The sequence below is a fragment of the Salmo trutta genome, chromosome 19, assembly GCF_901001165.1.
Source record: "Salmo trutta chromosome 19, fSalTru1.1, whole genome shotgun sequence".
Classification (NCBI taxonomy): Eukaryota; Metazoa; Chordata; class Actinopteri; order Salmoniformes; family Salmonidae; genus Salmo; species Salmo trutta.
This window is the reverse complement of record NC_042975.1, coordinates 2846917-2911131: the sequence shown is the minus strand read 5'-3', so window position 1 is coordinate 2911131 and position 64215 is coordinate 2846917. Positions and strand designations below refer to the sequence as shown.

General features: G+C 45.1%; 3 protein-coding genes and 1 long non-coding RNA gene across 5 annotated transcripts; 1 reads left to right on the top strand and 3 right to left on the bottom strand.

The window, feature by feature from the left end:
* The first annotated feature begins 1953 nt into the window (after positions 1-1953).
* Positions 1954-5760, top strand: LOC115153827 (regulatory factor X-associated protein). The gene is made up of 4 exons (XM_029699429.1): positions 1954-2010; positions 2097-2726; positions 3045-3155; positions 4694-5760. The coding sequence occupies exons 2-4, from the start codon at positions 2286-2288 to the stop codon at positions 4796-4798; spliced, it is 657 nt and encodes a 218-aa protein (XP_029555289.1). The 5' UTR covers positions 1954-2010; positions 2097-2285; the 3' UTR covers positions 4799-5760.
* An 18353-nt stretch (positions 5761-24113) lies between these two features.
* On the bottom strand, positions 24114-28578 carry LOC115153826 (uncharacterized). Its single transcript, XR_003867763.1, has 2 exons — positions 28084-28578; positions 24114-24479 (listed from the first exon to the last, which is right to left on the bottom strand). It is a non-coding gene; the product is annotated as an uncharacterized LOC115153826 (long non-coding RNA).
* Positions 28579-31214: 2636 nt separating this feature from the next.
* On the bottom strand, positions 31215-36089 carry LOC115155047 (transcription factor SPT20 homolog). The gene is made up of 4 exons (XM_029701842.1): positions 36083-36089; positions 35579-35724; positions 34774-34861; positions 31215-33558 (listed from the first exon to the last, which is right to left on the bottom strand). The coding sequence occupies exons 1-4, from the start codon at positions 36087-36089 to the stop codon at positions 33452-33454; spliced, it is 348 nt and encodes a 115-aa protein (XP_029557702.1). The 3' UTR covers positions 31215-33451.
* A 1412-nt stretch (positions 36090-37501) lies between these two features.
* On the bottom strand, positions 37502-56300 carry LOC115153824 (transcription factor SPT20 homolog). 2 transcript variants are annotated; one of them, XM_029699427.1, is made up of 18 exons: positions 56249-56300; positions 55628-55758; positions 53419-53454; positions 53200-53325; positions 50108-50234; positions 49714-49817; positions 49229-49345; positions 46984-47037; positions 46408-46547; positions 45836-45992; positions 45652-45708; positions 45241-45312; positions 44722-44891; positions 44608-44640; positions 42595-42709; positions 42376-42484; positions 42024-42230; positions 37502-37857 (listed from the first exon to the last, which is right to left on the bottom strand). In XM_029699427.1, the coding sequence occupies exons 2-18, from the start codon at positions 55628-55630 to the stop codon at positions 37577-37579; spliced, it is 1908 nt and encodes a 635-aa protein (XP_029555287.1). In that variant the 5' UTR covers positions 55631-55758; positions 56249-56300; the 3' UTR covers positions 37502-37576. The 2 variants fall into 2 exon arrangements, with proteins under 2 accessions (XP_029555287.1, XP_029555288.1); XM_029699428.1 differs by having other exon boundaries at positions 53200-53298.
* Between the last annotated feature and the right edge of the window lie 7915 nt (positions 56301-64215).

Genomic DNA, 64215 nt, shown 5'->3' with positions numbered 1-64215 from the left:
TGCAGAGATGGCAGGTTAAAAGCCTGATATGGACAGTGATGGTGCAGAGATGGCAGGTTAAAAGCCTGATATGGACAGTGATGGTGCAGAGATGGCAGGTTAAAAGCCTGATATGGACAGTGATGGTGCAGAGATGGCAGGTTAAAAGCCTGATATGGACAGTGATGGTGCAGAGATGGCAGGTTAAAAACCTGATATGGACAGTGATGGTGCAGAGATGGCAGGTTAAAAGCCTGATATGGACAGTGATGGTGCAGAGATAGCAGGTTAAAAGCCTGATATGGACAGTGATGGTGCAGAAATGGCAGGTTAAAAGCCTGATATGGACAGTGATGGTGCAGAGATGGAAGGTTAAAAGCCTGATATGGACAGTGATGGTGCAGAGATGGCAGGTTAAAAGCCTGATATGGACAGTGATGGTGCAGAGATGGCAGGTTAAAAGCCTGATAAGGACAGTGATGGTGCAGAGATGGCAGGTTAAAAGCCTGATATGGACAGTGATGGTGCAGAGATGGCAGGTTAAAAGCCTGATATGGACAGTGATGGTGTAGAGATGGCAGGTTAAAAGCCTGATATGGACAGTGATGGTGCAGAAATGGCAAGTTAAAAGCCTGATATGGACAGTGATGGTGAAGAAATGGCAAGTTAAAAGCCTGATATGGACAGTGATGGTGCAGAGATGGCAGGTTAAAAGCCTGATATGGACAGTGATGGTGCAGAAATGGCAAGTTAAAAGCCTGATATGGACAGTGATGGTGCAGAAATGGCAAGTTAAAAGCCTGATATGGACAGTGATGGTGCAGAGATGGCAGGTTAAAAGCCTGATATGGACAGTGATGGTGCAGAGATGGCAGGTTAAAAGCCTGATATGGACAGTGATGGTGCGGAGATGGCAGGTTAAAAGCCTGATATGGACAGTGATGGTGCAGAGATAGCAGGTTAAAAGCCTGATATGGACAGTGATGGTGCAGAAATGGCAAGTTAAAAGCCTGATATGGACAGTGATGGTGCAGAGATGGCAAGTTAAAAGCCTGATATGGACAGTGATGGTGCAGAAATGGCAAGTTAAAAGCCTGATATGGACAGTGATGGTGCAGAAATGGCAAGTTAAAAGCCTGATATGGACAGTGATGGTGCAGAAATGGCAAGTTAAAAGCCTGATATGGACAGTGATGGTGCAGAGATGGCAAGTTAAAAGCCTGATATGGACAGTGATGGTGCAGAGATGGCAGGTTAAAAGCCTGATATGGACAGTGATGGTGTAGCGATGACAGGTTAAAAGCCTGATATGGACAGTGATGGTGCAGAGATGGCAGGTTAAAAGCCTGATATGGACAGTGATGGTGCAGAGATGGCAGGTTAAAAGCCTGATATGGACAGTGATGGTGTAGAGATGGCAGGAGCAGGTTAAAAGCCTGATATGGACAGTGATGGTGCAGAAATGGCAGGAGCAGTGGAATAGAGATGCTAAGGGCAGGCATTTATTTCAAGTACAGGGGAAAGTCGGGGAGCGGATGGACGGCAGGACAGGACAGAAGAGAGGAGGCTATTATTTACAAGATTAAGGGTGGGACACAGCCAGTTGAATAAGACCTTAAATATGATAGGAAAGCATCCAACAGGAAAGTGTGATTGTTGCCAGGAAACAGAGACCTTGGAGCATGTATTGCTACAGTGTGGGCCGTATCAGAGAGAAAGAGAGAGGCTGAGATCCAGTATGATGGAGAGGGGGGGGGGATACCGGAAAGTCGTTTCAAGATTATATTGAGTAGAACGCCATTTTTTTATATAGTCTCAAATATGTTGTTATCTTTTTTTAAAAGCAACAGGGCTGGCAAGTAGGATTTAGTTTCTGCCTGTTTCCGGACCACACTCCAGGACAGTAGGTGGCGGTAATGCACCATCATGTTGGATGTCAACCACCGATAAACCCACTGAAGAAGAAGAGACTACTCCTTGTCTTCCTTTATTTCTGTTGGGAGGATGTTTGTCTGCTAGCAAGCATTTCGGGTATTTAGAAATACAATTCTATGATTTACTATTTTAGAGCAGGTAACAATCAAGTATAACCTTATTATTCCTGTTTTTTTCCTCAGTTAACTTATCGTGGTCCATCACTTATTGCTAAGTCACTCAGATCTACTTAGGTTAGGGAAGTGGATGGAAACGTCAAGCTAACCAACCTGGTAGCTAACTAGCGTCTAATTCTTGCTAACCAGCTAACGTTAGCATACGATTTGTTAGCAAGAAAGAATATATATATATATATTTTTTAAATCCTAATCATGAGTGAAGAGGAGAGTTCCACATCAGCGGGTAACAACAACAAGGACTCCAGTATTTTACTCACCAAAGACGGACAGACGTACTACGTTGACGACTGCGGTGTTGTCGACAGTAGAAATGTAGTCACGCCGCAAGACCCGGACAATAACAACATGTTTTCCTACGAAATGGATGATGCCGATGAGGAAGAAAGTGATATTTTAGACACGTCTGACCCGCGGGATAGCGCTGCTAGTCCCGAAGAACTCAACGATGAAGAAAGGTACGGAGATAACGATAATATTTCAAAGACTTGTACGTACGACGGTTGCACGGAAACTACGAGCCAGGTAGCCAAGCAACGGAAGCCGTGGATGTGTAAGAAACACCGGAACAAGATGTACAAAGACAAATACAAGAGGAAGAAGAGCGACCAGGCAATGTCCACTGGGAAACAAGACGTAAGAATGTATCTGACTGACACACACACACATATATATATATATATATATATAATAATAATAATGCAATATATGTATAATAATGCAATATATGTGCATTATTTTTGTTCTAGACCAGTACTAATACATATCCAACTAATCATCATATATTTATTTATTGTCTGTTTATATTAGTACAAGGCTGGAACAAAACCTTGCTGTGAATCTCCAAGACTTAGGACTAGAGAGATCTGGTCTAGTCTAAACAATGTGATGGCTATATGTTGAATTGTACTCTCTCTCTCTCTGTGTGTGTGTGTGTGTGTGTGTGTTGATCAGGAGAGCTTGGAGGAGAGGCCTGTATCTGTGAACAAGCAGCGTCTTGGTACCGTGGGGGACAGGCCGGCCAGACCCTCCCTCATCGAACAGGTGCTTAACCAGAAGAGACTGGTGAGTCATGGACACAGATGCACACACAGACAGACGGTACATACTGACTGACTGTTAATACTGACTGACTGACAGACAGACAGTTAATACTGACAGACAGACAGTTAATACTGACAGACAGACAGTTAATACTGACTGACAGACAGACAGTTAATACTGACTGACAGACAGACAGTTAATACTGACTGACAGACAGACAGTTAATACTGACTGACAGACAGACAGTTAATACTGACTGACAGACAGACAGTTAATACTGACTGACAGACAGACAGTTAATACTGACTGACAGACAGACAGACAGACAGTTAATACTGACTGACTGTTAATACTGACTGACTGACAGACTGTTAATACTGACTGACTGACAGACTTAATACTGACTGACTGACTGACAGACTGTTAATACTGACTGACTGACACACAGACAGACGGTAAATACTGACTGACTGTTAATACTGACTGACTGACAGACTGTTAATACTGACTGACTGACTGACTGACTGACTGACTGACTGACTGACAGTTAATACTGACTGACTGACAGACAGTTAATACTGACAGACAGACAGACAGACAGTTAATACTGACAGACAGACAGACAGTTAATACTGACAGACAGACAGACAGACAGACAGTTAATACTGACAGACAGACAGACAGTTAATACTGACTGACAGACAGACAGACAGTCAGTATTAACAGTCTGTCAGTCAGTCAGTCAGTATTAACAGTCTGTCAGTCAGTATTAACTGACTGACACACAGACAGACGGTAAATACTGACTGACTGTTAATACTGACTGACTGACAGACTGTTAATACTGACTGACTGACTGACTGACTGACAGTTAATACTGACTGACTGACAGACAGTTAATACTGACAGACAGACAGACAGTTAATACTGACAGACAGACAGTTAATACTGACAGACAGACAGACAGTTAATACTGACAGACAGACAGTTAATACTGACAGACAGACAGACAGACAGACAGACAGACAGACAGACAGTTAATACTGACTGACAGACAGACAGACAGACAGTTAATACTGACTGACAGACAGACACAGTTAATACTGACTGACAGACAGACAGTTAATACTGACTGACAGACAGACAGACAGTTAATACTGACTGACAGACAGACAGACAGTTAATACTGACTGACAGACAGACAGACAGTTAATACTGACTGACAGACAGACAGACAGTTAATACTGACTGACAGACAGACAGACAGTTAATACTGACTGACAGACAGACAGACAGACAGTTAATACTGACTGACAGACAGACAGACAGACAGTTAATACTGACTGACTGACAGACAGTTAATACTGACTGACTGACAGACAGTTAATACTGACTGACTGACAGACAGTTAATACTGCTGTAGTTATGCCAGTTCACCCACATCTCTAGCTGTTGCAAAATGGGTCTAAATTATGAATTCAGACAATGCATTACACATCACACTAAAACCTATTTTCTGTGTGTGTATGTGTCCGTGTGTGTGTGCGTTCTGTCCCCAGTCTCTGCTGAGGAGTCCTGAGGTGATAATGTTTTTACAGCAGCAGCAGCGTCTCCTGGCCAACCAGAGCCTCAGCCAATCACAGCCTCACTTCCAGGGCTGCTAACGGCAACGGCGGGGAGGAGCCAGCTTCTCTGGAACTTATTTCCTGATTCCATCTATGATTCTGACAGGAGAAGGACCATAGAGATCCATATTAAATTCCTCATTCTGTGAGAAGGACTGACTCGTTACCATAACAATTAGGAAATAGAATTAGAATTAGGAAATAGAATTAGAATTAGGAAATAGAATGGTCAATGAACCTTCTTATGATGAGATTAAGATCAGCCATGTTGGTCAGGGAGTTGGTCGACTATGGTTTGCCAGTGTTGTGATAAAGATATTGTATAAAACAATGACTTTTTAAGAATTTATCTGCACTGTATGTTTGTTAGCCAGCACGTTTTAGAGGAATGATTCAATAAATGTTTTTAATTAACTACCAAAATGCCAACATTATATTCAAACAATGCAGTCAATCTACAACCAGACACTGGCTGAAATCAGTTGATGATAGGATTTAGACAAGTTGTAAATGCAACAAGTACTGAAATTCATTCACAGCTTTCCAATATATTTTTTGTGACATTTACGGTCTGTTTAAATATATTTTAGAGGTTGTCTATACAAAACATTTGTATAAAAAAAATCTGTATAAACTCATAACTATATGACAATAGTTTATGTTGATAATAATTCAATTACACAACTTCAGATATATCACGTATTTTATTTTCCTACATAAGTAAAATCAGGAAATGCATCACCTATGCCTCTACTGCTATTCATTCCAATTAGACTGCTTTTCTCCCTGACCAAAATGGCTGCCATTTCATTCTATTCTGGAACTTTGAGAGATTGTGACATAGCTCTTCTAGTAATTAAATAGGATCTCTAGGGTCTTTACTACCTAGGAACTGTACTCTTATCATCAATGACCGAGCTTCCATGATCAATCAATAAATAATTTATACCATACATGAACCTGTTAGTGCCAACAACATAAACACGTTTCACTCTATCAGCTAAAAAGGGAAGTCATTGTTTTGTTTTTTATTGTCATCTATGTACTTGTGAGGACCGGTCTTGGCTTTTTGCTCAAGTTTATTTTATTATAAAACCAGACCCAACAGATACTAAACGTGAATGATATAATTTTAGAAACTTCTGCTGATAACTTGGCAGCATATACTAGTGTGGTTGCTAAATGGCTAATTTATCAAGTCTGAATTCACTGTCAGTTTGTATGTTTTTACGTGTGACAATCATTCTTCTTGGCGTGTGTGTAACGATACCGATTAATCAGCCAATTTTTTACATTTATTTGTAATAATGACAATTATAGGGTTCTACCGGGCTCTTACAGGGCTCTACGGGGCTCTCATAGGGCTCCAATAGGGCTCCACAGGGCTCTACAGGGCTCCCATAGGGCTCTGGTCAACAGTAGTGCCCTGTATAGTTAATAGGGTGCCATTTGGGACACATCCCTTGTCTCCGAGTGCAGTTAAAGGTGCCATTTGGGACACATCCCTTGTCTCCGAGTGCAGTTAAAGGTGCCATTTGGGACACATCCCTTGTCTCCGAGTGCAGTTAAAGGTGCCATTTGGGACACATCCCTTGTCTCTGAGTGCAGTTAAAGGTGCCATTTGGGACACATCCCTTGTCTCTGAGTGCAGTTAAAGGTTTCTTTCAGAAGCTACGTACGTATGGTTGAACGCTGCATTGCAGTTTACAGTAAAATAAACGCTGTCTGAAGGACCATTAAAACCATGGTGACGACACCAGTAGCTACAACCATACAGTGTGTGTGTGTGTGTGTGTGTGTGTGTGTGTGGTGTGGTGTGGTGTGTGTGTGTGTGTGTAGCGTTGTTCCTATCTGCAGCACTGACAGAAAGCTCCAGTAGAGTAGCCAACGTGTGATTACCTGCCATGAACTGAAACATAATGTTGTTTAATTCAGAAATGATGGTTGTTTCCAGTAAGGAAGGAAAGGAGGTTTTTCCAATATCATCAATGGAGATGAGCACAGAGACACATAGGGCTGTGTGTGTTAGAATACAGAGGAGATGGGGGTGTGTGTGTGTGTGTGTGTGTGTGTGTGTGTGTGTGTGTGTGTGTGTGTGTGTGTGTGTGTGTGTGTGTGTGTGTGTGTGTGTGTGTGTGTGTGTGTGTGTGTGTGTGTGTGTGTGTGTGTGTGTGTGTGTGTGTGTGTGTGTGTGTGGAATTAACCAGGGTTAATATGGGTTGGCTATAGGAACCAGGGTTAAAATGGGTTTCTATGGGAACCAGGGTAAATATGGGTTGCTATGGGAACCAGGGTAAATATGGGTTGCTATGGGAACCAGGGTTAATATGGGTTGCTATGGGAACCAAGGTTAAAATGGGTTGCTATGGGAACCAGGGTAAATATGGGTTGGCTATGGGAATCAGAGTTAATACGGGTTGCTATGGGAACCAGAGTTAATACGGGTTGCTATGGGAACCAGAGTTAATACGGGTTGCTATGGGAATCAGAGTTAATGTGTCACAAAAAGAGCCGTGTTGAATAGACCAAACTGCAGCGGGAATATGGATGCTCATGTTTTAATTCAAAAAAGGAGTAAAGCATCCACTGGGAAAACCAATACACACGACAGGACCAGTCTTACAGGCATACAAAAACACAGTGCAAGAACAACTACCCACAACCCCAAAGAAAAACACACACCACTATATAGAACTCCCAATCAAAGGCAACTCAACACACCTGCCTTCAATTGGGAGTCTAATCACCAACACAAACCCCTTAACATACAAAAAACCTGCCACATCCTGACCCAAAACTGATACCATACCTCCCTCTGCTGGTCAGGATGTGACAATATGGGTTGGCTATGGGAATCAGAGTTAATATGGGTTGCTATGGGAACCAGAGTTAATATGGGTTGGCTATGGGAACCAGAGTTAATATGGGTTGCTATGGGAACCAGAGTTAATATGGGTTGCTATGGGAACCAGAGTTAATACAGCTGAATGAAATAAACAAATCCCACATTGATTACATCGAGCCAAATGTCTGTAAGAATGTGGAAACATCCCTGAGAGAAGGGGCTGTGTATCCCAGATGGGACCCTGTTCCCTTTACAGTAAACAACCTTTGACCAAGGGCCATAGGGCTCTGGTCTAAAGTAGTGCACTATATAGGGAATAGGGTGGCATAGGGCTCTGGTCTAAAGTAGTGTACTATATAGGGAATAGGGTGCCATAGGGCTCTGGTCTAAAGTAGTGCACTATATAGGGAATAGGGTGGCATAGGGCTCTGGTCTAAAGTAGTGCACTATATAGGGAATAGGGTTCCATAGGGCTCTGGTCTAAAGTAGTGCACTATATAGGGAATAGGGAGCCATAGGGCCCTGGTCTAAAGTAGTGTACTATATAGGGAATAGGGTGGCATAGGGCTCTGGTCTAAAGTAGTGCACTATATAGAGAATAGGGTTCCAACATTCTGAAAGAAGTCTGACAGGACCTCAGCAACTTCCTCATTTTCCACACCGTCCGTCCGTCTGTATCCTCCCTCCAGGTGATTCTGAACGATAAAGCTTTTACTTTTCCATTTCTTAGTTTTTCCCCAATCTTTCAAATATGTTCTGCCTTTTCTTGATGTCCCAGGATGTTTTACTACATCAAGTTTCATCTGTATTTTGTGTTGTAATATCTCTAACTTTTCATCCATGTTGTCTGCTTGGTAGACAGCCTGACCAGCCCGTGATTGCCAGACACCAGGCTCGCTCTCTCTCTCTCTCTCTCTCTCTCTCTCTCTCTCTCTCTCTCTCTCTCTCTCTCTCTCTCTCTCTCTCTCTCTCTCTCTCTCTCTCTCTCTCTCTCTCTCTCTCTCTCTCTCTCTCTCTCTCTCTCTCTCCCTCCCTCTCTCTCTCTCTCATTTCTTTCCCCTTGCTAGGTTCACTGGTGGTCACCTGATCCCAGCATGGCCAATACAGTAGGGGAGCTGTAGTAGGTGTTGAGGTCTGTTCTGATCAGATCCAACATGGAGTCTCTATGTAGGTGTTGAGGTCTGTTCTGATCAGATCCAACATGGAGTTTCCACGGGTCTTGTTTCTGACAACCTGTTTTAGATCGGGGTAGGAGTCAATGATGGCCTTGGTAGGTAGATGAATGAAATCCCCACATAAGACAATACCTGCTTCAGGTGGTTTCAACTTCACAGAATCAATGGTGTTACTGAGACATTCTATAGCTTCCTGCTGCAGTTTCTTCTCATTTTGCCCGATGGAGGATGACAAAGTGTTCCAACAACCATTGTTGAGATTGATATGGGAAGCCGCGTCTGAGCGCAACAGGATCCAAAGACACTCAAACTCATCTCTTTCAAGGTCAGTCCATCTCCTGACCTGGTGACTGTCCTCTACATACAGTACATGGCCATCCCATCTCCTGACCTGGTGACTGTCCTCTACCTACAGTACATGGCCATCCCATCTCCTGACCTGGTGACTGTCCTCTACATACAGTACATGGCCATCCCATCTCCTGACCTGGTGACTGTCCTCTACCTACAGTACATGGCCATCCCATCTCCTGACCTGGTGACTGTCCTCTACATACAGTACATGGCCATCCCATCTCCTGACCTGGTGACTGTCCTCTACCTACAGTACATGGCCATCCCATCTCCTGACCTGGTGACTGTCCTCTACCTACAGTACATGGCCATCCCATCTCCTGACCTGGTGACTGTCCTCTACCTACAGTACATGGCCATCCCATCTCCTGACCTGGTGACTGTCCTCTACCTACAGTACATGGCCATCCCATCTCCTGACCTGGTGACTGTCCTCTACCTACAGTACATGGCCATCCCATCTCCTGACCTGGTGACTGTCCTCTACCTACAGTACATGGCCATCCCATCTCCTGACCTGGTGACTGTCCTCTACCTACAGTACATGGCCATCCCATCTCCTGACCTGGTGACTGTCCTCTACCTACAGTACACGGCCATCCCATCTCCTGACCTGGTGACTGTCCTCTACCTACAGTACACGGCCATCCCATCTCCTGACCTGGTGACTGTCCTCTACCTACAGTACACGGCCATCCCATCTCCTGACCTGGTGACTGTCCTCTACCTACAGTACACGGCCATCCCATCTCCTGACCTGGTGACTGTCCTCTACCTACAGTACATGGCCATCCCATCTCCTGACCTGGTGACTGTCCTCTACCTACAGTACATGGCCATCCCATCTCCTGACCTGGTGACTGTCCTCTACATACAGTACATGGCCATCCCATCTCCTGACCTGGTGACTGTCCTCTACCTACAGTACATGGCCATCCCATCTCCTGACCTGGTGACTGTCCTCTACCTACAGTACATGGCCATCCCATCTCCTGACCTGGTGACTGTCCTCTACCTACAGTACATGGCCATCCCATCTCCTGACCTGGTGACTGTCCTCTACCTACAGTACATGGCCATCCCATCTCCTGACCTGGTGACTGTCCTCTACCTACAGTACATGGCCATCCCATCTCCTGACCTGGTGACTGTCCTCTACCTACAGTACATGGCCATCCCATCTCCTGACCTGGTGACTGTCCTCTACCTACAGTACATGGCCATCCCATCTCCTGACCTGGTGACTGTCCTCTACCTACAGTACATGGCCATCCCATCTCCTGACCTGGTGACTGTCCTCTACCTACAGTACATGGCCATCCCATCTCCTGACCTGGTGACTGTCCTCTACCTACAGTACATGGCCATCCCATCTCCTGACCTGGTGACTGTCCTCTACCTACAGTACATGGCCATCCCATCTCCTGACCTGGTGACTGTCCTCTACCTACAGTACACGGCCATCCCATCTCCTGACCTGGTGACTGTCCTCTACCTACAGTACACGGCCATCCCATCTCCTGACCTGGTGACTGTCCTCTACCTACAGTACATGGCCATCCCATCTCCTGACCTGGTGACTGTCCTCTACCTACAGTACACGGCCATCCCATCTCCTGACCTGGTGACTGTCCTCTACCTACAGTACATGGCCATCCCATCTCCTGACCTGGTGACTGTCCTCTACCTACAGTACATGGCCATCCCATCTCCTGACCTGGTGACTGTCCTCTACCTACAGTACACGGCCATCCCATCTCCTGACCTGGTGACTGTCCTCTACCTACAGTACACGGCCATCCCATCTCCTGACCTGGTGACTGTCCTCTACCTACAGTACACGGCCATCCCATCTCCTGACCTGGTGACTGTCCTCTACCTACAGTACACGGCCATCCCATCTCCTGACCTGGTGACTGTCCTCTACCTACAGTACACGGCCATCCCATCTCCTGACCTGGTGACTGTCCTCTACCTACAGTACATGGCCATCCCATCTCCTGACCTGGTGACTGTCCTCTACCTACAGTACATGGCCATCCCATCTCCTGACCTGGTGACTGTCCTCTACCTACAGTACATGGCCATCCCATCTCCTGACCTGGTGACTGTCCTCTACCTACAGTACATGGCCATCCCATCTCCTGACCTGGTGACTGTCCTCTACCTACAGTACATGGCCATCCCATCTCCTGACCTGGTGACTGTCCTCTACCTACAGTACATGGCCATCCCATCTCCTGACCTGGTGACTGTCCTCTACCTACAGTACATGGCCATCCCATCTCCTGACCTGGTGACTGTCCTCTACCTACAGTACATGGCCATCCCATCTCCTGACCTGGTGACTGTCCTCTACCTACAGTACATGGCCATCCCATCTCCTGACCTGGTGACTGTCCTCTACATACAGTACATGGCCATCCCATCTCCTGACCTGGTGACTGTCCTCTACATACAGTACATGGCCATCCCATCTCCTGACCTGGTGACTGTCCTCTACCTACAGTACATGGCCATCCCATCTCCTGACCTGGTGACTGTCCTCTACATACAGTACATGGCCATCCCATCTCCTGACCTGGTGACTGTCCTCTACATACAGTACATGGCCATCCCATCTCCTGACCTGGTGACTGTCCTCTACCTACAGTACATGGCCATCCCATCTCCTGACCTGGTGACTGTCCTCTACCTACAGTACATGGCCATCCCATCTCCTGACCTGGTGACTGTCCTCTACCTACAGTACATGGCCATCCCATCTCCTGACCTGGTGACTGTCCTCTACCTACAGTACATGGCCATCCCATCTCCTGACCTGGTGACTGTCCTCTACCTACAGTACATGGCCATCCCATCTCCTGACCTGGTGACTGTCCTCTACATACAGTACATGGCCATCCCATCTCCTGACCTGGTGACTGTCCTCTACCTACAGTACATGGCCATCCCATCTCCTGACCTGGTGACTGTCCTCTACCTACAGTACATGGCCATCCCATCTCCTGACCTGGTGACTGTCCTCTACATACAGTACATGGCCATCCCATCTCCTGACCTGGTGACTGTCCTCTACCTACAGTACATGGCCATCCCATCTCCTGACCTGGTGACTGTCCTCTACCTACAGTACATGGCCATCCCATCTCCTTTCATACTCCTTTCATACTTATTTCTGTCCATTCCAAACACCTGATCCCCCCTCTGTGTTTAGGGACTAATCTGGAATGATGTCATGTGCCGTTTCCACCAATAGAAGCCCTGGATGATCTGAGTAGAAGCTCAAACACTTTAACAGAGATCTGTTATTGCAGGTTAGGATATTTGACAGACAGTGGGAAGATTTATTATCTTCTGATTTCTTTATTGCAGTTATTAAGGCTGTCCCTTGGCACTTCTAAATGACTGACAGTTTTGGCATGTCTGATACCAACAACAGTGCAAATCTTATTTTGTTTTACCTGGGCCAGCTTCGGTTCCTCTTGGACGGCTTTTAGTTTGCAAAATGTCGGTATTTCCAGAAGCTTCTCTTTGACGTGTGGAGCCAGATGTGGGATAGGTTTTCTGATATTCCAAAGAAAAATCCAGTGAATATTCACAAAATGTTTGTGGCTTCCATTTCAGTTGTTTAAAAACTCCTCCATAAAAACTATTCAGCCACAGATCTGACGACACAGACAATATGTACAGGGCCTCCAGGAAGTTTTCTTTCCTCTCGACTTCATCCACATGTTGTGTTACAGCTTGAATTCAAAATAGATTTAAATAAATGTTTTTTTCTCTCACCCATCTACCCACAATACCCCATAATGACAAAGTGAAAACATGTTTTTAGAAATGTTTGCCACATTTATTGAGAATGAACGACAGAAATATCTACTTTACACAAGTATTCACACCCTTGAGTCAACATCTTGTAGAACCTTTGGCAGCGATTACAGCTGTGAGTCTTTCTGGGTAAGTCTCTTAAGAGCTTTCCACACCTATATTGTGCAATTTTTCCATTATTCTTTAATAAATTCTTCAAGCTCTGTCAAATTGGTTGTTGATCATTGCTAGACAAGCATTTTCAGGTCTCAACATACACTGCTCAAAAAAATAAAGGGAACACTTAACACAATGCAACTCCAAGTCAATCACACTTCTGTGAAATCAAACTGTCCACTTAGGAAGCAACACTGATTGACAATAAATTTCACATGCTGTTGTGCAAATGGAATAGACAACAGGTGTAAATTATAGGCAATAAGCAAGACACCCCCAATAAAGGAGTGGTTCAGCAGGTGGTGACCACAGACCACTTCTCAGTTCCTATGCTTCCTGGCTGATGTTTTGGTCACTTTTGAATGCTGGCGGTGCTTTCACTCTAGTGGTAACATGAGTCTACAACCCACACAAGTGGCTCAGGTAGTGCAGCTCATTCAGGATGGCACATCAATGCGAGCTGTGGCAAGAAGGTTTGCTGTGTCTGTCAGCGTAGTGTCCAGAGCATGGAGGCGCTACCGGGAGACAGGCCAGTACATCAGGAGATGTGGAGGAGGCCATAGGAGGGCAACAACCCAGCAGCAGGACCGCTACCTCCTCCTTTAAGCAAGGAGGAGCAGGAGGAGCACTGCCAGAGCCCTGCAAAATGACCTCCAGCAGGCCACAAATGTGCATGTGTCTGCTCAAACGGTCAGAAACAGACTCCATGAGGGTGGTATGAGGGCCCGACGTCCACAGGTGGGGGTTGTGCTTACAGCCCAACACCGTGCAGGACGTTTGGCATTTGCCAGAGAACACCAAGATTGGCAAATTCGTCACTGGCGCCCTGTACTCTTCACAGATGAAAGCAGGTTCACACTGAGCACGTGACAGACGTGACAGAGTCTGGAGACGCCGTGGAGAATGTTCTGCTGCCTGCAACATCCTCCAGCATGACCGGTTTGGCGGTGGGTCAGTCATGGTGTGAGGTGGCATTTCTTTGGGGGGCCGCACAGCCCTCCATGTGCTCGCCAGAGGTAGCCTGACTGCCATTAGGTACCGAGATGAGATCCTCAGACCCCTTGTGAGACCATATGCTGGTGATGTTGGCCCTGGGTTCCTCCTAATGCAAGACAATGCTAGACCTCATGTGGCTGGAGTGTGTCAGCAGTTTCTGCAAGAGGAAGGCATTGATGCTATGGACTGGCCCGCCCGTTCCCCAGACCTGAATCCAATTGAGCACATCTGGGACATCATGTCTCGCTCCATCCACCAACGCCACGTTGCACCACAGACTGTCCAGGAGTTGGCGGATGCTTTAGTCCAGGTCTGGGAGGAGATCCCTCAGGAGACCATCCGCCACCTCATCAGGAGCATGCCCAGGCGTTGTAGGGAGGTCATACAGGCACGTGGAGGCCACACACACTACTGAGCCTCATTTTTACTTGTTTTAAGGACATTACATCAAAGTTGGATCAGCCTTTAGTGTGGTTTTCCACTTTAATTTTGAGTGTGACTCCAAATCCAGACATCCATGGGTTGATAAATTGGATTTCCATTGATTATTTTTGTGTGATTTTGTTGTCAGCACATTCAACTGTGTAAAGAAAAAAGTATTTAATAAGATTATTTCTTTCATTCAGATCTAGGATGTGTTGTTTAAGTGTTCCCTTTATTTTTTTGAGCAGTGTAGATTTTCAAGTAGATTTAAGTCAAAACTGTAACTCGGCCACCCAGGAAGATTCACTGTCTTCTTGAACCCTGGTTCGATTCCAGGCTGTATCACAACTGGCCGTGATTGGGAGTCCCATAGGGCAGCGCACAATTGGCCCAGCGTCATCCTGGTTAATCTCCCAGTCTCTGGTGGAAGCAGACTGAACCAGGTTTTCCGCTAAGATTTTGCCTGTGTTTAACTACATTCCGTTTATTTTTTATCCTGAAAAACTCCCCAGTCCTTAACGATTGCAAGCATACCCATAACATGATGCAGCCACCACTATGATTGGATATATGGAGAGTGGTACTCAGTATTGTGTTGTATTGGATTTGCCCCAAACATAACACTTTGTATTCAGAACAAAAAGTTAATTGCTTTGCCACATTTTTTGCAGTATTACTTTAGTTCCTTATTGCAAACAGGAAGCATGTTTTGGAATATTTTTTATTCTCTACGGGCTTCTTTCTTTTCACTCCGTCATTTAGGTTAGTATTGTAGTAACTACAATGTTGTTGATCCATCCTCAGTTTTGTCCAATCACAGTCATTAAACTCTGTAACTGTTTTAAAGTCACCATTGGTCTCATGGTGAAATCCCTGAGTGGTTTCCTTCCTCTCTGGCAACTGAGTTAGGAAGGACGCCTGTATCTTTGTAGTGACTGTGTGTATTGATACACCATCCAAAGTGTAATTAATAACTTCACCATGCTCAAAGGGATATTCCATGTCTGCTTTTTTAAATTTGTATTATTATAATTTTTTTACCCATCTACCAATAGGAGGAGCCCTTTGTAGGGCATTGGAAAACCTCCCTGGGTTTTTGTGAACCTGTTTTTTAAAATTCACTGCTCAACTGAGGGACCTTACAGATAATTGTATGTGTTGGATACAGAGATGAGGTAGTCATTACAAAATCACATTAAACACTATTATTGCACATAATGAGTCCATGCAACTTATGTGACTTGTTAATAAAAACATTTTTTACCCCTGAACTTATTTAGGATTGCCATAAAAGGTTTTGAATACTTATTTTCATTTTCTACAAATTAACATATATTTTTTTTAAACATTCCAATTTAATTCATTTTAAATTCAGGCTGTAACATGTGGAAAAAGTCAAGCATTGTTAATGCTTTCTGAAGGCATTGGACTGTATGGGGGAACAGAGGAAAGGACTGTATGGGGGACAGAGGAAGGGACTGTATGTACAGTATGGGGGAGAGAGGAAGGGACTGTATGGGGGACAGAGGGACTGTATGTACAGTATGGGGGAGAGAGGAAGGGACTGTATGTACAGTATGGGGGAGAGAGGAAGGGACTGTATGGGGGACAGAGGAAGGGACTGTATGGGGGGAGAGAGGAAGGGACTGTATGGGGAGACAGAGGAAGGGACTGTATGGGGGACAGAGGAAGGGACTGTATGGGGGACAGAGGAAAGGACTGTATGTACAGTATGGGGAGACAGAGGAAGGGACTGTATGGGGACAGAGGAAGGGACTGTAGGTACAGTATGGGGGAGAGAGGAAAGGACAGTATGGGGACAGAGGAAAGGACAGTCATTTTAAAAATCATGTCAACCACTATTATTTAGCACAGAGTGAGTCCATATAATAAGAGATTTGTTAAACCAGAGTGAGTCCATATAATTAGTGATTTGTTAAACCAGAGTGAATCCATATAATTAGTGATTTGTTAAACCAGAGTGAGTCCATATAATTAGTGATTTGTTAAGCGTTGACTTCTGAACTGATTTCGGCCTAAAGGAGTTAACTTTACGACGAGACGATAATAACGAACACATGAAAACAACGTGTCATCGGAGCCGTTTTCATTTATTTTTGTTCAAGTCATACAATCCCTCTTTACCCCCCTTTAACCCCCTTTACCCCCCTTTACCCCTCTAACAAACACAATGAACATGGCATCTTTCATTTCACCTGACCAACATTATAAAACCCCAAACATGTATTCATTCACTACATACATTGTCAACATTCCTTTTCACCCTCCGCCCAAAATAAGTTTGACACGGAAATATGGATTATTTTTATTTATTTTTTAAAACATGGTACACGGATTGATCATACGGTACCGTACCGTGTGTTGAAAACCGTGTGGTTAACGGTATGTGCGCGTTACCATGGACACCATGGCGACGGAAAAGAAACGAGGATTCTGAACCTGGGCAATAGGCGGGGCAGACTGGAACCTGTCAATCAATCATCTAACAGATTTATTTCGGGCCAATGACAACGTTTGAAAGATAACGTAGCCCTCCCCATTGATTCCACAGGTCCATGGATGCATCTCTAAAATAGCTTCCTCTCCTTATCTCCTCTCCATATCTCCTCTCCTCGATCTGCACAAGACATTAAAAAGAACCGGACAGATAAAAGCCGACTCCCAGAAGGCATCCTGTCTAATGCTTTCACCTCACCTGCTATTTCAGATCAGTACAGATGAAGGAGAGGACAAAAGGAGAGGACACAAGGAGAGGACACAAGGAGAGGACACAAGGAGAGGACACAAGGAGAGGAAACCACTTTAGACTATTGCGAGTTTACGGTAATCCCGCCCAAAGAGGAAGTGCATCAGTCCCATCTGTCCAATCGCAGGCTGTCTCAGTGTGTGTGTGGACTGCTGTAATTGGCTAGTCGGTCTTGCGCGGGCTCTCCAGTCTCCAGGCACCAGTGATGTAATGCAGGCGGATAAACACCAGGTCTCTAGCCATCTGTAGCCAGCTCCACACTGGCACCAGTTTAGACCCTATAACACACGATAAAACATTGGAAATAGGGCTTTCAAACGTTTAAAAAAAAGAAAGGATTTTCTGCAATTAAATCACAATTAACCGCAAACTGTCAAATTTGCTCAAAGTGAGCTGTAATTTAAGATTTTTTTTATACAAAAAACATTGACGTCTTGATTTTGTCTAAACTAACAAGTTAGCAACATTAGGTATATAGAGAAAGCACACTTTATTAAGCCTCAATGCCAACGTGTTTTTACATGGTAGATTTTAGCTGAATAGATTTATGTTTTCAGTGGTTAACATTAGTTAACCAGTAGAAACAACTAAACACATTAGTTAACCAGTAGAAAAAACTAACACATTGCAGTTAACCAGTAGAAACAACTAAACACATTAGTTAACCAGTAGAAACAACTAAACACATTAGTTAACCAGTAGAAACAACTAAACACATTAGTTAACCAGTAGAAACAACTAACACATTAGTTAACCAGTAGAAACAACTAACACATTAGTTAACCAGTAGTCCCCATCTGGAAACAACTTGGCCAGAGACATTAAAACACCTCTCTCTTCATCGAGGCCGGGAACTCTGATCTCCTTACGTATGTTAATGTTTTAATGACAGACGAGTCGGGAGACTGGTTAGCAGAGAGGAAGGTCACAGATAGTTGGCCGCGCCGAGGCACGAACCCTGGTTGCCGTGGAGGCACATGTGGTCCAGTTGACAGCCTCACCTTCCATCTCAGTCCAGTTGACAGTCTCACCTTCCATCTCAATCCAGTTGACAGTCTCACCTTCCATCTCAGTCCAGTTGACAGCCTCACCTTCCATCTCAGTCCAGTTGACAGTCTCACCTTCCATCTCAATCCAGTTGACAGTCTCACCTTCCATCTCAGTCCAGTTGACAGTCTCACCTTCCATCTCAGTCCAGTTGACAGTCTCACCTTCCATCTCAGTCCAGTTGACAGCCTCACCTTCCACCTCAGTCCAGTTGACAGCCTCCTCAGCTATGGGGATGTTAAAGTGCTGAGCGATGTAGAGCAGCTGCACGTCAAAGGCCCTGTGGAACAGTACAACGTTCTAGGTACAATGTTCTCACAAAAACAACTAGGCAGAAGCTTTCAAAACCAGTGGATGTTCACAACAGAGGAAGTGCAGCACTGCTAAACCTGGTGGAGTACTAGACTAGTAAACTAGAGTACTAGACTAGTAAACTAGACTAGTAAACTAGAGTACTAGACTAGTAAACTAGACTAGTAAACTAGAGTACTAGACTAGTAAACTAGAGTACTAGACTAGTAAAGTAGACTAGTAAACTAGAGCACTAGACTAGTAAACTAGACTAGTAAACTAGAGTACTAGACTAGTAAACTAGAGTACTAGACTAGTAAACTAGAGTACTAGAACTAGAGTACTAGACTAGTAAACTAGAGTACTAGACTAGTAAACTAGAGTACTAGACTAGTAAACTAGAGTACTAGACTAGTAAACTAGACTAGTAAACTAGACTAGTAAACTAGTAAACTAGACTAGTAAACTAGAGTACTAGACTAGTAAACTAGAGTACTAGACTAGTAAACTAGACTAGTAAACTAGAGCACTAGACTAGTAAACTAGAGTAGTAAACTAGAGTACTAGACTAGTAAACTAGACTAGTAAACTAGAGTACTAGACTAGTAAACTAGAGTACTAGACTAGTAAACTAGACTAGTAAACTAGAGTACTAGACTAGTAAACTAGTGTACTAGACTAGTAAACTAGAGTACTAGACCAGTAAACTAGAGTACTAGACTAGTAAACTAGAGTACTAGACTAGTAAACTAGACTAGTAAACTAGAGTACTAGACTAGTAAACTAGACTAGTAAACTAGAGTACTAGAGTAGAGTACTAGACCAGTAAACTAGAGTACTAGACTAGTAAACTAGAGTACTAGACTAGTAAACTAGACTAGTAAACTAGAGTACTAGACTAGTAAACTAGAGTACTAGACTAGTAAACTAGAGTAGTAAACTAGAGTACTAGACTAGTAAACTAGAGTAGTAAACTAGAGTACTAGACTAGTAAACTAGAGTAGTAAACTAGAGTACTAGACTGGTAAACTAGACCAGTAAACTAGAGTACTAGACTAGTAAACTAGAGTACTAGACTAGTAAACTAGAGTAGTAAACTAGAGTACTAGACTAGTAAACTAGAGTACTAGACTAGTAAACTAGAGTAGTAAACTAGAGTACTAGACTAGTAAACTAGAGTAGTAAACTAGAGTACTAGACTAGTAAACTAGAGTAGTAAACTAGAGTACTAGACTGGTAAACTAGACCAGTAAACTAGAGTACTAGAGTAGTAAACTAGACTAGTAAACTAGAGTACTAGAGTAGAGTACTAGACTAGTAAACTAGAGTACTAGACTAGTAAACTAGAGTACTAGAGCAGAGTACTAGACCAGTAAACTAGAGTACTAGACTAGTAAACTAGAGTACTAGACTAGTAAACTAGACTAGTAAACTAGAGTACTAGACTAGTAAACTAGAGTACTAGACTAGTAAACTAGACTAGTAAACTAGAGTACTAGACTAGTAAACTAGACTAGTAAACTAGAGCACTAGACTAGTAAACTAGAGTACTAGACTAGTAAACTAGAGTACTAGACTAGTAAACTAGAGTACTAGACTAGTAAACTAGAGTAGTAAACTAGAGTACTAGACTAGTAAACTAGTAAACTAGAGTACTAGACTAGTAAACTAGAGTACTAGACTAGTAAACTAGAGTACTAGACTAGTAAACTAGACTAGTAAACTAGACTAGTAAACTAGTAAACTAGACTAGTAAACTAGAGTACTAGACTAGTAAACTAGAGTACTAGACTAGTAAACTAGACTAGTAAACTAGAGCACTAGACTAGTAAACTAGAGTAGTAAACTAGAGTACTAGACTAGTAAACTAGACTAGTAAACTAGAGTACTAGACTAGTAAACTAGAGTACTAGACTAGTAAACTAGACTAGTAAACTAGAGTACTAGACTAGTAAACTAGTGTACTAGACTAGTAAACTAGAGTACTAGACTAGTAAACTAGAGTACTAGAGTAGAGTACTAGACCAGTAAACTAGAGTACTAGACTAGTAAACTAGAGTACTAGACTAGTAAACTAGACTAGTAAACTAGAGTACTAGAGTAGAGTACTAGACCAGTAAACTAGAGTACTAGACTAGTAAACTAGAGTACTAGACTAGTAAACTAGACTAGTAAACTAGAGTACTAGACTAGTAAACTAGAGTACTAGACTAGTAAACTAGAGTAGTAAACTAGAGTACTAGACTAGTAAACTAGACTAGTAAACTAGAGTACTAGACTAGTAAACTAGAGTAGTAAACTAGAGTACTAGACTGGTAAACTAGACCAGTAAACTAGAGTACTAGACTAGTAAACTAGAGTACTAGACTAGTAAACTAGAGTAGTAAACTAGAGTACTAGACTAGTAAACTAGAGTACTAGACTAGTAAACTAGAGTAGTAAACTAGAGTACTAGACTAGTAAACTAGAGTAGTAAACTAGAGTACTAGACTAGTAAACTAGAGTAGTAAACTAGAGTACTAGACTGGTAAACTAGACCAGTAAACTAGAGTACTAGAGTAGTAAACTAGACTAGTAAACTAGAGTACTAGAGTAGAGTACTAGACTAGTAAACTAGAGTACTAGACTAGTAAACTAGAGTACTAGAGCAGAGTACTAGACCAGTAAACTAGAGTACTAGACTAGTAAACTAGAGTACTAGACTAGTAAACTAGACTAGTAAACTAGAGTACTAGACTAGTAAACTAGAGTACTAGACTAGTAAACTAGACTAGTAAACTAGACTAGTAAACTAGAGTACTAGACTAGTAAACTAGACTAGTAAACTAGAGCACTAGACTAGTAAACTAGAGTACTAGACTAGTAAACTAGAGTACTAGACTAGTAAACTAGAGTACTAGACTAGTAAACTAGAGTAGTAAACTAGAGTACTAGACTAGTAAACTAGACTAGTAAACTAGAGTACTAGACTAGTAAACTAGACTAGTAAACTAGAGTACTAGACTAGAGTACTAGAGTAGAGTACTAGACCAGTAAACTAGAGTACTAGACTAGTAAACTAGAGTACTAGACTAGTAAACTAGACTAGTAAACTAGAGTACTAGACTAGTAAACTAGACTAGTAAACTAGAGTACTAGACTAGTAAACTAGACTAGTAAACTAGAGTACTAGACTAGTAAACTAGTGTACTAGACTAGTAAACTAGACTAGTAAACTAGAGTACTAGACTAGTAAACTAGAGTACTAGACTAGTAAACTAGACTAGTAAACTAGACTAGTAAACTAGAGTACTAGACTAGTAAACTAGACTAGTAAACTAGAGCACTAGACTAGTAAACTAGAGTACTAGACTAGTAAACTAGAGTACTAGACTAGTAAACTAGACTAGTAAACTAGAGTACTAGACTAGTAAACTAGAGTAGTAAACTAGAGTACTAGACTAGTAAACTAGAGTACTAGACTAGTAAACTAGACTAGTAAACTAGAGTACTAGACTAGTAAACTAGAGTAGTAAACTAGAGTACTAGACTAGTAAACTAGAGTAGTAAACTAGAGTACTAGACTAGTAAACTAGAGTAGTAAACTAGAGTACTAGACTAGTAAACTAGAGTAGTAAACTAGAGTACTAGACTGGTAAACTAGAGTAGTAAACTAGAGTACTAGACTAGAGTACTAGAGTAGAGTACTAGACCAGTAAACTAGAGTACTAGACTAGTAAACTAGAGTACTAGACTAGTAAACTAGACTAGTAAACTAGAGTACTAGACTAGTAAACTAGACTAGTAAACTAGAGTACTAGACTAGTAAACTAGACAAGTAAACTAGAGTACTAGACTAGTAAACTAGACTCGTAAACTAGAGTACTAGACTAGTAAACTAGAGTACTAGACTAGTAAACTAGACTAGTAAACTAGAGTACTAGACTAGTAAACTAGAGTACTAGACTAGTAAACTAGACTAGTAAACTAGAGTACTAGACTAGTAAACTAGAGTACTAGACTAGTAAACTAGACTAGTAAACTAGAGTACTAGACTAGTAAACTAGACTAGTAAACTAGAGTACTAGACTAGTAAACTAGAGTACTAGACTAGTAAACTAGACTAGTAAACTAGAGTACTAGACTAGTAAACTAGAGTACTAGACTAGTAAACTAGACTAGTAAACTAGAGTACTAGACTAGTAAACTAGAGTACTAGACTAGTAAACTAGACTAGTAAACTAGAGTACTAGACTAGTAAACTAGACTAGTAAACTAGAGTACTAGACTAGTAAACTAGACTAGTAAACTAGAGTACTAGACTAGTAAACTAGACTAGTAAACTATAGTACTAGACTAGTAAACTAGACTAGTAAACTATAGTACTAGACTAGTAAACTAGACTAGTAAACTAGAGTACTAGACTAGTAAACTAGACTAGTAAACTAGACTAGTAAACTAGAGTACTAGACTAGTAAACTAGACTAGTAAACTATTGTACTAGACTAGTAAACTAGACTAGTAAACTAGAGTACTAGACTAGTAAACTAGAGTACTAGACTAGTAAACTAGAGTACTAGACTAGTAAACTAGACTAGTAAACTAGAGTACTAGACTAGTAAACTAGACTAGTAAACTAGAGTTCAGTAATGATCCCTTCTCTGTTCAGAGAGAGACCATACACCAGGGCACTGTTCAGATCCAAGTTGAAATTATTTGAAGAAAATGTGTGTCTAAGTGTTACATAATATATATATATATATATATATATGTAGAGGAGAAGGTCTTGAAGATCTCTGTCCCCTTACATTGTTGTGTTCAAATAGAGCCATCTAATTACTATGTAATAACCGTCATTCACACCATGCAAATATCAGGAAGTAAAGCGCTCTCCTTCAGAGAGAGACCTTACCAGTGTTCCCCTGTAGTGACAATTATATGATGCAGGAAGTAGAATAGAATTACTGCTACAATGTAATTGTCATGTGTTATACCAGGTTAACTTTATATAAAAGGTGAATGGTTAGGTTTTTCCTTTCCAGAAGACAGAGAGAGAGACAACAGTACATTTTGGTATTGTCAGGGTTAGGGGAGACCTTACCAACGCTCCACGTGTAGAGAGCAGAAGGTCTTGAGCGCGGCATCGCGGGTGAAGAGCTTGAAGCCACACTGCGTGTCCTTGATTCCCCGCACCAAAACCAGGAAATGGAACCCATACATCAGGAATGTACGGAACATAGACAGCTGCCATGGAGATAAAACAAAACATGGCCGTTTTTAACTATCAATATACTACTCACAAGACTCATAGAGGATAAATCATTAAAAAAAAGTCAGACAAGACACACACACACCGACGTGACGGCTTCTTCCTCCAGGTGTGCTCTGGACCCACAAGAGACGGCCACGTTCTCCTGAAACGCCTCTCTGATGAGGCAGGTATCCTCATCAGAGAGACAGGAAGGTAACAGTTAAAGAAAGCTTCATGAATTTTTTTTTGGGTGAAATTAAAAAAATGTCAAACTATCAAAAGGTCTCAGGTCCTCGGTAGAGTATTGTCAGTTGAGGAGAGTGGAGAGAACACCGTTAAAACGTACGTGATATACACTTACTACTACGGTCATTACGGAGCTACAAACAGGACAGGAAATGACAGAGTTAGAAGACGCTATGAGAGGAAGTGGAACCACTAGGGATTTTTCTTTTTTAATAATTCAATATTCTAAATACACAAAGAAAAAATGGGAAGAAGATGAAGCAAAGCAGACACCCTGGTTTAGTGTTTACATCGTGAAGGCCGGCCTCCACCTTCTCAACGTCCGCAAACGTAGTCGCTCCACCAACATCCGCTTCCCTCTGAAACCCAGAGAACCCAGAGACAAAAGACACTGTTCTGTTCTGCTGTTGCCAATGGCGGTATTCTTTCAGCAACACTTAATAACGTTCATGCCAATAAACTTGATATTGGCATGAAAGTATTTCGCAGGCTCTTCTCCAAGCACAACGTAATAATGTACGACAAGTGTGTTTTCAATAGACTGTGTTGATGGTTTATTGGATTGGTTGAAAGGTGTTCTGTCGTGGCCAAGGTGTTGTTGTCTAACGGAACAGGTCAGTGTGAGCACACCCTCTACTCACCGTCCTGTCCCGTCTAATTACAACACCCTCTCCTCACTGTCCCGTCTAATTACAACACCCTCTCCTCACTGTCCTGTCCCGTCTAATTACAACACCCTCTCCTCACTGTCCCGTCTAATTACAACACCCTCTCCTCACTGTCCTGTCCTGTCTAATTACAACACCCTCTCCTCACTGTCCCGTCTAATTACAACACCCTCTCCTCTCCTCACTGTCCTGTCTAATTAAAACACCTTCTCCTCACTGTCCCGTCTAATTACAACACCCTCTCCTTACCGTCCCGTCTAATTAAAACACCCTCTCCTCACTGTCCTGTCTAATTACAACACCCTCTCCTCACTGTCCTGTCTAATTACAACACCCTCTCCTCACTGTCCCGTCTAATTACAACACCCTCTCCTCACTGTCCCGTCTAATTACAACACCCTCTCCTCTCCTCACTGTCCCGTCTAATTACAACACCCTCTCCTCTCCTCACTGTCCCGTCTAATTACAACACCCTCTCCTCACTGTCCTGTCCCGTCTAATTACAACACCCTCTCCTCACTGTCCTGTCCTGTCTAATTACAACACCCTCTCCTCACTGTCCCGTCTAATTACAACACCCTCTCCTCTCCTCACTGTCCTGTCTAATTAAAACACCCTCTCCTCACTGTCCTGTCTAATTACAACACCCTCTCCTCACCGTCCCGTCTAATTAAAACACCCTCTCCTCACTGTCCTGTCTAATTACAACACCCTCTCCTCACTGTCCCGTCTAATTATAACACCCTCTCCTCACTGTCCCGTCTAATTACAACACCCTCTCCTCTCCTCACTGTCCCGTCTAATTACAACACCCTCTCCTCTCCTCACTGTCCCGTCTAATTACAACACCCTCTCCTCCCTGTCCTGTCTAATTAAAACACCCTCTCCTCACTGTCCTGTCCTGTCTAATTACAACACCCTCACCTCACTGTCCCGTCTAATTACAACACCCTCTCCTCACTGTCCTGTCTAATTACAACACCCTCTCCTCTCCTCACTGTCCTGTCTAATTACAACACCCTCTCCTCACTGTCCCGTCTAATTACAACACCCTCTCCTCACTGTCCCGTCTAATTACAACACCCTCTCCTCTCCTCACTGTCCCGTCTAATTACAACACCCTCTCCTCTCCTCACTGTCCCGTCTAATTACAACACCCTCTCCTCACTGTCCTGTCCCGTCTAATTACAACACCCTCTCCTCACTGTCCCGTCTAATTACAACACCCTCTCCTCACTGTCCTGTCCTGTCTAATTACAACACCCTCTCCTCACTGTCCCGTCTAATTACAACACCCTCTCCTCTCCTCACTGTCCTGTCTAATTAAAACACCCTCTCCTCACTGTCCTGTCTAATTACAACACCCTCTCCTCACCGTCCCGTCTAATTAAAACACCCTCTCCTCACTGTCCTGTCTAATTACAACACCCTCTCCTCTCCTCACTGTCCTGTCTAATTACAACACCCTCTCCTCACTGTCCCGTCTAATTATAACACCCTCTCCTCACTGTCCCGTCTAATTACAACACCCTCTCCTCTCCTCACTGTCCCGTCTAATTACAACACCCTCTCCTCTCCTCACTGTCCCGTCTAATTACAACACCCTCTCCTCCCTGTCCTGTCTAATTAAAACACCCTCTCCTCACTGTCCTGTCCTGTCTAATTACAACACCCTCACCTCACTGTCCCGTCTAATTACAACACCCTCTCCTCACCGTCCCGTCTAATTACAAAACCCTCTCCTCACTGTCCCGTCTAATTACAACACCCTCTCCTCACCGTCCTGTCTAATTACAACACCCTCTCCTCACTGTCCCGTCTAATTACAACACCCTCTCCTCACTGTCCCGTCTAATTACAACACCCTCTCCTCTCCTCACTGTCCCGTCTAATTACAACACCCTCTCCTCTCCTCACTGTCCCGTCTAATTACAACACCCTCTCCTCCCTGTCCTGTCTAATTAAAACACCCTCTCCTCACTGTCCTGTCCTGTCTAATTACAACACCCTCACCTCACTGTCCCGTCTAATTACAACACCCTCTCCTCACCGTCCCGTCTAATTACAAAACCCTCTCCTCACTGTCCCGTCTAATTACAACACCCTCTCCTCACCGTCCTGTCTAATTACAACACCCTCTCCTCACTGTCCCGTCTAATTACAACACCCTCTCCTCACTGTCCCGTCTAATTACAACACCCTCTCCTCTCCTCACTGTCCCGTCTAATTACAACACCCTCTCCTCTCCTCACTGTCCCGTCTAATTACAACACCCTCTCCTCACTGTCCTGTCCCGTCTAATTACAACACCCTCTCCTCACTGTCCTGTCCTGTCTAATTACAACACCCTCTCCTCACTGTCCCGTCTAATTACAACACCCTCTCCTCTCCTCACTGTCCTGTCTAATTAAAACACCCTCTCCTCACTGTCCTGTCTAATTACAACACCCTCTCCTCACCGTCCCGTCTAATTAAAACACCCTCTCCTCACTGTCCTGTCTAATTACAACACCCTCTCCTCTCCTCACTGTCCTGTCTAATTACAACACCCTCTCCTCACTGTCCCGTCTAATTACAACACCCTCTCCTCACTGTCCCGTCTAATTACAACACCCTCTCCTCTCCTCACTGTCCCGTCTAATTACAACACCCTCTCCTCTCCTCACCGTCCCGTCTAATTACAACACCCTCTCCTCACCGTCCTGTCTAATTACAACACCCTCTCCTCACTGTCCCGTCTAATTACAACACCCTCTCCTCACCGTCCTGTCTAATTACAACACCCTCTCCTCACCGTCCTGTCTAATTACAACACCCTCTCCTCTCCTCACTGTCCTGTCTAATTACAACACCCTCTCCTCACTGTCCTGTCTAATTAAAACACCCTCTCCTCACTGTCCCGTCTAATTACAACACCCTCTCCTCTCCTCACCGTCCTGTCTAATTGTAGAGTGTAGAGGGGCAGGTAGTCTAGTGGTTAGAGTGTAGAGGGGGGCAGGTAGTCTAGTGGTTAAAGTGTAGAGGGGGCAGGTAGCCTAGTGGTTAGAGTGTAGGGGAGGCAGGTAGCCTAGTGGTTAGAGTGTAGAGGGGGGCAGGTAGTCTAGTGGTTAAAGTGTAGAGGGGGCAGGTAGCCTAGTGGTTAGAGTGTAGGGGGCGCAGGTAGTCCACTCTGCTGGCTTGGACTGTGAAATGTGTGCGAAAACGTATTCTTTACGGTTTACTTGGACTTAACATCTTCTTTTTAAAACAAACGATTTCAAGGTGCAAAATGTGATTTGGTATCACGGGCACTTACCGATATGATGAAACATGTCCAAAGGCTTCCGTTCTGAACATCATGGCGGCTGGATTCAAGTAAAAGTGCATTTAAAAAAAATAAATGTAATCCATAAAACTAATCTATACTATTAACAATCTACATGAACTGTCAGAAGTTTTCGATATGATAAATTATTCTAACCGCTATGCCAATGAAGACTGGTTTGTTTGACACGCAGACTAACTTTATTGGGGTAATAATGTTTATGCTTTCTAGTATCCGATACAGATTCACTCTCTAACAACTGACCCAGCTACTTGTAATCTAATCTAATTTGATAGTGGACATTGTTAACTAGAATTAAAACTGATTTTAATCAAACTACTTTAATAATTTTCATCAGAACTGCTAAGCCCGTGGAATACCACAGCCGTTTTCTGGTGAGTACTGTAGCTACCAATGCATATATATATATCACATTGGTAGTTAGTTGTATTAAACTTGTATTGAACTATTGTACTCCAAATTGTATATCTTTATTATCTACACTGCTACCTCTAGAAGATTGAAATACTGTTAGTTTTCTCTGGGGAAAAACGTTCCTTTTGTCCTCATGCTAGCTAGCAGTAAACCACAGCAGCCGTTTTGAAATGGCAGGTTACGTTGAACAACAAAGGAACTGATGGGTGGACACAGCCATTCCAAAATGGCTGAGGTGTAGCTCAGTGTAAAACCAGCGTAACGGCTGGGTTGAATCTTCTCTGCAAGTATTCTACTTTCCACCTGCCGGTGTAATGTTGACACAAGTTACATTGACTGCTAGAATAGGGATGTCCTGAACGTGATAGTGCTATGAGATGGACTTCAAGGGGGTTATTGTTGTCTGCAGAAAGAGAACTGCAGGTCTGATGGAAGGAAACTGGGTGAATTCAGAACCACTACATTGAATATAAGTGAGTAGAACAAATAGGATCAAAACTAAAGCAGACATGATCCACAGTGATGAATAAAGGTTCTTACTACCCTCACAAACAAAGGGGTCCTTCCTCATTCAACCTTTCCCCCCCCACACACACTCTCTCTCTCTACCCCTCCTTCCAGGTCTAATGGTCTATAACCAGGTCTTTACCAGGTCTAATGGCTGTTTCGTGTTTTCAACGGTAATACACTACGGACGAAGAAGAAGCCAATAGAAACTGAATTTGAAGGTGTTCCTAATGTTTTGTACACACACGGTGTACGTGAAACGATTGTTTATCAAATAATATGAAACAGTTTGTAGTCTACAAATGATTTGTAATTATGTTCAGGCCCAATGGTCATCCGCTCAAGAAAATAAAATTGTCCCACGGCTGAATCTAGTTGATGATCCCTGCTATAACCCCTTCCCTAGGCCCAAACCAACCCCTTCCCTAGGCCCAAACCAACCCTGAAACCAACCCCTTCCCTAGGCCCCAATCAACCCTGGAACCAGTCTGGAACCAACCCCTTCCCTAGGCCCCAAACCAACCCTGAAACCAACCACTTCCCTAGGCCCCAAATCAACCCTGAAACCAACCCCTTCCCTAGGCCCAAACCAACCCCTTCCCTAGGCCCAAACCAACCCTGAAACCAACCCCTTCCCTAGGCCCCAATCAACCCTGGAACCAGTCTGGAACCAACCCCTTCCCTAGGCCCCAAACCAACCCTGAAACCAACCACTTCCCTAGGCCCCAAATCAACCCTGAAACCAACCCCTTCCCTAGGCCCCAAACCAACCCTGAAACCAACCACTTCCCTAGGCCCCAAATCAACCCTGAAACCAACCACTTCCCTAGGCCCCAAATCAACCCTGAAACCAACCCCTTCGCTAGGCCCAAATCAACCCTGAAACCAACCACTTCCCTAGGCCCCAATCAACCCTGAAACCAACCCCTTCCCTAGGCCCCAATCAACCCTGAAACCAGTCTGGAACCAACCCCTTCCCTAGGCCCCAAATCAACCCTGAAACCAAACCCTTCCCTAGGCCCCAATCAACCCTGAAACCAACCCCTTCCCTAGGCCCCAATCAACCCTGAAACCAGTCTGGAACCAACCCCTTCCCTAGGCCCCAAACCAACCCTGAAACCAGTCTGGAACCAACCCCTTCCCTAGGCCCCAAATCAACCCTGAAACCAACCCCTTCCCTAGGCCCAAATCAACCCTGAAACCAATCCCTTCCCTAGGCCCCAATCAACCCTGAAACCAGTCTGAAACCAACCCCTTCCCTAGGCCCCAAATCAACCCTGAAACCAACCCCTTCCCTAGGCCCCAATCAACCCTGAAACCAACCCCTTCCCTAGGCCCCAAATCAACCCTGAAACCAACCCCTTCGCTAGGCCCAAATCAACCCTGAAACCAACCCCTTCCCTAGGCCCAAATCAACCCTGAAACCAATCCCTTCCCTAGGCCCCAATCAACCCTGAAACCAGTCTGAAACCAACCCCTTCCCTAGGCCTCAAATCAACCCTGAAACCAACCCCTTCCCTAGGCCCCAAATCAACCCTGAAACCAACCCCTTCCCTAGGCCCAAATCAACCCTGAAACCAACCACTTCCCTAGGCCTCAAATCAACCCTGAAACCAACCCCTTCCCTAGGCCCCAATCAACCCTGAAACCAGTCTGGAACCAACCCCAAAGCCTCTTCCCAAATCTACTTCTGGTTAACCCCTTCCTAGCCTTCACTGCCCAAAACCAAATCCACCTTTCTTTCCAAGTCAATCCCTAAGAATCCACTAGTTAGCCTCTTCCCCAGTCCCAAAACAACCCTTAAACCCTACCACCAAATATACATTTACGTCATTTAGCAGACGCTCTTATCCAGAGCGACTTACAAATTGGTGCATTCACCTTATGATATCCAGTGGAACAACCACTTTACAATAGTACATCTATATCTTTTTTTTTGGGGGGGGGGTTAGAAGGATTACTATATCCTATCCCAGGTATATACTTCTTTATGGCCCCCTCTTAAAATAACTCAAGGTTATAGGTCAACTGTTGTGTCTATGCTAAACTCTCGTCTTTTCCAGGTGGTACATCATTATCGGGAGAGAAGCTTCAGGACTGTATCAGCCGGGCCACGACGAGACACCGAGAGATCTGCAAACTCATCGAAAAAAATCCTACAGAGCGTCAAGACACCCAAATAAACACACTTTTTTTATTTTCTTTAAAAGTTGTATTTTCATGTCAAATATATAGTTTCTTCTTTATCACAATAAAACTGCGGAAAAAAATACCATTTAATTTCTGCCTCAGTGTCCCAGAAATGTCACATGATTTCTCATAGGAATATACTCTTCTTAATCCCGCCCCCTTCCACCCCTACAAGGAAGTGCCTTAATATAAAATGTGCCATATAAAAATTGCACTCAGCATTGCATGCTGGGAAAACGAGTCTTCTTGCGATAGCATCATCTTATTAGATGCCCGCCCCCCTTACATAGTGCCCTTGTCAAAAAGTAAAGGGATAGGGTGGCATTTCAGACACACCCAGAACCAGGAGTCTCTGCCGTCCCCGTGTCCATCCAGGAGCTCTGTCTGAGTCGCCATATGAGGATGAAACAGGACAGCAGGCTGGTAGGAAGAACCGTCTCCGTTTTCATCATAGGTTGTCAGGACGTGGTTGGCACGCCAACCAAACAGTCATTGTTACATCATCTCACAGCAACAAAACGGACAAAGAAAAAGTTTTTTTTTTTTGCCTAAAGTCTCCTAAATGAGACGGGGGTAGGAGTACACTAGAGAGACGTATCTGGGTGGGGTAGGAGTACACTAGAGAGACGTATCTGGGTGGGGTAGGAGTACACTAGAGAGACGTATCTGGGTGGGGTAGGAGTACACTATAGAGACGTATCTGGGTGGGGTGGGGTAGGAGTACACTATAGAGACGTATCTGGGTGGGGTGGGGTAGGAGTACACTATAGAGACGTATCTGGGTGGGGTAGGAGTACACTATAGAGACGTATCTGGGTGGGGTAGGAGTACACTATAGAGACGTATCTGGGTGGGGTGGGGTAGGAGTACACTATAGAGACGTATCTGGGTGGGGTGGGGTAGGAGTACACTAGAGAGACGGATCTGGGTGGGGTAGGAGTACACTATAGAGACGTATCTGGGTGGGGTGGGGTAGGAGTACACTAGAGAGACGGATCTGGGTGGGGTAGGAGTACACTATAGAGACGTATCTGGGTGGGGTGGGGTAGGAGTACACTATAGAGACGTATCTGGGTGGGGTAGGAGTACACTAGAGAGACGTATCTGGGTGGGGTGGGGTAGGAGTACACTATAGAGACGTATCTGGGTGGGGTAGGGTAGGAGTACACTATAGAGACGTATCTGGGTGGGGTAGGAGTACACTATAGAGACGTATCTGGGTGGGGTGGGGTAGGAGTACACTATAGAGACGTATCTGGGTGGGGTAGGAGTACACTAGAGAGACGTATCTGGGTGGGGTGGGGTAGGAGTACACTATAGAGACGTATCTGGGTGGGGTAGGAGTACACTATAGAGACGTATCTGGGTGGGGTAGGAGTACACTATAGAGACGTATCTGGGTGGGGTAGGAGTACACTATAGAGACGTATCTGGGTGGGGTAGGAGTACACTATAGAGACGTATCTGGGTGGGGTGGGGTAGGAGTACACTATAGAGACGTATCTGGGTGGGGTAGGAGTACACTATAGAGACGTATCTGGGTGGGGTGGGGTAGGAGTACACTATAGAGACGTATCTGGGTGGGGTAGGAGTACACTATAGAGACGTATCTGGGTGGGGTGGGGTAGGAGTACACTATAGAGACGTATCTGGGTGGGGTGGGGTAGGAGTACACTATAGAGACGTATCTGGGTGGGGTAGGAGTACACTATAGAGACGTATCTGGGTGGGGTAGGAGTACACTATAGAGACGTATCTGGGTGGGGTAGGAGTACACTATAGAGACGTATCTGGGTGGGGTAGGAGTACACTATAGAGACGTATCTGGGTGGGGTGGGGTAGGAGTACACTATAGAGACGTATCTGGGTGGGGTAGGAGTACACTATAGAGACGTATCTGGGTGGGGTAGGAGTACACTATAGAGACGTATCTGGGTGGGGTAGGAGTACACTATAGAGACGTATCTGGGTGGGGTAGGAGTACACTATAGAGACGTATCTGGGTGGGGTAGGAGTACACTATAGAGACGTATCTGGGTGGGGTAGGAGTACTCTATAGAGACGTGTTGGGGGGGGGTCATGATTTGGGGAGGGGCTGTGGCGTGCTCCTATTGGTTGGCTGGGGGGGGGTCATGATTTGGGGAGGGGCTGTGGCGTGCTCCTCTTGGTTGGCTGGGGGGGAGGTCATCATGGTTTGGGGAGGGGCTGTGGCGTGCTCCTCTTGCTCTTACTTCTTGGTTGGCTGGCGGTATGTAGCCGTGGCGATGCCTCCTGAGGGCCCGCCCCCCCCATAGCCATTTGCTGCTGCTGCATTTGGTGGTGCAAGAATTGCAACTGAGGGAGAGAGAGAGAGAGGAAATAAATTACTGTTATTTAACATGACAAGGCAGAAACCAGCTGGCCAAAGCAGGTTACTGTCATTTAACATGACAAGGAACCAACCAGCTGGCCAAAGCAGGTTACTGTAATTTCCTGCCATCCTGTAATTTAAAGGTTTGCCTAATTTCAGTTGTGAAAAACTCAACATAAACACGGGAAGCATAGAAATAACCCAAAACGAACATATCTACTGCTTCTTAGACCTGCGTTCAATGAGAAGGACAGATCTATAACTCATATTTCTATGTGAACTTGATCAGGTCGCCCCAAAATGTGACATATTACAGCTTTAACATTTCAAGGCAACGTAACATGAACATGACATTCTGAATTACTACCATATGGGGAGGGGTTGGTTGTTTAGCAACAAAACTGAAGGGTTGGTTGTTTAGCAACAAAACTGATGGGTTGGTTGTTTAGCAACGTGACGTGGTGTCTGGTGGTGTTAGTGACGTGGTGTCTGGTGGTGTTAGTGACGTGGTGTCTGGTGGTATTAGTGACGTGGTGTCTGGTGGTGTTAGTGACGTGGTGTCTGGTGTTAGTAACGTGGTGTCTGGTGGTGTTAGTGACGTGGTGTCTGGTGGTGTTAGTGACGTGGTGTCTGGTGGTGTTAGTGACGTGGTGTCTGGTGGTGTTAGTGACGTGGTGTCAGTGACGTGGTGTCTGGTGGTGTTAGTGACATGGTGTCTGGTGGTGTTAGTGGCATGGTGGTGTTAGTGACGTGGTGTCTGGTGGTGTTAGTAACGAGAGACAGAGAGAGAGAGTGAGTGTGTTTCTGTGTGTGTGTGAGAGTGAGTGAGTGAGTGAGTGAGTGAGTGAGTGAGTGAGTGAGTGAGTGAGTGAGTGAGTGAGTGAGTGAGTGAGTGAGTGAGTGAGTGAGTGAGTGAGTGAGTGAGTGAGTGAGTGAGTGAGTGAGTGAGTGAGTGAGTGAGTGAGTGAGAGAGAGAGAGAGAGAGAGAGAGAGAGAGAGAGAGAGAGAGAGAGTGTGTGTGTGTGTGTGAGAGAGAGAGAGAGAGTGTGTGTGTGTGTGTGAGTGAGAGAGTGTGTGAGAGAGTGTGTGTGTGTGTGTGTGTGTGTGTGTGTGTGTGTGTGTGTGTGTGTGTGTGTGTGTGTGTGTGTGTGTGTGTGTGAGAGAGAGTGTCTGTGTCTGTGTGTGAGTGTGAGTCTTACCTGCTGTCTGTGGGGACATGAAGCCTCCTACTCCAGTCAGGTTGACGACGGCAGGATGATGAGGACCCTGGTCTGACCCCTGTTCACCCTAAAACCAGATCAGAGGTCATCAGCGCAGAGAGCCTGACTACATGGAACTCTATTCCACAGCAAGTAACTGATCCCAGCAGAAAAATTACATTTAAAAAAACCAGATAAAAATACACCTTATGGAACAGTGGGGACTGTGAAGAGACACACACATAGGTGCACACACACACACACACACACACACACACGGATTTAGTACTGTATATATGTGGTAGTGGTGGAGTAGGGAACACAGTGTGTTGTGAAATCTGTGACTGTATTGTAATGTTTTGAAAGTTGCCTTAATTTTGCTGGACCCCAGGAAGAGTAGCTGCTGTCTTGGCAGGAACTAATGGGGATCCATAATAAACCCCAGGAAGAGTAGCTGCTGCCTTGGCAGGAACTAACGGGGATCCATAATAAACCCCAGGAAGAGTAGCTGCTGTCTTGGCAGGAACTAATGGGGATCCATAATAAACCCCAGGAAGAGTAGCTGCTGCCTTGGCAGGACCTAATGGGGATCCATAATAAACCTTAGGAAGAGTAGCTGCTGCCTCTGAGGCAGACTGGGCTCTGAGGCGGACTGGGCTCTGAGGCGGACTGGGCTCTGAGGCGGACTGGGCTCTGAGGCGGACTGGGCTCTGAGGCGGACTGGGCTCTGAGGCGGACTGGGCTCTGAGGCGGACTGGGCTCTGAGGCAGACTGGGCTCTGAGGCGGAAGGTCTGTGTATCATACCGTGTCTACTTGCTGCTGTGGGCTAGACGTAGCAGACTGGCTCTGTTGAGGAGAGAACTGGGAGAGCTGCTGCTGCTGCTGCAGAGAGTTAAAGATCAGAGGACCTGTAGGGATCTGGAGGGAGAGAGGAGGAGGGGGAGAGAGTAGGAGGGGGGAGAGAGGGGAGAGAGGTATAATCAGCAGAGGAGAGGAAGGAGGAGAGAGAGAATGTAGGAACGAGAGGAGAGAGAGCGAGAGGAGAGAGAGATAGTAGAGATAGACAGGAGAGAGGAGATGAGAGATGAGAATTGTTACCCTGGCAGACTAGCAGGAAGAGAGAGAGGAGAGAGAGAGAGAGAGACGGAGAGAAAGGAGAAGAGAGAGAGAGAAGAGAGAGAGAGAGAGAGAGAGAGAGAGAGAGAGAGAGAGAGAGAGAGAGAGAGAGAGAGAGAGAGAGAGAGAGAGAAAGCTATAATGACAGACTTAGAGACAAGACTGAAAGACAGACTGAGGTATAACTCAGACAAGACATATTTAGTCTCGCGTCTCCAGTCAGAAGCTGTACTAGACAGATCCTAGTGCCTACAGAGAAACAGAATCCTTACCGGTCGGTGATGGGTTCAGATTTCCAAACTTTAAATATTGTTTAATCATCAGTTATACTAGAGACATGAGGGGTGCCACAGTCCGGTTTCTACACCAAAAGTTAATGGGTATCTGTAGGAGGAAGGTATATGATGGAGGCAATGAAGCTTGGAATGTATTGAGCGAAGGAAAGACGATCACCCGTTGGCAGGCCTTGACGGAGAGATGAGGATTAGTGAGGAATGGGGGGGGGGTCGAGGTCAGGTCACGATAAGGAACAGTTTAAACGCCCGTATCACTTAACTTCCTGCCTAGTAATAACGATGTAATGTTTAGAGAGAAGGAGGATACTCCATCCAAATTGGAGTTTATATATATATATATATATATATATACACACATATATTACCACTGGTGGAAATAGATTTAGATTTAGATGAGATTTTAGTCATTTAGCAGACACTCTTATCCAGAGCGACTTACAGTAGTGAATGAATACATTTCATGCATTTTTTTTTTTTTTTTTTTTAATATATATATATATATATTTTTTTACTGGCCCCCCCGTGGGAATCGAACCCACAACCCTGGCGTTGCACACACCATGCTCTACCAACTGAGCCACAGGGTAGGGGGTCACGGAGAAGAGGGGGTCAGGGGGAAGAAAAGAGGGGGTTCATGGTAATTACACAAACAGGTATGTATTTGTCTTATGCAGCTGTATTGGCCCAATGGGTGAATAAACTTGATTTAACCTTTACTAGATCGTCCGTGAGTTTTAATAAATTCCTTTAGAACCAGACAAATCGAGTAGGTAGATTCAGAGCAGTGGTTTTTAAAACCCTCTCCTCAGGGATCCCCAGACATTACACCATTGTATTGTAGCCCTGAACTAGCTCACCGGATTGACCTAATCAAGGGTTTCATGACAATTAGCATCAGGTTTTGGCTCTGTAATAGAATCAAATCAACCCGACTATTAAAAGGTCCCCGGAGGAGAGGGTTTTAAAACAACTAGGTTTTGATTTGGATATATTTTCGTCCTCATTTGGACTAATCTTCCAAGTGTCCTTAAATATTAAAATACAATTTATAATACGAACACATTTTTCACATAAATATATAACACACTGTTACAAACAGACATAATGCACTAATCTATTGACCAGATAAATACTCTAACAGTTTACAAATATATATTGATTCTTCATCTACCATTGTCCTGCACAACTTTCCTATGTATTATATTTAAAATGGTTTTAAAGTATTGTTTACATTTTATATATTGAAAAGTTTCTAGTTTGCTCAGTTAAATTAATCAATTTCTTTATTGTTCTAAATCGAAATGTTTTTTTTTTATGCCTATTTCTCTTTTCTGTCTGGATAACACATAGACGGTGGACAATCTATTCCTAGGTTAGAGTTTGTAGATCCTTACCAGACAGATCCCACCACGTTAAGGAAGTTGAGTCCAGCAGGGTTGACCTGAGAGGAGCTGCTTCCTGTTGTGATGGAGGTTCCCATGGTGGCTAGAGGGATACTCATTACGGGTAGAGCCTGGGACAGCTGCTGCTGCTGGGGGTGGGGGGTCAGGAGGGCATGGGGGTCCGGAGGGGTGGGGGTGACGGAGGGAGGGAGGGAAAGGAGGGAGTCGGGGGGGTGAGGAGTGGAACAAGGGGTGTTGGTGGGGGTGGATGGCCTCGGGGTCCCCGATCCTGAGAGAGGAGAGAGAGAAGAGGGGGTCAGGGGGAGAAAAGGAGGTCAGGAGGAATAGAGGGGAGAGAAGAGGGGCTCATGGAGAAGAGGGGGGAGAGAAGAGGGGGTCAGGGGGAAGAGGGGGGAGAGAAGAGGGGCTCATGGAGAAGAGGGGGGAGAGAAGAGGGGGTCAGGGAGAGAAAAGGGGGTCAGGAGGAATAGAGGGGAGAGAAGAGGGGGTCTCGAAGAAGAGGGGGTCAGGGGGAGGAGGGGGGAGAGAAGAGGGGTAGAAAAGAGGGGGTCAGGGGTTGTTGTATGTTGTAGGGGATCTAGTTTCAGACCAGTATGTTGGGGATCTAGTTTCAGACCAGTATGTAGGGGATCTAGTTTCAGACCAGTATGTAGGGGATCTAGTTTCAGACCAGTATGTAGGGGATCTAGTTTCAGACCAGTATGTAGGGGATCTAGTTTCAGACCAGTTTGTAGGGGGATCTAGTTTCAGACCAGTATGTAGGGGGATCTAGTTTCAGACCAGTATGTTGGGGATCTAGTTTCAGACCAGTATGTAGGGGATCTAGTTTCAGACCAGTACGTAGTAGGGGATCTAGTTTCAGACCAGTATGTAGGGGATCTAGTTTCAGACCAGTATGTAGGGGATCTAGTTTCAGACCAGTATGTAGGGGGATCTAGTTTCAGACCAGTATGTAGGGGGATCTAGTTTCAGACCAGTATGTAGGGGGATCTAGTTTCAGACCAGTATGTAGGGGATCTAGTTTCAGACCAGTACGTAGTAGGGGATCTAGTTTCAGACCAGTATGTAGGGGATCTAGTTTCAGACCAGTATGTAGGGGGATCTAGTTTCAGACCAGTATGTAGAGGATCTAGTTTCAGACCAGTATGTAGGGGGATCTAGTTTCAGACCAGTATGTTGTAGGGGATCTAGTCTCAGACCAGTATGTAGGGGGATCTAGTTTCAGACCAGTATGTAGGGGATCTAGTTTCAGTCCAATATGTAGGGGGATCTAGTTTCAGACCAGTATGTAGGGGGATCTAGTTTCAGACCAGTATGTAGTAGGGGATCTAGTTTCAGACCAGTATGTAGTAGGGGATCTAGTTTCAGTCCAATATGTAGGGGGATCTAGTTTCAGACCAGTATGTAGGGGATCTAGTTTCAGACCGTTATGTTGTAGGGGATCTAGTTTCAGACCAGTATGTAGGGGATCTAGTTTCAGACCAGTATGTTGTAGGGGATCTAGTTTCAGACCAGTATGTTGTAGGGGGATCTAGTTTCAGACCAGTATGTAGGGGGATCTAGTTTCAGACCAGTATGTAGGGGATCTAGTTTCAGACCAGTATGTTGTAGGGGATCTAGTTTCAGACCAGTATGTAGGGGGATCTAGTTTCAGACCAGTATGTAGGGGGATCTAGTTTCAGACCAGTATGTTGTAGGGGGATCTAGTTTCAGACCAGTATGTTGTAGGGGGATCTAGTTTCAGACCAGTATGTTGTAGGGGGGATCTAGTTTCAGACCAGTATGTTGTAGGGGATCTAGTTTCAGACCAGTATGTTGTAGGGGATCTAGTTTCAGACCAGTATGTAGGGGATCTAGTTTCAGACCAGTATGTAGGGGGATCTAGTTTCAGACCAGTATGTTGTAGGGGATCTAGTTTCAGACCAGTATGTTGGGGATCTAGTTTCAGACCAGTATGTAGGGGGATCTAGTTTCAGACCAGTATGTTGTAGGGGGATCTAGTTTCAGACCAGTATGTAGTAGGGGATCTAGTTTCAGACCAGTATGTAGGGGATCTAGTTTCAGACCAGTATGTAGGGGATCTAGTTTCAGACCAGTATGTAGGGGATCTAGTTTCAGACCAGTTTGTAGGGGGATCTAGTTTCAGACCAGTATGTAGGGGATCTAGTTTCAGACCAGTATGTAGGGGATCTAGTTTCAGACCAGTATGTTGTAGGGAATCTAGTTTCAGACCAGTATGTAGGGGATCTAGTTTCAGTCCAGTATGTAAGGGATCTAGTTTCAGACCAGTATGTAGGGGGATCTAGTTTCAGTCCAGTATGTTGTAGGGGATCTAGTTTCAGACCAGTATGTTGTAGGGGATCTAGTTTCAGACCAGTATGTTGGGGATCTAGTTTCAGACCAGTATGTAGGGGGATCTAGTTTCAGACCAGTATGTTGTAGGGGGATCTAGTTTCAGACCAGTATGTAGTAGGGGATCTAGTTTCAGACCAGTATGTAGGGGATCTAGTTTCAGACCAGTATGTAGGGGATCTAGTTTCAGACCAGTATGTTGTAGGGGATCTAGTTTCAGACCAGTATGTTGTAGGGGGATCTAGTTTCAGACCAGTATGTAGGGGATCTAGTTTCAGACCAGTATGTAGGGGATCTAGTTTCAGACCAGTATGTTGTAGGGAATCTAGTTTCAGACCAGTATGTAGGGGATCTAGTTTCAGTCCAGTATGTAAGGGATCTAGTTTCAGACCAGTATGTAGGGGGATCTAGTTTCAGTCCAGTATGTTGTAGGGGATCTAGTTTCAGACCAGTATGTTGTAGGAGATCTAGTTTCAGACCAGTTGTTATTTATGATAAAACACCTCCTTTTGTGTTCATCGAAGCCGGCCGTCCTGCTGCCATGGAAATGGAGAATCTACAGAGTACTACGTGCATGGCGTCATCATCCACACACGTTTTTAGTAAGACATATAATACTGAAGCTGTTCCAAAGTCTCTCTGATAAGAGACTCTCGAATGAAGCTCATCCATTTTATTCTCGAGTGACAGGACATTTGAAAACAGAATGGAAAGGAGGACCCGTTCGGGTTTCTCTCTTCGCCTCAATTTCACCAGGACTCCACCTCCTCTCCCGCGTTTACGGCTACAGCATTTTGATAGCACATGGAACAAAGGAATAGGGTCGGGTATAAACAGTGGAATAGCTGAGATGGAGATTAAGTCCTATTTGAAGTCTAAATGGAAGTTAGTAACTGTTTATCTGATGTCCAGAAGTACTTCGTGGTCATATGTGATACTAGTATGAACTTTATGTACAGACAAAGTTAAGATAAACACTAAAGTCACTCAATAGAAAAGTCGGGTTGGAACTCGTAAGCATTCTCTGATTGGGTTGGAACTCGTAAGCCTTCTCTGATTGGGTTGGAACTCGTAAGCCTTCTCTGATTGGGTTGGAACTCGTAAGCCTTCTCTGATTGGGTTGGAACTCGTAAGCCTTCTCTGATTGGGTTGGAACTCGTAAGCCTTCTCTGATTGGGTTGGAACTCGTAAGCCTTCTCTGATTGGAACTCGTAAGCCTTCTCTGATTGGGTTGGAACTCGTAAGCCTTCTCTGATTGGAACTCGAAAGCCTTCTCTGATTGGATTGGAACTCGTAAGCCTTCTCTGATTGGGTTGGAACTCGAAAGCCTTCTCTGATTGGAACTCGTAAGCCTTCTCTGATTGGGTTGGAACTCGTAAGCCTTCTCTGATTGGGTTGGAACTCGTAAGCCTTCTCTGATTGGAACTCGTAAGCCATCTCTGATCGGATTGGAACTCGTAAGCCTTCTCTGATCGGATTGGAACTCGTAAGCCTTCTCTGATCGGAACTCGTAAGCCTTCTCTGATCGGATTGGAACTCGTAAGCCTTCTCTGATTGGATTGGAACTCGTAAGCCTTCTCTGATTGGATTGGAACTCGAAAGCCTTCTCTGATTGGATTGGAACTCGTAAGCCTTCTCTGATTGGATTGGAACTCGAAAGCCTTCTCTGATTGGATTGGAACTCGAAAGCCTTCTCTGATTGGATTGGAACTCGTAAGCCTTCTCTGATTGGATTGGAACTCGAAAGCCTTCTCTGATTGGATTGGAACTCGTAAGCCTTCTCTGATTGGATTGGAACTCGAAAGCCTTCTCTGATTGGATTGGAACTCGAAAGCCTTCTCTGATTGGATTGGAACTCGAAAGCCTTCTCTGATTGGATTGGAACTCGAAAGCCTTCTCTGATTGGATTGGAACTCGGAAGCCTTCTCTGATTGGTGCCATCTTTCACAAATGACTGACCGTTTGATAGACTGGCTGACTGACCGTTTGATAGACTAGCTGACTGACCATATGATAGACTGGCTGACTGACCGTTTGATAGACTGACTGACTGACTGTTTGACAGACTGGTCAGGTACTCACTCTGTGTCGACCCCATGGGAGATAGGGCTGCCGGGGACAACAACCCCACCTGTCCTAACTGCCTCCCAAGCTGTAACCCCTGTCCCAGCTCCACTGAGTGCTTCCTACTCAGAGACTGGGGCTTGACTGAGCAGGGGCCTGTTCCTGGTCGGGGCGTAAGACACTTAAGGAGCCCACTGGTAGCCTGCGCTGAACTATACAGATTACCTGGAGAGAGGAGAGGAGGAAGAGAGGGAGCAGGGAGAGAGATGGGAGAAAGTAGGAGCACCAATCAGATGTCAAGTAGAGAAGAACAACTTTCTGGAATGAGATGCAGACGCAAACCTCCAGGCTGGTTAGAGAAGGGGGTAACCTGAGGAGCTGCTGCCCGACCCGGAGGGTAGTTTGATGGGGGGAGGCCGGTGTTTCACCCCCTTCCCCAACACACCTGACGGCTGAACCAAGGCTGATAGACCGTCCGCCTGGGGACACATAACGGGCATTAGGTGAATCACCAACAACAACAACAAGCTCTATATCTCTCTCTCTCTGCTGGCTGAGAGTTGGTTCTATAGCGTGTTTTGGTGTGTACCTCTGTCTCTCTGTTGGCTGAGAGTTGGTTCTGTCCCATGATGCCTGAGTTATGAGACATTTTCACCTGGCACTTCACATCCTGCTCATACACACCTTTATACTGGGACAGAAACCTGTAACGCGCGCGCACACACACACACACACACACACACACACACACACACACACACACACACACACACACACCACACACACACACACACACACACACACACAGTCAACGCCCTACTACACAGTCAACGCCCTACTACACAGTCAACGCCCTACAACACAGTCAACGCCCTACTACACAGTCAACGCAGTCAACGCCCTACAACACAGTCAACGCCCTACTCCACAGTCAACGCCCTACTCCACAGTCAACGCCCTACTACACAGTCAACGCCCTACTCCACAGTCAACGCCCTACTCCACAGTCAACGCCCTACTCCATAGTCAACGCCCTACTCCATAGTCAACGCCCTACTCCACAGTCAACGCCCTACTCCACAGTCAACGCCCCACTACACAGTCAACGCCCTACTCCACAGTCAACGCCCTACTCCACAGTCAACGCCCTACTCCACAGTCAACGCCCTACTACACAGTCAACGCAGTCAACGCCCTACTCCACAGTCAACGCCCTACTCCACAGTCAACGCCCTACTACACAGTCAACGCCCTACTCCACAGTCAACGCCCTACTCCACAGTCAACGCCCTACTCCACAGTCAACGCCCTACTCCACAGTCAACGCCCCACTACACAGTCAATGCCCTACTCCACAGTCAACGCCCTACTCCACAGTCAACGCCCTACTCCACAGTCAACGCCCTACTACACAGTCAACGCAGTCAACGCCCTACAACACAGTCAACGCCCTACTCCACAGTCAACGCCCTACTCCACAGTCAACGCCCTACTACACAGTCAACACCCTATTCCACAGTCAACGCCCTACTCCACAGTCAACGCAGTCAACGCCCTACAACACAGTCAACGCCCTACTCCACAGTCAACGCCCTACTACACAGTCAACGCCCTACTACACAGTCAACGCCCTACTACACAGTCAACGCCCTACTACACAGTCAACGCCCTACTACACAGTCAACGCCCTACTCCACAGTCAACGCCCTACTCTACAGTCAACGCCCTACTCCACAGTCAACGCCCCACTACACAGTCAACGCCCTACTCCACAGTCAACGCCCTACTCCACAGTCAACGCCCTACTACACAGTCAACGCAGTCAACACCCTACTCCACAGTCAACGCCCTACTCCACAGTCAACGCCCTACTCCACAGTCAACGCCCTACTCCACAGTCAACGCCCTACTCCACAGTCAACGCCCTACTCCACAGTCAACCCCTACTCCACAGTCAACCCCTACTCCACAGTCAACGCCCTACTCCACAGTCAACGCCCTGCCACACAGTCAACGCCCTGCCACACAGTCAACGCCCTGCCACACAGTCAACGCCCTGCCACACAGTCAACGCCCTACCACACAGTCAACGCCCTACCACACAGTCAACGCCCTACCACACAGTCAACGCCCTGCCACACAGTCAACGCCCCTACCACACAGTCAACGCCCTGCCACACAGTCAACGCCCTGCCACACAGTCAACGCCCTGCCACACAGTCAACGCCCTGCCACACAGTCAACGCCCTGCCACACAGTCAACGCCCTGCCACACAGTCAACGCCCTGCCACACAGTCAACGCCCTGCCACACAGTCAACGCCCTACCACACAGTCAACGCCCTACCACACAGTCAACGCCCTACCACACAGTCAACGCCCTACCACACAGTCAACGCCCTACCACACAGTCAACGCCCTGCCACACAGTCAACACCCTACCACACAGTCAACGCCCTACCACACAGTCAACACCCTACCACACAGTGAACGCCCTACTACACAGTCAACGCCCTACCACACAGTCAACGCCCTACTACACAGTCAACGCCCTACACCAGAGAACAAATGTTTTCAGAAAGGACAAATAGACAGTCACTTACCGATCAGCATCTCTCTTTGAGCCTATTAGGAACCTGGCGGGAAGAAAGACACTGTCAAAACCAGTCAAAATATTATGTTCCTCTGCAGGTTTGTACCCTCGCCCGTCTCCTTACGGTGGATGTATGAGGAGAAGGTCGTTCCTGTCCTCCTCTGCTTTGGGTTCTTTGGCGCAGTAGATCTTTCCGTAGACCAGAGGGTCTCCCACCGACTGGAAGATGGACACCTTGGTCCTCTGGCCCTGGCCCCCAACCTCACACTCAAACGTATAGTCATCTATCACTTCCTGTCCGGGGGGGGGGAGAAGATAAAGAGTGTGACACCAGGAAGTGAGAAGTCTTACCTCTGCAGGCCAGACAGTGGGTCGGTAAGAGGGGAAGATAAAGAGTGTGACACCAGGAAGTGAGAAGTCTTACCTCTGCAGGCCAGACAGTGGGTCGGTAAGAGGGGAAGATAAAGAGTGTGACACCAGGAAGTGAGAAGTCTTACCTCTGCAGGCCAGACAGTGGGTCGGTAAGAGGGGAAGATAAAGAGTGTGACACCAGGAAGTGAGAAGTCTTACCTCTTCAGGCCAGACAGTGGGTCGGTAAGAGGGGAAGATAAAGAGTGTGACACCAGGAAGTGAGTAGTCTTACCTCTGCAGGCCAGACAGTGGGCTGAGACTCCTGCAACTTCACTGACTTCTCTACCACTGCATATTTCTCTACCTGGGAACACAGAGACAGTATGAACACCACTCAAGGGGTCAATATCAATTAAAGTCAGTCAATTCAGGAAGTAAACTGAAATTCCAATTCAATAATAATTTATTTATTTTTTTAAAACAGCATCTATTTTCAATGAGCTCAATAAGCTGAAAAAGGAAAAAAAACTATTTTATTTCAAAAAGGTATTTTTCATTTAAAACACTTCCTGAAATGACTGACTTCAATTGATATTGACCCCACGACCCCGACGACCCGACCCTGGTCCATATCTCAGTACCAGTCACTGACTGACAAAGTTCGTGGCAGACAGGTAGCTGTGGTTGAGAAAGACTGACTCACACCAATCTCCTTGGGGACAGTGAGTTGGCAGTTGCTCTGCTTCCACATGTCCACACACTGTAAACGAGAGAAAGGGGGGAGGACAGAGAACGGTTCAGAGGTCAGTCTGATCTCAACGTGTTGTCCGGATTGGATTTGTTAAAAGTGTTTTTGTAAATTGGAGGAGGGGTAATTGTGATCTGACGTTTCCGGCCTTGGAGATCTTCAGGTCTATCGAGGGGGCAGGCTTCCTCTCCTTCCTCCTCTGCAGGTAGTCATAGAGACGCAGCTGGGGGGGCGTGGGCAGGTAGGAAACCTCCTGTTGGCGGTTCAGCGCTGCCCGAGAGTGACGCTTAAAACAACTACGGAGAGAGGAGAAACAGGTCAGTGTGTGTGTGTGTGTGTGTGTGTGTGTGTGTCTCAGAACAGCTGGAGATCAGGTATGCAGAATAGCTAGTGCAGGTGTGTGTGTGTTTTCAGGTGACTGTGTGTGTGTGTTTTCAGGTGACTGTGTGTGTGTGTGTGTGTGTGTGTGTGCATTTCTGTGTGCCCGTGTGTCTGTGTGTGCCTGTGTGTCTGTGTGTGTGCGTTTCTGTGTGTGTGTGTGTGCGTCTCTGTGTGTGCGTTTCTGTGTGTGTGTTTGTGTGTGTGTGTCTCTGTGTGTGTGTGTGTGTGTGTGTGTGTGTGGTGTTTGTGTGTGTGTGTGTGTGTGTGTGTGTGTGTGTGTGTGTGTGTTTCTGTGTTTCTGTGTGTGTGTGTTTCTGTGTGTGTGTGTACCGTTTCATGGAGAACGTGTTCATCTTCTGCCTGTTATAGAGCAGGTGATTGGCTGTACAGGTGACAGAGATCGACGGATCCAGACACAGAGGATCAGCTGTGGCCAGCAGTAACTGGCTCTCTAACTGGAACTTATCCTCCTGGAGGAGGAGAGAACAGAGGAGAGAACAGAGGAGGAGAACAGAGGAGGAGAGAACAGAGGAGGAGAACAGAGGAGGAGAACAGAGGAGGAGAAGAGAGGAGAGATGAGAGGTGAGACGAGAGATGAGACAAGGAGAAGAGAGGAGAGAAAGACGAGAGATGAGAGAAATAGAAACAGGGAAAAGAGAGGAGGTGGGGGGGAAAGGGAGAGAGGAAGAGAGAGAGAGAGGGAAAGAGAAGGAGGATAATTGAAGAGGGCGGTGATAAGGGAGGAACATGCAAGGGTGGAAGGGGAGAGGAAAGGAGAAGAGAGGAAAAGAAGGGAAGATAGATGAAGGTGGATGATGAGAAAAGAGGAGGTAAATTAGACAGATGTGATTAATTGATTGATGTGATTGTTGGTGTGATCAGGTTCGTATGACCTCGGTAACTCACCTGTGTCCATTTCTGGTGGTCACTGGTCATGGCATGGACATCACAGATCAGTGTCTGGGGACAGCAGGGTCAAAGGTCAGAATTTAGTATCCACGCTCCAAGCTGTAACGATTGAAGGCTATTCTGGAATAAAATGTCCTATGTGCATCATTCTTTTATACATTTATTTTTTTTAAATCACTTTTACCCCTTTTTCTCCCCAATTTCGTGGGATCCAATTGATAGTTACAGTCTTGTCCCATCGCTGCAACTCCCCTACGGACTGGAGAGAGACGAAGGTCGAGAGCCATGCGTCCTCCGAAACACAACCCAGCCAAGCTGCACTGCTTCTTGACACACTGCTCGCTTAACCCGGAAGCCAGACGCACCAATGTGTCGGAGGAAACACCATCAAGCTGGCGACCGGAAGTCAGCTTGCAGGCGCCCGGCCCGCCACAAGGAGTCGCTAGAGCGAGATGAGACGAGGGAATCCCGGCCGGCCAAACCCTCCCCCAACCCGGACGACGCTGGGCCAATTGTGCACCGCCTCGTGGGTCTCCCTGTCACGGCCGGCTTTAACACAGCCTGGGATCGAACCCGGGTCTGTAGTGACGCCTCAAGCACTGCGATGCAGTGGCTCAGACCGCTGAGTCACTCAGGAAGCCTTTTGCACATCATTCTGATAACATATCATCACCACTCTGACATAACGAACAGGTCTCTCCTTCTCATGGCATGTTCTACTGACATACAGTACCAGTCAAATGTTTGGACACACCTACTCTTTCAAGGATTTTTCTTTATTTTTATTTTTACTATTTTCCTACATTGTAGAATAATAGTGAAGACGACAAAACTATGAAATAAACACATATGGAATCATGTAGTAACCCAAAAAAAGTGTTAAAGCAAAATATATTTTATATTTGAGACTCTTCAAAGTAGCCACCCTTTTTGCCTTGATGACTGCTTTGCACACTCTTGGCATTCTCTCAACCAGCTTTATGAGGTAGTCACCTGGAATGCATTTCAATTAACAGGTGTGCCTTGTTAAAAGTACATTTTCTAGAGTGTTCTCCTGGTTCTTACCTGCATGGTGGCTGTTCTATCCATTAATGTCTATGGTTCTAGAGCAATGATATTCAAAGTGGGGGTATTGTGTGTGTGTGTAAGTCTATGGGTATCTACTAGCATGCTAACAGATATGCCCATAGATTCCCAGTTATTGCGCTAACGCTAGTTAGCATTGGCTCGCGAAACTACCTTCATACTGGACAGAGACATTTCCAAAAATGTGAAGTATCCCTTTAAGGTTGTGTTGTTCGATTCGGGGTCGGGTCCCCGTTGAAAAAGTTGGAATACCACTGTTCGCTTGCGTCTCACCTTGCACGGTGTCTGTTCTTTACGTTATATTTCTATGATTGTAGAAGGCAGTGCTAGTTCCTACCTGCACGGTGTCTGCTCTATACGTTATATTTCTATGATTGCAGAAGGCAGTGCTAGTTCCTACCTGCACGGTGTCTGCTCTATACGTTATATTTCTATGATTGTAGAAGGCAGTGCTAGTTCCTACCTGCACGGTGTCTGCTCTATACGTTATATTTCTATGATTGTAGAAGGCAGTGCTAGTTCCTACCTGCACGGTGTCTGCTCTATACGTTATATTTCTATGATTGCAGAAGGCAGTGCTAGTTCCTACCTGCACGGTGTCTGCTCTATACGTTATATTTCTATGATTGCAGAAGGCAGTGCTAGTTCCTACCTGCACGGTGTCTGCTCTATACGTTATATTTCTATGATTGCAGAAGGCAGTGCTAGTTCCTACCTGCACGGTGTCTGCTCTATACGTTATATTTCTATGATTGCAGAAGGCAGTGCTAGCTCCTACCTGCACGGTGTCTGCTCTATACGTTATATTTCTATGATTGCAGAAGGCAGTGCTAGTTCCTACCTGCACGGTGTCTGCTCTATACGTTATATTTCTATGATTGCAGAAGGCAGTGCTAGTTCCTACCTGCACGGTGTCTGCTCTATACGTTATATTTCTATGATTGTAGAAGGCAGTGCTAGTTCCTACCTGCACGGTGTCTGCTCTATACGTTATATTTCTATGATTGTAGAAGGCAGTGCTAGTTCCTACCTGCACGGTGTCTGTTCTTTACGTTATATTTCTATGATTGTAGAAGGCAGTGCTAGTTCCTACCTGCACGGTGTCTGCTCTATACGTTATATTTCTATGATCGTAGAAGGCAATGCTAGTTCCTACCTGCATGGTGGGCCGTAGAAGGACGTGTCTGCTCTGGAAGGAGGGCATCTTAGTGTTGCCAGACTGTCTGTAGTCTCTGACCTCCGTTACCACACAGCCACAGTGGAAGATGTTCACCTGGACAAGGAGACAGAGAGGGGACAAGGAGACAGAGAGAGGGGACAAGGAGACAGAGAGAGGGGACAAGGAGACAGAGAGAGGGGACAAGGAGACAGAGAGAGGGGACAAGGAGACAGAGAGAGGGGACAAGGAGACAGCGAGAGGGGACAAGGAGTCAGAGAGAGGGGACAAGGAGTCAGAGAGAGGGGACAAGGAGACAGAGAGAGGACAAGGAGAGAGAGAGGGGGACAAGGAGACAGAGAGAGGACAAGGAGACAAGGAGACAGAGGGGGGACAAGGAGACAGAGTGGGGACAAGGAGACAGAGAGACAGGGAGGCAATACAAACACACAATGACTCACACAAAACCACAACCACACACACACCTGGGACTTCTCTAATAGATCGACCAGGATAGGAGGAAGCTCCTCGGCGTCCAGGTACTCCAACAGCTGTCCTTCCTCATACGGCAGACGGATCGTCTCAGAGTCTAGCAAACAAAGACAAAGAAACATAGACATCCTTCCAAAATGATACATACAGTACCTCAGATATTCAATGGTACATACAGTACCTCAGATATTCAATGGTACATACAGTACCTCCGATATTCAATGGTACATACAGTACCTCAGATATTCAAATGGTACATACAGAACCTACATACAGTGTGGCATTATGTCATCAGGATGTACTGTGTGTGTGTGTGTGTGTGTGTGTGTGTGTGTGTGTGTGTGATTTTAAGGGTTTGGTTAGGATCGATTGATCTCGGACTCTCACCAGATCCATTCTTGCCGCGGAGCATGAGGGAGTATCCCTGGTTGCCGGGGTAAAGGTTGACCACCAGACACGACACTGAGTCCTGAGACACCAGCTTCTCCAGCAGGTTGACATTCCTACGCAGCTTCTAACCAGGAAGAACAGGACAACAACTATCAACAACAATAAATGATACAGGTTTATCAATTCAAAGATGCATTCAAAACTCCTAATACACAGGGAAGGACATGAACTGATAAAATTCAATGATTAGGACATAATCATTAACAATAAATATAATAGGATTATTGATAACAATCCATTGGCATTATAATACAGATTTTAGCCAGGAAATACAGGAAAACAACATTCATCCATTATTTTACTGATTACAGGAATAGTGGATATTAATAAGCAGGACGATTCATTCACATTCCTAAAGGGCTTCTGAATGGGGAGACATTAGGAAAATACTCTTCAAGTAAACTGTACCCCCCGCACACTGACTCAGTACCGTAACACCCTGTATATAGACTCCACACTGACTCAGTACCATAACACCCTGTATATAGCCTCCACACTGACTCAGTACCGTAACACCCTGTATATAGCCTCCACACTGACTCAGTACCATAACACCCTGTATATAGCCTCCATATTGACTCAGTACCATAACACCCTGTATATAGCCTCCACATTGACTCAGTACCATAACACCCTGTATATAGACTCCACACTGACTCAGTACAATAACACCCTGTATATAGCCTCCACATTGACTCAGTACCGGTACCCCCTGTATATAGACTCCTCATTGACTCTGTACCGGTACCCCTGTATATAGCCTCCACATTGACTCAGTACCGTAACACCCTGTATATAGACTCCACACTGACTCAGTACCATAACACCCTGTATATAGCCTCCACACTGACTCAGTACCATAACACCCTGTATATAGACTCCACATTGACTCTGTACCGGTACCCCATGTATATAGCCTCCACACTGACTCAGTACCATAACACCCTGTATATAGACTCCACATTGACTCTGTACCGGTACCCCCTGTATATAGACTCCTCATTGACTCTGTACCGGTACCCCTGTATATAGCCTCCACATTGACTCAGTACCGTAACACCCTGTATATAGACTCCACATTGACTCTGTACCGGTACCCCCTGTATATAGCCTCCTCATTGACTCTGTACCGGTACCCCCTGTATATAGCCTCCACATTGACTCAGTACCGTAACACCCTGTATATAGCCTCCACATTGACTCTGTACCGGTACCCCCTGTATATAGCCTCCACATTGACTGTGTACCGTAATACCCTGTACATAGCCTCCACATTGACTGTGTACCGGTACCCCCTGTATATAGCCTCCACATTGACTGTGTACCGGTACCCCCTGTATATAGCCTCCACATTGACTCTGTACCGGTACCTCCTGTATATAACCTCCACATTGACTCTGTACCGGTACCCCCTGTATATAACCTCCACATTGACTCTGTACCGGTACCCCCCTGTATATAGTCTCCACATTGACTCTGTACCGGTACCCCTGTATATAGCCTCCACATTGACTCTGTACCGGTACCCCCTGTATATAACCTCCACATTGACTCTGTACCGGTACCCCCTGTATATAACCTCCACATTGACTCTGTACCGGTACCCCCTGTATATAACCTCCACATTGACTCTGTACCGGTACCCCCTGTATATAGTCTCCACATTGACTCTGTACCGTAACACCCTGTATATAGCCTCCACATTGACTCTGTACCGGTACCCCCTGTATATAGCCTCCACATTGACTCTGTACCGTAATACCCTGTACATAGCCTCCACATTGACTCTGTACCGGTACCCCCTGTATATGGCCTCCACATTGACTCTGTACCGGTACCCCCTGTATATAGCCTCCACATTGACTCTGTACCGGTACCCCCTGTATATAACCTCCACATTGACTCTGTACCGGTACCCCCTGTATATAGCCTCCACATTGACTCTGTACCGGTACCCCCCTGTACATAGCCTCCCCATTGACTCTGTACCGGTACCCCCTGTATATAGCCTCCACATTGACTCTGTACCTGTACCCCCTGTATATAACCTCCACATTGACTCAGTACCGGTACCCCCTGTATATAGCCTCCACATTGACTCTGTACCGGTACCCCCTGTATATAGCCTCCACATTGACTCTGTACTGGTACCCCATGTATATAACCTCCACATTGACTCTGTACCGTAACACCCTGTATATAGCCTCCACATTGACTCTGTACCGGTACCCCCTGTATATAGCCTCCACATTGACTCTGTACCGGTACCCCTGTATATAGCCTCCACATTGACTCTGTACCGGTACCCCCTGTATATAGCCTCCACATTGACTCTGTACCGGTACCCCCTGTATATAGCCTCCACATTGACTCTGTACCGGTACCCTCTGTATATAGCCTCCACATTGACTCTGTACCGGTACCCCCTGTATATAGCCTCCACATTGACTCTGTACCGGTACCCCCTGTATATAGCCTCCACATTGACTCTGTACTGGTACCCCATGTATATAACCTCCACATTGACTCTGTACCGTAACACCCTGTATATAGCCTCCACATTGACTCTGTACCGGTACCCCCTGTATATAGCCTCCACATTGACTCTGTACCGGTACCCCCTGTATATAGCCTCGTTATCGTTATTTTATTGTGTTACTTTTTAATTCTTATTTTTTATTTCTTTTACTTTAGTTTATTTGGTAAATATTTTCTTAGCTCTTCTTGAACTGCATTGTTGGTTAAGGGCTTGTCAGTAAGCATTTCACGGTAAGGGTCTACACTTGTTGTATTCGGCTCATGTGACAAATAAAGTTTGATTTGAATTGACATCAGGGTCAATGGGATCAACGTTCAGTAGGAAACAGAAGGAAACTATCTGAAGTAAACTTCTCCAATAACAACACTGGTTTTCCTTTTCTGTTACAAATAAAAAAAAACATTATGCTATGAAGCTACAAATCAATGGGTCCAATGATTAGGTCTGTTAAATGCTTGTATTTCTATACGACTGGACTTCTACTGGTTACCTTGAGCTCTGGTTCTTTGTCACACTCTTCGATGTAGAGCTCGTATAGTTTCTGATATAGACTCTTCCTCCCTCCGGACAACGCTCTCCTCTTGGCTGGCTGTTGACGAGCACTTTCAACAATGTACTGAACGAAGACAAACACAAAAGTCTGATGTATTTGAACTGACACACACACACACACACACACACACACACACACAAACACACAAACTTTTACCTCAGCCCGATCCAATGCATATTCCAAAACTTGTTTCTGCAAATAGAACATTTGAAATTCATTATTGTAGTCTTCAGTTGTCTTCTCTGGCCACAGGGCAACACAGATAAATAGTAAGCTAGCTCGCTAGCTAGCTATCTAGCTATAGCCCCATGCCATGGTTATCTAGCAGACACACTTCACCATGGAAACAGAAGAGTCAACACATGTCCACAGATATAGCTATGGCGGGCAAGATCACAAGTAGATAGATAGATACTGGCTATAGTGTATCAATAGGCGCACAGAGAGATCAGAGATGGATAGATGGGGTGGCCTAGGGGTTAAAGTGTAGGGGGGGTAGGTAGTCTAGTGGTTAGACTGTAGGGGTGGCAGGGTAGCCTAGTGGTTAGAGTGTAGGGGGGCAGGGTAGCCTAGTGGTTAGAGTGTAGGGGGGGTAGGTAGTCTAGTGGTTAGAGTGTAGGGGTGGCAGGGTAGCCTAGTGGTTAGAGTGTAGGGGGGGCAGGTAGTCTAGTGGTTAGAGTGTAGGGGGGGCAGGTAACCTAGTGGTTAGAGTGTAGGGGGGGCAGGTAGCCTAGTGGTTAGAGTGTAGGGGCGGCAGGTAGCCTAGTGGTTAGAGTGTAGGGGCGGCAGGTAGTCTAGTGGTTAGAGGGGAGGGGCGGCAGGTAGCCTAGTGGTTAGAGTGTAGGGGTGGCAGGTAGTCTAGTGGTTAGAGTGTAGGGCGGCAGGTAGTCTAGTGGTTAGAGGGGAGGGGCGGCAGGTAGCCTAGTGGTTAGAGTGTAGGGGTGGCAGGTAGTCTAGTGGTTAGAGTGTAGGGCGGCAGGTAGTCTAGTGGTTAGAGTGTGGGGGGGGGGCAGGTAGCCTAGTGGTTAGAGTGTAGGGGGGGGCGGCAGGTAGTCTAGTGGTTAGAGTGTAGGGGGGGGCAGGTAGCCTAGTGGTTAGAGTGTAGGGGGGAGGGCAGGTAGCCTAGTGGTTAGAGTGTAGGGGGGTAGGTAGTCTAGTGGTTAGAGTGTAGGGGGGTAGGTAGTCTAGTGGTTAGAGTGTAGGGGGGGCAGGTAGCCTAGTGGTTAGAGTGTAGGGGGGGGGCAGGTAGCCTAGTGGTTAGAGTGTAGTGGCGGCAGGTTGCCTAGTGGTTAGAGTGTAGTGGCGGCAGGTAGTCTAGTGGTTAGAGTGTGGGGGGGGGGGCAGGTAGCCTAGTGGTTAGAGTGTAGTGGCGGCAGGTTGCCTAGTGGTTAGAGTGTAGTGGCGGCAGGTTGCCTAGTGGTTAGAGTGTAGTGGCGGCAGGTTGCCTAGTGGTTAGAGTGTAGGGGGGGCAGGTAGCCTAGTGGTTAGAGTGTAGGGGAGGCAGGTAGCCTAGTGGTTAGAGTGTAGGGGGGGGGCAGGTAGCCTAGTGGTTAGAGTGTAGAGGTGGCAGGTAGCCTAGTGGTTAGAGTGTAGAGGGGGTAGGTAGCCTAGTGGTTAGAGTGTAGGGGCGGCAGGTAGCCTAGTGGTTAGAGTGTGGGGGGGGGGGGGGTAGGTAGCCTAGTGGTTAGAGTGTAGGGGGGGCAGGTAGCCTAGTGGTTAGAGTGTAGGGGGGGGCAGGTAGCCTAGTGGTTAGAGTGTAGGGGTGGCAGGTAGCCTAGGTAGCCTAGTGGTTAGAGTGTAGGGGGGGCAGGTAGCCTAGTGGTTAGAGTGTAGGGGGGTAGGTAGCCTAGTGGTTAGAGTGTAGTGGTGGCAGGTAGCCTAGTGGTTAGAGTGTAGTGGTGGCAGGTAGCCTAGTGGTTAGAGTGTAGTGGTGGCAGGTAGCCTAGTGGTTAGAGTGTAGGGGGGTAGGTAGCCTAGTGGTTAGAGTGTAGAGGGGGTAGGTAGCCTAGTGGTTAGAGTGTAGGGGGGGGCAGGTTGCCTAGTGGTTAGAGTGTAGGGGGGGCAGGTAGCCTAGTGGTTAGAGTGTAGGGGGGCAGGTAGCCTAGTGGTTAGAGTGTAGGGGGGCAGGTAGCCTAGTGGTTAGAGTGTAGGGGGGGGGCAGGTAGCCTAGTGGTTAGAGAGTTGGACTAGTAACCGAAAGGTTGCTAGATCAAATCCCCGAGCTGACAAGGTTTAAATCTGTCGTTCTGCCCCTGAACAAGGCAGTTAACCCACTGTTCCTAGGCCGTCATTGTGAATAAGAATTTGTTCTTAACTGACTCGCTTAGTTAAATAAAGGTTAAATAAATAAAAAATAGATGCTTACCATTGTTGTCTGCCACCGGTAGCTGGTGAGTGACCGCTTGCAGCAGACCTAGCTGTCCTTAGCCCCACACCGTCACCTCCATAGAGCGACCGACAACACACACGGCCCGGGTCAAACCTTGTCTACACACACTGTCAACACACACGGCCCGGGTCAAACCTTGTCTACACACACTGTCAACACACACGGCCCGGGTCAAACCTTGTCACCAACAGCAAAGACACCGTTTGAGCGGGTTGGCTAGGTAAGTTTGATAGTGTGGCGAATTCTCAACAATTAGTGGTCAATATATCTGTATGTACAAAATAACTCCGTTTCGATCGATACATTTTGAAGAAATCGCGTTATTTTCACTATGATAACTTTATTCTGACAGGCGAGCGATTACCAGTTGGTTCACAGCAACAGCTCGCTGGCTAACTAGCAGGTTAGCATAGCTTAGCATTGCTTCTTCGGAAACTGCAAAAGGTAAGCTAGCTGGGAGCAAAAACGCATGAAGCAGCGTCAATCTAAAACAGTAGAATGGACCTGCCTTATGAGTTGCCTTATTGTAGATCAATGCTTAAAAACAATATATTATTTCAGTGCGTTCATTGGAAGAAAAATGAAAAGAAAACTCACAGCAGCAGCCATTTTCTTCCAGTGTGAAAACAAAAGCTAAACTTCCGGTAAGAGTAGTAGACAGGAAACAAAACTTCTCCTGTCTAAAGTTTTCATTCAGCAATATTGATAGAAATTAATATAAAAAATAAAAAAAACTGATTTTGAAGCAATATTTTTATTTTAATAATAAGATAAGCACATTGATGTATTATGTTGACGTTTTATTTAGCTACTCATTGAGACGGAGAGACTTGTGTGCACACTGCACAGATTGTACTGTAAACTGATAGGCCTATACAGTAATCAATAGTTTAGGACTATATATCAGATCAAGTTTGATCTCAGAAATCAGTGAGTTGAGCTTGAAAGGTAACCCTAGAGTAGACACTTATGCATAGGCCTATTTGACAACTTGTAGGCCCCGTTAGCCTGCAGGGCCTACATTCAGATTGGATTGGTTTCTTTTCAACCACGCATAAAAAGGGAATCTGACACAAACTAAAACTACAGTTGAAGTCGGAAGTTTACATCCACTTAGGTTGGAGTCATTAAAACTCCTTTTTCAACCACTCTACACATTTCTTGTTAACAAACTATAGTTTTGGCAAGTCGGTTAGGACATCTACTTTGTGCATGACACAAGTCATTTTTCCATCAATTGTTTACAGACAGATTATTTCACTTATAATTCACTGTATCATAATTCCAGTGGGTCAGAAGTTTACATACACTAAGTTGACTGGGCCTTTAAACAACTTGGAAAATTCCAGAAAATGATGTAATGGCTTTAGAGTCTTCTGATAGGCTAATTGACATCATTTGAGTCAATTGGAGGTGTACCTGTGGATGTCTTTCAAGGCCTACCTTCAAACTCAGTGCCTCTTTGCTTGACATCATGGGAAAATCAAAATAAATCAGCCAAGACCTCAGAAAACAATTGTAGACCTCCACAAATCTGGTTCATCCTTGGGAGCAATTTCCAAACGTCTGAAGGTACCACGTTCATCTGTACAAGTAATAGTACGCAAGTATAAACACCATGGGACCACGCAGCCGTCATACCGCTCAGGAAGGAGACGCGTTCTGTCTCCTAGAGAGGAACGTACGTTTGGTGGGAAAAGTGCAAATCAATCCCAGAACAACAGCAAAGAGCAGACTTTTTCTAACTCTGTACACAAGGAATAGCGACTGTACCTTATTCCACTGATGTAATAACTCCATTATTATGCAATTATAAAGCAGCAATGTCCTATGTAACAACAATGTTGCTATTGTCACTGAGCTACTACACATGTGGAAGAACTGAATGTCAAGTGTTTACTGCATAACCTTATGTCACTCATTATGAACATATTATTTGTGAGTCATTTTGAAGCTGTCTACTCTACACACAAAAAACAAAAAACATTCTGTGTTGTTTAGTTGACATAACTGATGGGTTGCAGGCGTTGGGTCACTTAGTTGGGTTGTTTTCTTAGGAAACCTGCTGGGTTATTGACACAGGGTGCTGGATTATTGGTGCTGGGTTATTGATACTGGATTATTGGTGCTGGGTTATTGATACTGGATTATTGGTGCTGGGTTATTGAGAAATTACCCAGCATGTCAGCTCAGAAGGCTGGAGGCGTAGCTTAGTAGGGGCGTGGCTTTCAGAGAGTTATTTTTTGGCCAACCGTGAGAGTAAATGTCATTCCGGTGTATGTGACCTGTTGTATTGTTAGAAAACACTATTGGCATTTCATGAAAAAAAGCAGTGTAGAACTCCATTGCCCATAATTCCTTGCTCTAATGACTTTCAAAAGATTGTTATGAAGTTTGCCCCCCCAAGAATATATTTTCTTATGAATGAAGTTGCACAGAAATGTGTTTTTTCACATGAATTAAGCCACATGAAAACTTACAAAAAGGCACAAAATCTGCTGAAATACTTTTTCTACTTATTTGCGCAAATTGAGTGTGAGATTGTATTGCCGAATGAGACTGACATATAAAACCAGTTGGGGCCCTGCGTGCCCTATTGATATTCGACCATGATTACAATAAGTTTAGATCGCGTGCTAGACTAGCTTACCAATCTAAATGTTTAGCTGACGTTGCTAATTGAGTGACTGTCAGTGACTGACATAGCAAGAGAAAAACTGCTGATGAACAACCATATTTTGAAATTTCAACCTTGTGTATTTTACTATTCTATCTATAAACATTAAGTTGAGACCCTGACTGAGTCCCTAAAAAAAAATTTGAATTAAAAATGGGTCACGACCGGCTGTAGGCTGTAGGAAAAGCTGTTACAGAGTATATTAAGATTGCTATTGTCACGTCCTGACCAGTGAAAAGGGGTCATTTGCAATAGTAGTATGGTCAGGGCGTGGCAGGGGGTGTTTGTTTTGGGTGTTTTGGGGTTTGCTTGTTTCTAGGGGAATTTGTTCTAGTTTTCATTTTCTATGTTTTGTTTTCTATGTGTGGCCGAGTATGGTTTTCCAATCAGAGGCAGGTGTCTTTCGTTGTCTCTGATTGGAAGCCATACCTATGGCAGCCTGTTTTCCTTTGGGTTTTGTGGGTGGTTATTTTCCGTTCAGTTGTTGTACCTGACAGAACTGTTGGTCGTTTTTGTTATTTTGTAAAGTGTTATTCATTAAAGCATTTAGAATGAGCACTATCCACGCTGCACCTTGGTCTGTTCAAAACGACGCCTGTGACAGCTATTTTAGAGCCCTCCAAACCATGTCTTTATGATTATATATTTAGACTAATTACAACTAACTGTTTTAGTTCTTGGTTGTTCATCAAATATTTGGCAACCATCAAATACATACAAATATATATATATATATATATATATATATATATATATATTACTTGTTTTTCCTGACAACCGTTTGAATATCAAAGATGGACTCCGACATTTCTCGTCTTAATATTTCAGTATTTCTTTTAATTCCATTTTTTTTTTAAACATTTAAATTCATTTTTATTGTTGTGTATTGTTAGATATTACTGCACTGTTGGAGCTAGGAACACAAGCATTTCACTCACTACAACCTGCCATAACATCTGCTGAATATGTGTATGTGACCAATAACATTTGTTTTGATTTAAAAGAGAAATACCAGCTAGACGTGTGTTCTTCCCAGCAGAGACCTCTGACTCTGGAGTGACGGTAATCTACAACAGCTGCAAGATGTTACATGGTTAGCACAGTTTGGCTGTAATTTGAAAAAGAAAAAAACAGTTTTAGGAGATTAAAAAGGCATGAAAATAAGCCTGACAATAGTGGTATCTATCTGTATAAGGAAACAAACATAGCTCTGTGCTGGCCTCGTGGCCTCTACATCAGGTAAAGGAACATAGCTCTGTGCTGGCCTCGTGGCCTCTACATCAGGTAAAGGAACATAGCTCTGTGCTGCTCTCATGGCCTCTACATCAGGTAAAGGAACATAGCTCTGTGCTGGCCTCATGGCCTCTACATCAGGTAAAGGAACATAGCTCTGTGCTGCTCTCATGGCCTCTACATCAGGTAAAGGAACATAGCTCTGTGCTGGCCTCATGGCCTCTACATCAGGTAAAGGAACATAGCTCTGTGCTGCTCTCATGGCCTCTACATCAGGTAAAGGAACATAGCTCTGTGCTGGCCTCATGGCCTCTACATCAGGTAAAGGAACATAGCTCTGTGCTGCTCTCATGGCCTCTACATCAGGTAAAGGAACATAGCTCTGTGCTGCTCTCATGGCCTCTACATCAGGTAAAGGAACATAGCTCTGTGCTGCTCTCATGGCCTCTACATCAGGTAAAGGAACATAGCTCTGTGCTGGCCTCATGGCCTCTACATCAGGTAAAGGAACACAGCTCTGTGCTGGCCTCATGGACTCTACATCAGGTAAAGGAACACAGCTCTGTGCAGGCCTCATGGCCTCTACATCAGGTAAAGGAACATAGCTCTGTGCTGGCCTCATGGACCTCTACATCAGGTAAAGGAACATAGCTCTGTGCTGGCCTCATGGCCTCTACATCAGGTAAAGGAACATAGCTCTGTGCTGGCCTCATGGCCTCTAAATCAGGAAATGGAACACAGCTCTGTGCTGGCCTCATGGACTCTACATCAGGTAAAGGAACATAGCTCTGTGCTGGGCTCATGGACTCTACTTCAGGTAAAGGAACATAGCTCTGTGCTGGCCTCATGGACTCTACATCAGGTAAAGGAACACAGCTCTGTGCTGGCCTCATGGCCTCTACTTCAGGTAAAGGAACATAGCTCTGTGCTGGCCTCATGGCCTCTACATCAGGTAAAGGAACATAGCTCTGTGCTGGCCTCATGGCCTCTACATCAGGTAAAGGAACATAGCTCTGTGCTGGCCTCATGGCCTCTACATCAGGTAAAGGAACATAGCTCTGTGCTGGCCTCATGGCCTCTACATCAGGTAAAGGAACATAGCTCTGTGCTGGCCTCATGGCCTCTACATCAGGTAAAGGAACATAGCTCTGTGCTGGCCTCATGGCCTCTACATCAGGTAAAGGAACATAGCTCTGTGCTGGCCTCATGGACCTCTACATCAGGTAGGTCTAATGATAATCTGTTTGTGTCCTCTCCTACTCAGAGAAACCCAGTGGAGATAAACAAATGTTCTGTTATTCAATCTAATAAACAAAAAGACAAATGTTCTGTTATTCAATCTAATAAACAAAAAGACAAATGTTCTGTTATTCAATCTAACAAACAAAAATACAAATGTTCTGTTATTCAATCTAACAAACAAAAAGACAAATGTTCTGTTATTCAATCTAACAAACAAAAATACAAATGTTCTGTTATTCAATCTAACAAACAAAAATACAAATGTTCTGTTATTCAATCTAACAAACAAAAATACAAATGTTCTGTTATTCAATCTAACAAACAAAAAGACAAATGTTCTGTTATTCAATCTAACAAACAAAAAGACAAATGTTCTGTTATTCAATCTAACAAACAAAAAGACAAATGAAGTTGTTTGTTTTCCTAGATCACCACACTCAGATTAGGTTCCTTAAAACCTGTTTGATCTAGGGGGCAGTATTGAGAATTTTGGAAAAAAATATGTGCCCATTTTTAACTGCCTCCTACACCAACTCAGAAGCTAGAATATGCATATTATTGTTCAGGTTTGGATAGAAAACACTCTGAATTTTCTAAAACAGTTTGAATGGTGTCTGTAAGTATAACAAAACTCATATTGCAGGCAAAAACCTGTGAAAAATAGATTAAAAAAAAGTGAATTTTGTGACTGTACTATTTAGTGTCATTGTTTTATAGATACCATAGTGAGAAAGGATTCAGTTCGCAACTCCTACTGCTTCCACTAGATGTCAACGATCTTTATAAAGTTGTTTGAAGCATCTGTGATGAATACAGACCGAATTAGAATGCTTGTAAGTTGACACGTCATCACTTCATTTTTTGCGCCTGCGCATAAATCTGAGAAGAGTGTCTTTGTCATAATCGTTTATTCTAGACACTTGATAGGTTGTGTGAAAATATTACTGATGTTTACTGATCTTTCACGTTAAAAATGGACCAAAAGATTAATGCTAAACAACGTTTGACATGTTTGAACAAACGTAAATAGATTATTTACTAGTTTTTTTTAGCTTTTCGGCGTGACTTTACACAACCCACCACGTTTTGTGGGAGCCTACTGAACGCTAACTATTTGGTGTTATTTGGACATAAATTATGAACTTTGTCAAAAGAAACCACATTTGTTCTGGACCTGGGATCCCTGGCAGCGCCTTCTGATGGAGATAATCAAAGGTAAGGGGATATTTACAATGTTATTATCGATATTAGAAGATGCTAACTGTATAGCTTAGTTTATAGCTTAGCTTATTGTTAATAGCATAGTACCACGTTTATTGCAAAATGTGATTTCCCAGTAAAGTTATTTTGAGATCTGGCCATTCGGTAGCAATTACGAGATGATAATATATTATTCTTTGAATGACAATATTATAATTTACCAATGTTTTCGAATAGTAATTCCGTGATTTGTAATGCTGGATTCACTGGGAGCATTCGAGCCGAAAAAAATTCTGAATTTCACCGCGACTGTAAATGCTGTTTTTGGATATAAATATGAACTTGATGGAACTAAAAATGCATGTATTGTATAACATAATGTCCTATGAGTGTCATCTGATGCAGATTGTCAAAGGTAAGTGCATAATTCTAGCTAGTTTTCTGTCTGTTGATGCCCTTCTTTGAATTGGCTAAACTTTACACACAGCTATTGTCAATGTACTCTCCTAACATAACCTAACTTTATGCATTCTCCGTAAAGCCTCTGAAAATCGGACAGCGTGGTTAGATTTAGGAGATATATCTTTCAAATGGAGGAAAATAGTTGATTATTTGATTATTTGAAATGATTACTCTTGCAGTTTTGAATTCCCCGCCATGGTCACATGACAATGAATCCCAATACCGGGATAAGATCGGGATAAGATCCTCAACAGGTTACTTACAGCTCTAGATTCACACTTGTTGAGGTCTTGTCCTGGAAATGTAGGAGGAGAACGAGGAGGATGGAATGAGGGGGGTGGGGAGGAGGAGCAGTAAGAAGGGGAAAAGGAGAAGGAGGAGGAGGAGGAGAATAAGGAGGTGGAGGAGGAGGAGAACGAGGAGGATGGAATGAGAGGGGTGGGGAGGAGGAGCAGTAGGAAGGGGAAAAGGAGAAGGAGGAGGAGGAGGAGGAGGAGGAGAATAAGGAGGTGGAGGAGGAGGAGGATGGAATGAGGGGGATGGGGAGGAGGAGCAGTATGAGGGGGAAGAGGAGAAGGAGGAGGAGGAGGAGAATAAGGAGTTGGAGGTGAATTACAGATTTGTTTTGACAATTTAAAGCACAATACAACAACACATCGATAATTAATTTACAATCATTTAGGAAGACACCCCAAAAATTAAATGTATTTCCATTGTGGTCTTCTAAAATTAACATGAATAAACATCAGGATAGTAGTACTAGACTCCACAGTAGACCCATCCTACTAGACTCCACAGTAGACCCATCCTCCTAGACTCCACAGTAGACCCATCCTCCTAGACTCCACAGTAGACCCATCCTATTAGACTCCACAGTAGACCCATCCTCCTAGACTCCACCCATCCTCCTAGACTCCACCCATCCTCCTAGACTCCACCCATCCTACTAGACTCCACCCATCCTCCTAGACTCCACAGTAGACCCATCCTACTAGACTCCACAGTAGACCCATCCTCCTAGACTCCACAGTAGACCCATCCTCCTAGACTCCACCCATCCTCCTAGACTCCACCCATCCTACTAGACTCCACCCATCCTCCTAGACTCCACAGTAGACCCATCCTCCTAGACTCCACAGTAGACCCATCCTATTAGACTCCACAGTAGACCCATCCTCCTAGACTCCACCCATCCTACTAGACTCCACAGTAGACCCATTCTCCTAGACTCCACCCATCCTCCTAGACTCCACAGTAGACCCATCCTACTAGACTCCACAGTAGACCCATCCTCCTAGACTCCACCCATCCTCCTAGACTCCACCCATCCTCCTAGACTCCACCCATCCTCCTAGACTCCACCCATCCTACTAGACTCCACCCATCCTACTAGACTCCACCCATCCTCCTAGACTCCACCCATCCTACTAGACTCCACCCATCCTACTAGACTCCACCCATCCTACTAGACTCCACCCATCCTCCTAGACTCCACCCATCCTCCTAGACTCCACCCATCCTCCTAGACTCCACAGTAGACCCGTCCTACTAGACTCCACAGTAGACCCATCCTACTAGACTCCACAGTAGACCCATCCTCCTAGACTCCACAGTAGACCCATCCTCCTAGACTCCACAGTAGACCCATCCTCCTAGACTCCACAGTAGACCCATCCTCCTAGACTCCACAGTAGACCCATCCTCCTAGACTCCACCCATCCTACTAGACTCCACCCATCCTCCTAGACTC

Coding starts and splice junctions, on each gene's coding strand:
- LOC115153827 (XM_029699429.1), top strand. CDS start 2,286: ATGAGTGAAGAGGAGAGTTCCACATCAGCGGGTAACAACAACAAGGAC. Junction 2,727..3,044: donor TGTCCACTGGGAAACAAGAC/GTAAGAATGTAT, acceptor TGTGTTGATCAG/GAGAGCTTGGAGGAGAGGCC. Junction 3,156..4,693: donor TGCTTAACCAGAAGAGACTG/GTGAGTCATGGA, acceptor TTCTGTCCCCAG/TCTCTGCTGAGGAGTCCTGA.
- LOC115155047 (XM_029701842.1), bottom strand. Junction 34,862..35,578: donor CACAGCAGCAAGTAGACACG/GTATGATACACA, acceptor ATCTGGTTTTAG/GGTGAACAGGGGTCAGACCA. Junction 33,559..34,773: donor CATGTCCCCACAGACAGCAG/GTAAGACTCACA, acceptor TCTCTCCCTCAG/TTGCAATTCTTGCACCACCA.
- LOC115153824 (XM_029699427.1), bottom strand. Junction 50,235..53,199: donor ACAAAGAACCAGAGCTCAAG/GTAACCAGTAGA, acceptor CTTCCTGGTTAG/AAGCTGCGTAGGAATGTCAA. Junction 49,818..50,107: donor CCGCGGCAAGAATGGATCTG/GTGAGAGTCCGA, acceptor TTTGTTTGCTAG/ACTCTGAGACGATCCGTCTG.